Raw genomic sequence first — 72089 nt, 5'->3', positions numbered from 1 at the left:
AATCAAATACTTCCAAACTGCCCATACTACTTCTGAATAGGAAGTCTACTTCATAACTTGTATGAAAATTATGGAAATATATGGTTCAGATTGCACAAACCATATATGGCAATGGAGGCACCCTTATATGGTCAGTAATGGAGCTTGGATGTCATCTAGTGAAAAAAATTGGTACTGCGCCCAAACAAGATCTCACTGAAAGCAATTTTTTTGAGATATCAACCTCAAATTTGTTCATATATTTGGCTTTGATTTTCAGTTTTAGAGTCAAACATATTTTGTAAAATATATATTTTATTATAAAAATTATATTTTTACATTGTATATTTTCTATTTATTTTTCACTTTCATAATTTATTCCACTTCTACAATTATCTGCCAAATATCTTCTTAAAAACAAGACCAACCATATGTCTATATTCCAAAGAATGCTTGAATTTCAACCATTAAGTTTAGATAGGCTACTTTTCATGTCTATGTGAAAAAGGGGGTGGAAGTTAAGGGGTTAAGTAATTGTTATGCTACTGTTAAGATATACTGCAAAAAAAAAAGGCCTGCATCAAATAATTATCAGTATCTTCCTGGAGAAGCCATCAATTCCTCCGAATATCACCATATTGTACCTTAATAGAGAAAGTGAAAAAAGTGTATAAACATCCATAACCTTACTTTTATATAGAACTAGCCCTGCAATAGATTTGTTTGAAAAACACAACCAACCTGATAAGTTTGTGGTTTGTGTCGATATGCATCAGTGATCTGGGGCCTGGCACAGAGTATGTCCTGCGTACCACACACCGCAACTCTGACATTCTTGATACAATCCCTGCAATGTCAACTCTGTGCATTGATGCTCGGACCCTCCGCCACTGAACTCGATGTCCCCGAGCCTGCAGCAGTTCCAACATCATTCGATACCCGGCATGTGGGTTGCTGGAGTGAATGTCTGATACCAGAACGTCAAGTTCATCATCAGTTAGGTCACTGTACAGACCCCTCACAGATAATCCCCAATCACTCATACGTCTCTGCAGCGTCCACCTAGAAACCCCTACAAAATTGGCAATGCACTTCACAGATAGGCCCATACTAAGAAGCTCAGCCACATATTCCTCGGATATTATAACTCTGGGGCGGCCACTATTTCCCCTCTCCAGGGAAACTGTTATACATGTTTCCTTGTCATTTTGCTCAGAGACTAGGTGATGTAACTCCGTAAGGGCATCAGACACTGCTAGAGGGATCTGAAGTTGTCTTGACACTGCACTGAGTACAACAAGCTCCTGTGAACATACAAACTCCAAATAATCTAGATCCAGAGGGACACGATCAAGGCAGCTTGATAGTCGGATGTAGAGCCTGTCAAGTAAATGACTGAGTAGCATTTCCTACAGAGAACAAAACTATATTAAAAAAAACAATCCTTCTAGCATCTCAACAATGTTGGCTGCCTAAATGATACATTTATGCCAATAAACAATTATTAAAACAAACATGACTGGACTATAATAATTTATAAGTTTTGCATAAATCGAACCTGAAATAAAAGTACTGGAATTATGTTATAGTCATGGCACAGAGAAACAATGATAAATATGACCAAACATTATTGCACTCAGTCTAGCTTAGTTTTGTGAGGAAGCGCCTGTTTCTAAGTGGTTAAGCATCTGTTAAGCATCTGTTGCAGGTCAGCTGATTTGGGACACTGCAGGGCACATGGGAGTGAACCAACTATTCTTAAACTATGTAAATAGTGATTTTATATTTCATGGAACACCAATTTGCAGTAATTTTGGATTTAAAACATGCTTTAAATCATATCGGCTCTTGTAAAGGCTCCTTTAAGAGAGGGCTTTTATTATGACATCGCTTGTCACTTTCCAATAGTGATGGGAAGTTCGGATCATTTTACCGACTCGGATCTTTGAGTCTCGTTCAGCAAAATGAACGAATCTTTTTTCGAGTCATTTCGTTCATTTCGTTCATTTTGCCAAAATATAATTAAAAAGCTACGTTTTACTTCCATAACACATGTATGCTCATATTATATAACGTTGATCACACTACAAACAAGACAAAACTATAAGCTATTAGAAACAAAAGAATGCATTGTTTACCTGGGTCTTCATGATTAGCTCCCTCACTTCTATCTATCCAGGTTCGAGTCGTTCGTTCATTACGTGACAACCCCATATAAGCTTAACTAACGCTGTCTGAGCCGGAAAGAGAATTGATTAGTTCATCTCTCGAGTCTTCGGGTCCGAGTCGTTCGTTCATCACGTGACAGCCCCATACGCTTAACCTATGCTGCTGGAGCCGGAAACAGAATTGATTAGTTCATCTCTCGAGTCTTTGGGTCCGAGTCGTTCGTTCATCACATGACAGCCCCATACGCTTAACCTATGCTGCTGGAGCCGGAAACAGAATTGATTAGTTCATCTCTCGAGTCTTCGGCTGCGTCCGAAATCGCCTACTTCTCTACTATTTAGTAGGGAAAAGCAGTAGGCGAGCAAATAAGTATGTCCGAATCCTAAGTATTTATAAAAGAGTAGGCGAGAATTAGTAGGCGAATGCACTAATTCTCGCGAGATTCGGGCGTACGTCTACTTAAAGTGCGTCCGAATATGCCTACTTAACTACTATATAGTAGGAAAAAAAGAGTACGTGAAGAAAGAAGTACGTCCGAAACCTCAGTATTCAAAAAAGAGTAGGCGAGAAATCCCCGGATGTCCTACTGCTTCAGCCCAGATCCTGAAGTCTTCATCGATGGATACTTTTCAATCCCAGGAGTCCACAGGAGGCCAAAACGTCATCATCGAACGTGATTGAGAACCACGGCGAGGGTGTTTACAAATGTGAGTATTACAACCAAAACACGGTTCCCTGTCTTAAAAATCATATTTGTTGAGCTACTTTATCGTAAACTGTTGATTTGCATAAGGTGCCAAGATGTTATACAGTATGCTATAGTTAGTATATTTGTGATTTCGCTGTTAAAACATGTTTTATGACGTATAGCGAACATTAAGCTTCAGGTAGCACACGCACGTCTTTAAAAGCGGATTTACATAAAACATATACATTTTAAAGACGTTTAATAAATGTCTATTTAACAAATGACAGGAAAATGTTCTAGACTAGAGCAACACAAAACACAAAACATCTGAGTGAGTGATGGACGTTATGTGAGAATTCACTGTCACTGCTTTACATTAATGTAAGTAATGTAAATAAACACATATACATATAGTAGGCCTAACTGAACTTCAAATTCATTTCAAATAGAGCTATAACAGAACTTTTCTGATTCTTGATTTATGTGCCTTTGTTGCAGATGTTTTGTGGTGGAGCAGGACCTGAAAGGAAAGGTGACTGCAGCATTTTTGGGGAAAAGTAAAATCCGAAACTTAATATAAAGATTGATCATTTTGTAACTTCCAATACAGAGATCTAATGACACTGTGCTGTTAAAATGACAGTTTTTGTATTATATTTGTGCATCTTTGTATGATCTGAAATGTCTGCAGACTGGTGTGTGCAGTGACAAAGGAGAAATCCACAGCAGCATCCTGGAAATGAGACCCTCCATCACTCCACCTGCCCTTTGCCTCATCTGGACCAGAAGTTGCTGCGGTCTCTTCATCAAAAAGACTAGAAGACCAATATGTTTAATAAAGCTTTGTTCCATGTGTATTTATTTATGTTCATGGTTACTTTTATTATTTTACTAATTTATTCATGTTTCCTGATGTTGTCAGTAAATAAAATATAACATTTTCATAAGCCTATGCATTTATTCATTACTTCATTGAAAAAAACAACAACATTATGCTTGTTTAACTAAAAATATCATTAATTATTAGTCAGCATTTATCATTATTATTGTTGGTACGTGTTGGAGTGGGCTAGCAATGCATTCTAAAGTTATTTTAATTTCTAAATAGTAATACTTAAATTTTTCGAGTGTAAAATCAACAGTCTTCTCCAAAGGTAAGATCTTTGAGCAACTGATCGACGTCTCTTTTGTGCAGATGTTGTAAACATGGAGGAGAGTACTAGGGTTGTCATGTTACCGATGCCATGAGGTGTCGCTGTCGCTCCAATTTTTGTATTATTATTACTTCAGAATTTATAATTCCATACAAACTCAGGGAAAGACTTAAGTATCTTTAACAAAGAACAATCATGACAGAAAACATAACTATAAAAGGTTTGCGTACATAGTACAAGATTAGATACAGAAAAAAAATATTAAATATATTTGAATATTCATAAAATCGCAATGAATTAAAAATTGCCTTTGTTTTTGTTATTTATTTATTATTATTTTAAGTTTCAGGGATGAAAGGACAGAAATTCAGCAAGAAAAAGGAAAACAAATCAGATCTAAGCTAGTTTTGCACAATTTTGCCCATTAACATATTCAAGACAACAAATTTGGGGGTTTTAGTCATTTTAGTATTGTTAAAAATATAAAAACTTCAATCAATCCAAAATAAGCAAATTTCATCAACATCAAAATGTTTACAGATAGATGAATTAAATCCGTCGCTCATATCATTTCATGTTGCGCTTGTTATAACGTCATAGGTCACGTGATAACGTCAACATGGCGGAACGCATCCATACTCAACGAGATTTGGCTGTTGAGTAGGTACTCTTTTAGCGCTCGTTAAGTAAGTACTTATTGAAATTAAGTACCTACTCATTGAGTAGGCGATTTCGGACGCAGCCTTCGGGTTTGAGTCCTTCGTTCATAGTTGCGCAATTGCGCATGCGCGACTGAACGAATCACTCCCCGAGACGACTCGTTCTTCTCGAGTCACATAAAGAATCTGAAAGAACATCTTTACCTTTTGTTGGTGATATTTCCTGCAGCCATTACCTTGAGGTGTTAGTCATTGACCTGCAAGTAAGCCTGTTTGCTTTAATTTTGTGTTTATGGAGATCGTTATTGAGTTATTTATAACTGCTTTAACAGTACATGAATAGACATGCCCGTGGCCGTTGTTTCTGTTTGTTTATTTTAATGATGCTGTTTAAGATGTAACTATTTCCTCTTTATTGAGCTGTACATCACTGTTTTGGTTTTCGATAATACCTTTGGTGACGTGATCTTGATATTTCGAGCTGTTAAACGAGCGATCGCGTTCTGATGTGCAGGGATTATGCCCATATATGGAGTGATGTTTAGCATGTCAGACGATCACTTACGGCCTCATATGTTGACTATGATGCTTTATTTTCCTTGGAGTGTGTTTCTATTAGGAATGTAATTGAGGATTTGGCCAGCTTGAGCTGCATTTGTGTACCTACAGATGTTATTATTGTATATACCTAATTATTGTTATTCATTATTGTTTCTTGTATTTCTTGTGCTCCAGAATAATACCTCTACTGGCTGGAAGCGATTCTCTCTTCTCAATACAACATTGAAAGCCAAGCACCTGTCTCCTCATCCTTTATAATACTGTGCTCTAACAGGCACCCAGGGGGTTCACTCGCCCCATTGAAAATCATAACCTTACAGTTAAAAGTCTCTCCAACATTGGCTTTATAGAATGTTAATTAACCTGCTCTGTGACTCACTGCAGCTTCCAATTATGCCTACTGGGCAAATAAAATACCTTTACTTTACTATGGTAACGTTATTCCTATAAATGTTACCATCCACCAAAAACAAACCAAACCAAAAGAAAGAAAAACATTGTAACGTTACACATTTGATGTGATATGATACTGACCTGCGAAGACCCACCCTGTTCTGTCATTTTTCTAGAAGGTAAAGCAGAAGAGAATATAATATAAGGAATAACTTACATTGTTTAATATGAGAGTATCTTTAATTATGAGACGACTGAATAGCAAACTTAACAGTACAGATACGTTAGGCTAGCATTAGCGTTAGTGTAACTTACATTTCGTGAAACAATAAAGGCTAACCCAACTAAGAAACAATGATTACCAACTTAGACGACCAGGGCACATATTAAAACTACTTAAACAAATGTATAACGGTGAATGATTGCAGGGGGAAGATAAGAAAAAAGCATACCTTTATTGGTCCTTCACATCGCCAGCGCGGGAAGATGGTCACGTTTTTTTTCCGCTTTCTCGGTCGCGTGCCGACGGCTCAAACGAGCTCTTCTGATTGGCTGAAATTCTCTGCTCTCTGAACAGGGCCTGCCGCTGCCTCACAGATGCACAAATCACTTTTGCTCCACATTTCACGGAGTATATGGTGCAAAAGTGAGAGTGCGCGGAACTTGTCATTTGAAGGTGAAAAATCTGTGTTTGAGACTCGTAGCAGCAGATTCAAGCAGTTGTAGTAATTGGACTTGTGATTATGTTAGAAAACTATCCAAGAAAAGTAATGCATTTGTGACCAGATATTCTACAAGTTTGCAACTCTCATTGTATGGATTCACATATTAATTTGCGGGTGTGTAAAATCTGTCCGTGACTTCACATTTTTTATACGGGTGTGTGAATGCGTTTTGCACCATATTCACTGCAGCAATAGTACAAAAAATGTGAGCGTATGAGTTTCTTCATGTGTGATTCGTAGAATAGGATTTGTGCACCTGCAGTGAAGAATGTGTGAAGGTGTAACTGTTGTGTTGTGTTTGTAGGAGAGGAAAAAAATCTACAAGTTTACAACTCCTAAAAAAAATTTCTCTGTGACTTCAAATTTATTGATACACATGTGTGGGTATGCTCTACAGCTACAAATTCCGCTCTCACATGTGTTCAGTAGTTTTGCACCAAAAATACCTTCATAGACCTCTGACCTACTTTCTGTACGATCTGAATTGTTGAGTTGTATTTTTAAAAACTGTATATCTGCAGTCTTAGAATTCAGAACAAAACATTCCTTGTTTCAAAATACATGTCTATAAAACTCTGCCTTAAAAAAATCAGTTGTGTTAAATTTCAAATGTTTAATATTCAAGTAAAATAATTTCAAATTCAAATCCAAAATCAAAATCAAATTCAAAGCTATTTTAAATCCCATATAATATTCAGTTTTGTTAAATAACACTTGTAAATAATTCAAATTTACACAATTCAAATTCAAATAGTTTTGTCATATTATTAGCTCCATGGTTAACAGGAATTTGTTTTATCTTTAACATCAATGTTCAATTTTCAAAAACAAATACTTACTTTTTTAACTTATTGAGCTCCTTCATAAATATCACCTGATGCTTCATTACAGGAAAAAGTCTTTCCACCATCCTTTCTGTGAGGCCCAGCAGAGTCTCCCCATCAATTTGCTGCTCTGTAAAAAAACAATTATTTTATATTCCTAAGAAGAAATAACAAATAAGAGACCATAATATTACCACAATATCTTTACCTAGAAGACACTCTGTGATGTAATGTAATGTACGTAGTATCATCATGCACATATGTATCAAGAGGATGAAACTCTTTCTCATGTGTACCTCTGAAAATTTCTTTTGCATCAATGAGGTTGTCTTTTGAAGCCAATTTCATGTGTCATCTACTGACCACTTATCAACCATGGTTAATGTTGTCTGGGGAAAAAAACCAAGAGCATAAAAAACACTTAACAACCACTGCATTAAACACACGTAAACACGTTTAGCTTTAGAATATGTGAAGGCTAAACTTCCGGGGGCGCGGCCTGCTGCTGACCCTGTGTCTCGCTGTTGTCTCGTGGTGTTTTTTTGTTTGTTTGTTTGTTTGATCAGTTTTTCATTTGCCGTTTTTTTTTATTTATTTTTTTTTATTTATTGCTGTTGTTATTTTAAATTTGAAAGTATGAATGTGTTCGTGATCTGTGTGGTCGTGGCGTTGGCTGGAGTGGTGCTAGCGGGCGAAGCCTTTGAAGATCGATTGGCGTTATTGGCGCCAAGGACTTATTCGAGAGACTTTTTGCTATCCCTGCAACATAAGAACTATGCGGTGGAGAAGGAGATTCCATCAAGTTTGTGTCTGCATAAAAGAAGGAAAACAAGAATAAAGAAAAGAGGTTCGAGGGGAGGAATACGCAACAGACTGCGGAGACGCGGACGTTATCATCCACTCCCGGTGATCACGCTGTCTAATGTGAGATCTCTCAATAATAAGATGGACGAAGTTGCACTCCGAGTGAAACGAGAGGAGGAATTTAGGAGCAGCAATCTCATCTGTTTTACGGAAACTTGGTTAAATGAAAATCATAATGTGGACATCGAGGGATTTACCACAATCCGAGCCGACAGGGATAAGGTAAAATCACGAAAATCTGTTGGTGGGGGACTCTGTATATATGTTGATAAGCATTGGGCATCGCAGTATACTGTAATTGAACAGGCATGTACCCCAGATTATGAAATTTTGGGTGTATCGTTTAGACCTTATTATCTGCCGCGGGAGTTTGGTCGAATAACCATACTCCTTGTGTATGTACCGGGACCTAATAACAGCGAGGCAGCTGAGCACATTTCAGAGTGCTTTAATAGGATCCTGACAAAGTCGGCAGATCAACCAGTGCTCATACTGGGGGACTTTAATACTCTTACATTAAGTGAGACTATTCCGAACCTGCAGCAATATATTGATTGCCCAACCCGTTTCTCTCGTACATTGGATCTGTGTTATGGTAACATCGCGGATGCATATAGGGCAATATGTAGAGCACCTATTGGCAGATCAGATCATAATGTAATTCATTTACTGCCAAAATACAGACAACGTGTCAGAAGTGAGAAACCGGTGGAAAAGAAAATCCAGGTCTGGAATAAGGATACAGCGGACATGTTAAAGGACTGTTTTTGCACCACGAACTGGGATGTTTTCTTTGACTCATGCAGAGACCCTCATGAATTAACAGACTGTATCACTTCTTATATCCAATTTTGTGAAGAAACTGTTATTGATACTAAAGTGGTTAAAATCTTTTCAAATAACAAGCCATGGTTTACTAAAGATCTGAAGAAATACCTTAATGAGAAAAATATAGCTTTTCGTGAAAATGATTTTGAGGGATTTAAGGTAAAAAGAAAGGAACTAAGAGCTATGATACAAAAAGCGAAAATTGATTTTAAATGTAAGGTAGAGGATCAGTTAGCAAATCATGATGCAAGGAGTGCTTGGCAAGGTTTAAATAAGATGATGGGGCGTGATTTAAAAGGTCTTGATAATGATATTATAGATACAGATATTTTAAAATGGGTAAATGAATTAAACAGGTTTTATGGAAGATATGATGTAGTTGGCAAAAGAGATAAGGTTGATGAAATTAGTGCCAGGATTCCTGTGGGTTCACCTATCTGTTTGAGAAGTGAACAAACTAGAATGTATCTTAAACAAATTAAGTCCTGTAAAGCACCAGGTCCAGATGGCCTTAGAGGCCATGTCTTAAAGACATGTGCAAATGAATTAACGGACCCTTTAACAAAATTATTTCAGTTTTTATTAGATTCTCAGACTGTGCCTAATATGTGGAAACTGTCATTTATATGGCCCATTCCGAAAAAAGTTGGGGCGAAAAAACTTGAGGATTTCCGCCCTGTAGCCTTAACATCAATACTTGCTAAATGCATGGAAAGGGTTATTAGTTATCACCTTAAATCATATGTATCTGAGCACCTAGATGTATTGCAATTTGCGTATAAGCCTCAAAGAGGGACAGAGGATGCTACACTCACTATGGTTGATACAATTGCTAGTCACTTACAACAAGCAAAGGCATATGCACGTGTTCTTTTTATTGATTACACGTCTGCATTTAATACGATGCAGATACATGTACTTTTAGAACGTCTCTTAGCTTTAGGAGTGAATGGAGTAATAATTCACTGGATTAAAATTTTTTTAACAGATAGATCACAACAAGTTTGCATCAGGGGGGTTAAATCAGATATTATGTTTTCAAATACAGGAGCACCTCAAGGATGTGTTTTTGTCGCCCCTATTATTTTCTGTCTATACAAATGAGATGCAAATTCAGAGTACAAATTATAAACTGTATAAATATGCAGACGATATGGCACTAGTTGCACTCTTATGGAAGGATTGTATTAATTATGAGTATGAAGAGCATGTTTTAAAATTAGAAAAATGGTGTAAAGCAAGTTCTCTAATGATAAATGTTGGGAAGACAAAAGAATTGATTTTGAATCATCCAGAACCCTTAACAGAAATGACGTTATGTGATCAACCAGTGGAAATTGTGAAGGTTTTTAAGTATTTGGGAACTATGATTGATTGTAAATTAAATTTTTCTGGTAATGTGGATTTTATCTGCAAGAAAGCAAATCAGAGGCTATATTTGCTACGGAAACTGAGAGAATTTTCCGTTAGCCAAGGTGTTTTACAAAGAATTTATATTAGTTTAATTGAAAGTGTTTTAGGGTATAATATAACGGCTTGGTTTGGGCGAATAACATCAGTAAATAAAGTAAAATTAAATAGGATTATAAGGATGGCAAGCAAAATTATAGAAGTTAAGCAAAAATCGATTGATCAGCTGTATGATATGGCAGTTAGGAGGAAAGCTTTGGCTATAAGCAGAGATACAACACACCCTCTGAACTATGCCTTTGAATTGTTACCATCTGGGCGCCGTTATAGGACATTGAAAGCAATTAAAGTAATATACAGACACACCTTTGCACCATATGCAATAAGTCTTTTGAACAAAGGGTAAGACTACAGTGTTTTTAGGAGGGATGAATGTATTAGTTATTTATTTTGATGTGTTTGTGTATTGTATTGAAATGTGAATTGTTTTGTCTGTGTAAGCGAGACCAAAGACCAATTTTCAGCCAAGGCTGAACAATAAAGTAAAGTAACGAATTAAATCTTCTTAACTGCTATCATCACTTTTTAATTCAGTGTGTGCATCACAGCAAATACTACGGACACTAAAGACTGATTTTTACATCTGCGTCGGACCTACGCTGTAGCCTCTGGCGTAGCTATACAGTCAATTCATACTGTATGTTATACTGTATATGGCAGTAGTCAGACGCGTGATGCGTGTGTTACCAAAAGGAGGAGACGCGGTTCGTTTTGTACGTTCTCTGAGAAGCATTTAGCAGTAATAGCTACACGTAAACAGTCACTTTTGCAGCTTGAGTTGTTAAACACAGAATAACATTTCATTTATTTAGATATTTTGTTCGGAAATGCGTATATGTAAACCCAGCGCTATGGCCAAGTTTATGTACCTAAAGGGAGGGGTTCAAGCAGACCAATCATAGCGATTGCGGTCCGCGTAGCCCTGAAGTGCTGTTACGGCTATGGCGTACGACCGACGCAGAGAATCGCAGAAGTAACGCTGCACTGCAACAATTACGTTACGAGTGATTTACATGTTAAGTCAATGCAGAGACGCGAATAGACATCCTGCGGCGCTATTACGTTACACGAAAGTGGATCATGCGGCCCGCGGCCCAGAATCTTCTACACCTGTTAACATAAGTTAGGACTTAAAAACAAAATACTCACCGGAAACGAAATATATGTAACGTTAACACTGCAACAAACGTTAATATATCCCTTCGCCCTCCACCCGGTTTGCTTATATGGTTATCCTCAGGAACACGGAACCCGTTAACAAAAAGCGCGCACATTATTAAAATTAAAAGTAACGCTTCTGCCAATTGTCTTACTGCTCCTGACGATTACTTTTATTTCAAGGAAATAAAGAGAGACTGTAACAAAATTCGTTTAAAACCTGAGTAAAAACAATTTAACACCAATTTCTGAACCGATGACTGACGAAGCCCAGCAGCAGTATTTTTAACTGAGGTAAATATCATCGGTTTTGCTTCTAATATCACTGTTTAACACAAGGGCAACTCTAACAAATAAAAATATTAACGGGAGATACAATATATTTCAATAATATTGTTTAGAAAATATAAAAACTTACCTGACTGGATGAAGGGGCACAAATGGCGCACACTACTCAGTTTAAAAAAAAAAAACGATCAGTGTCTCGAGGTTCACCTTCTCCGATTCGCCAATAGAAATTCAAGGATGATGCAACACATATACTCCACCAGGGGGCATTTATGATTATTTATTTTTAATGCTACCTACAGGTTAGATTAAATGGTATGATTTAAAATAAAGAAAAATACCTGTTTAGTTTACTAATTTCACAAAATGATGCCAAAAAGGCTTAATATAATATATTAGAAATATACCACAGGAAATAAATCATAAATTGACTAGATACTAATATTTGTTGACTGTCTTTTTTTGACAACAGCAGTCTCTCGTCTTTACTAAACCAGCATTGTGAATGTATTGTAAAGGCCTTTAATTACTGTGTTAACTTAAGTTTACTCTTCAGTCACAAAACATAATTATAGAACTATTTTAATTAAAAAGGTTCTTTGCCCTCCAAGGGTACTACATAGAACCATATTTTTGGTAAAAGGTTCTATTGTCCAAATAAAGAACCCAAGGGTTCTATATAGAACCTCAAAGAAAAACCAAAGTTTTGGTGCTGCACTAGTTATTGTTTGTTATTAATGTTTTAATCCGGTTACTTGTGATATTTATTAATAATAACAACAACAATAATTAATACATTATATAAATGCATACATACTAACAGTTTATTTAAGAGTACACAACTATTATTTTAATCATAACATGTTTTTATTGATTTGTTATAATTTATTTATTTTGGTTCCTATTATGACTTTTCTTTTTATTGAAATAACTTAAATGAATAAAAAGTGTTGATACAAATATGTCAGCTGAAGATATGTTTGAATTATATCTATAATAGAATACTTCATATCAACACAAATAAGTAAGTTTGTCTATAAATATATTGTGATTAAAACATGATATTCAGAAAATATTTTAAAATGTATTCTGACAGCTTCTTTCACTTATTAGAGATATATTATACTCGTTTATTGTAACTACAGTAAAGCTTTATTAAATATTTTTTATGAAATGCTGATTAATGTTAAATTTTATAATGTCAAATTCATTTCAGTCTTCAGAGGAATCGATTATATTCATGATACAAACATCAATTAAAATCTGATCTCAAGATGATTTGTCACTGTTTTATTACTTCTGTACAAAAACAGAGAAGTTTATGACGTTCTTCAGAAATCATGATTGTAATAAAACAAATGATTAATGAGACATGAAAATAAACACACTGATCTTACTGTCTATATGAAGATTAATGACACTCATTTATTCTGACTGTTATTTGAGGGACAGAAGTTGAGCTGCAGTATTAATGTCATGAAGAGACTATAACATCTCACTGTTACTGATTTATCATGCAGCTCAAAGCATCAGTCATCAGTCTATTCTTATTTATCAACACAGTTTCACTGATCCACTGTCAACCCTAAACCCAGGATAGAGCGTCTGAGTGAATGTGGTGTGGACTGTGTGGATGAGGCTCATTGTGTCAGAGACGCTGTAGAAGAACAGATTTCCTGCACTCTCGTCCACATACACTCCTATTCTACTGCTGATGGCCTTCTCCTTGAGAAGAGTGTCTGTCTTATTGTGTCTAAACGAGTATTTGTCAGGATGGCAGATCAAACTCCAGGACTGATCATTAGATCCAAACAAAGATTCAAACATTTCCTTCCTGTCAATGCTCTTATATGACACTGATATCTCCACATCTCCACTGCACTCAATCTCCCAGTAACAGCGTCCACACACACTCTCTCTACACAACACCTGAGGATAATAATCAAATCTGTCTGGATGATCAGGATACAGCTGTATCTCTTTCACACATGTCACCTTTCTGTTGTCCTCAGACAGAATGAGTTCAGTGTTTGCTGTGTTTGGATCCAGTGTGAGAAAACAGGCCCCTGAACACAAGAACAGAGACATTTACAACAACAATCACTACAGCGGTGTGTGTGTGTGTGTGTGTGTGTGTGTGTGTGTGTGTGTGTATGTTTATAGTGTATGTGCACTATAAACACAATGACTGGATCGCTTATTGCGTTCTAAACTGCCGTCAGGCAGTAAACGTACCGGAATCTTACTATTCCCTACCAACGGAGAGCGCCATTGATTCGCATGACCACTGACCTAAAATCACCCGATTTGAAGCGTATAATTCACACAGGATTAGTTTTTAGGATATCTGTATGTAAATTCATTTTAACTTAAGATGTTATCTGGAATGTTTATGGTCTTTTCGGGCTGGATAAGCGATATATATTGAAATCGTTTAGGTGGATGTGTCAGCCGCGCACTTGCAGAGATGGGTAACTGATAAAACCTAATATATATTTCTTTATGTACCTAATTATGCAGGAAATAATAAATATAACCATATTATAACCATATATATGGTATTGGTATCTGAAATTGATTCAACTTTACAATAAGTAATACAAAACAAGCCTCTGTTACTATACTGCTCGATGTATTAAAATTAAAATCTTTGAAATAAAGCTCCATGTCTTTAAGTCCGTACCATATGTAGTCAGCGGTATATTCTTCAGCGGTTATGGTGCATATATTTTTAATGTGCCTGATTTGGCAACATCTATTTCAGACTCTACAGATCAGTAGATCTGTAAGATAAGTCTGTAATTATTAAATAACATTACCGTTTCCATGTGAGTAAAATGTTGTGTATATATGTTGAATTAATTATTAATTTAACGAACAAATCATTACATTGCTTCAAAACGAATACTGTTTACGAAAGTATTGTTGAAACATGTAGTTAGCCTATTGTACAAATAAAAACAACAAAATGACATAAACCGTGAATAACTACACTAAGCTGAATTAAGGTATGTGTATACAAATCATCTCATTCACATTTCTAAATGAGAGTTTTGTCTTTTGTAAACATATGTTGAACGTCCAATGTTTATGTTTATCTGATGTGTGTGACTGTAATGTAGGCTATATGAACGTACATTTTTAATACGCAGAGGGAATTCCTAACATTAAACATAACTGTTTACATGCTTAGGACGTTTGCATTGTGAAAATGTACAGTGAGACTTCGGATATAAAAACGCTGAATTGTTATGTGATGTGTTCTCAAAAAAATCATATAATTTCCTATTCATTCAATAGAATGTATGCGAATACTAGGAAATACTAATATGGCGGCACAGTGGCTTCACTTTTGTGACGTCATGAGCTATCCAGTTCTCTATTATAGATCTGTGTGTGTGTGTGTGTGTGTGTGTGTGTGTGTGTGTGTGCGTGTGTGTGTGTGTGTGTGTGTGTGTGTGTGTGTGTGTGTGTGTGTGTTTATAGAGTGTGTGTGGACATACATTTCTTCAGTCCTGCTGTTATCCTGGATTCTCCTCCATGATCCACACTAGAAAACACACAGAGACACATTCAGTCAATCAACAAACTGTTGCAGTTGCTATGGTACTTGGATGGTTGCTATGCAGTTGCTAAGGTACTTAGAGGTGGTTGCTAGACTGTTGCTTTGCAGTTTCCAGGGTACTTTGGTGATTGCAGTTGCAAAGGCACTCAGTGTGGTTGCTACAGTGTTAGTAGCAACCACACTGAGTGCCTAGTAGTGGCTAGGGTGTTCTGGGTGGTTGCTAGGCTGTTCCCATATGGTTGCTATAGTACACAAGGTGGTTGCTGGAGTGTTGCTTTACATGAGGTGGTTGCTAGGCTGTTGCTATGTTGTTGCAAAGTACACAAGGTGGTTGGTCAGCCATTAACATCCTGGACAAGAGCAAAGTGCAATTATTGTCAAAAGAGACATTGTTTATTGGTTTCAAGGTAGTAACATACCAGCTTTACAGGTTAAAACAAAGTACTAGGCTACTGTTTGTGTGCACTGTACAACAAGGAACATAATAAGGTTGCAGGATTGTTTTGCACACAATATTAAACATTCCTGAATCTTCCACTGTCAACTCCAATATGACAAATATATATAGTTGTGGACAGAATTGATGGCACCCTTGGTAAATATGATCAAAAAAGGAAGTGAAAATAAATCTGCATTGTTTGTCCATTTGATCTTTTATTTCATAAATGTATAAACGTAATCTTTCATTGGAGAATAAGTTTAAAGGGAAATCTCATTTTATGAAATAAATTTACTCTAATACACGTTGGCCACAGTTAATGGTACTGTTTTATTCAATATTTATCACATCTTCCTTTTACCAAGATAACAGCTCTTAGTGTTTTCCAATAATACTTGATATGTTTGGAGAACATCTGACAAGAGATCAGAGACTTTTTTTTTTACTTTTTCACTCTTGTGTGCACCAAACCCATCTTAAATGTTTGCTGCTAAAAATCCCATTTTAATTTGATTTTCACCATGCAACCTGCTTTATATCACACAGATCAGTCCAAGATCGCCTTTATTGTCTCCCTGCTCTCTGGACCCGCTCTTCAATGGGCCGACACGATCCTGAACCAAGCCGGACCGGCCGCTCGTTCTGTCCACGCATTTACCTCCCACTTTAAAGAAGTGTTTGGCCACTCGGATGGTGGTATATCAGCCAGTGAGCAGCTCTATCATCTCTCTCAAGGGACGATGTCCACTCAGGAATATGCACTTCGTTTTCGCACCCTAGCGGCCGCTAGTGGATGGTACGAGCGGTCGTTATTGACCACCTACCGGCTCGGTCTAGAACCTTCTCTGCATCTCCAACTGGCTGCGTTGGACGACACTATGGGGCTTGAAAGATTCATCCAACAATCTCTCAGATGTTCAGATCGGATGCGGTCCTACCAATCTCATACTGACCCCAGGAATACTGCACTCCTCCCTCCATCTGCACCCGCCAACCCTCCAGAACCAGAACCCATGATCCTCGAATCTGGTAGACTCTCCGCAGCTGAACGACAGACGAGGCTGGCCCGGGGTCTCTGCTTGTACTGTGGAGCTAGTGGACATGTCCGACTAAACTGCCCACCCGCGCTCATCGACTCCGGGTCAGCAGGAAATTTCATCTCGGGGGCCCTCTGTCGTCAGCTCCAGCTCAACACCAAGGCCTCGGCCAACGTCTACCAGATTCAACCTATAATCAACGCCTTCTCTGTACGACCACATATTCAACGCAAGTGCGAACCCATCCAACTTCAAATCGGAGTCCTTCACAAAGAAGACATTCAGCTGCTGGTTCTGGAGGGTGCCCATATGGACATCATTCTGGGGCGCCCGTGGCTGGTGAAGCATGATCCCATCATCTCTTGGGGCTCCGGCGAAGTGATGCGATGGGGAAATCAATGTTCTGCAGAGTGTTTCCCGGATCTTCCACGTCCCATTCCAAGACCTGTCCCAGTCTATGTAACTTCTGTTGAAAGTCCCGTGGAGAAACGTTCCACAAGAATTCCTGACATCTACTCGTCATTCCAGGACATCTTCTGCCCCAAGAGAGCTTCCCAGCTACCACCTCATCGGCCATGGGACTGTGCGATTGACCTGATTCCCAATGCTCCTTTGCCCAGAGGTAAGATCTACCCGTTGTCACTTCCAGAGACCAAGGCCATGGAGGAGTACATCCAGGAGGCTCTCAGTTTGGGATACATTCGTCACTCTACATCACCCACAGCTTCTTCTTCGTTGCCAAGAAGGATGGAGGGCTGCGGCCGTGTATCGATTATCGGACCCTCAATCGCAGTACCATACCCTTCAAATTCTCGTCCCTGCGGCCCTTGAACAGCTTCGTACCGCTACCATCTTCACGAAGCTGGACCTCCGCAGTGCTTACAATCTGGTGAGAATACGTGAGGGGGACGAATGGAAGACCGCTTTTGTGACCCCTACCGGTCACTACGAGTATCTGGTGATGCCGTACGGACTGGTTGACGCCCCCTCCGTATTCCAGAACTTCATACACTAAGTCCTCCGGGAGCTTTCTTCATCTCTTCGTGATCGTCTACATAGATGATATCCTGATCTACTCCCGGAGTGAGGCAGAACATCGTCACCACGTTGCGGAGGTCCTCCACAAACTCAGGCAACACCAACTCTTCCTCAAAGCCAAAAAATGCTCCTTTCATCTCTCTTCAGTTCAGTTCCTCGGATACATCATTGACCAGCAAGGGGTCCACATGGATGAGGGGAAGGTATCCGCTGTAACCAACTGGCCAGAACCAACCTCCATCAAAGAAATTCAAAGATTCCTCGGTTTCGCAAATTTCTATCGACGATTCATTCAAGGTTATAGCATCATCACCACTCCTCTCACCAATCTCCTCAAGGGTAAACCCAAAACCCTCATCTGGACTCCGGAAGCCGCCGCAGCCTTCCAATCCCTCAAATCAGCCTTCACCAACGCACCTCTCCTCACACATCCGGATCCCGATCTCCCTTTCTTAGTGGAGGTGGACGCCTCAACCTCAGGAGTTGGAACCGTTCTGTCACAATTTCATGGAACACCCAAACGACTCCATCCATGTGCCTACTTTTCCCGGAAGCTCAGCCCAGCGGAGAGGAATTACGACATCGGGAACCGAGAACTCCTAGCCATCAAACTCGCTTTGGAGGAGTGGCGACACTGGTTGGAGGGCGCAAACCATCCATTTCAGGTTATCACTGATCACAAAAACCTCCAATACCTCCGTGCAGCAAAACGACTCTGTCCCCGCCAAGCAAGATGGTCCTTATTTTTCTCCAGATTTCAGTTTTCCTATCGCCCTGGTCCCAAGAACATCCGAGCCGATGCATTGTCCCGGTTACATGACTCCCAAGACACTCGTGAAATAACTACCACCATAATACCCATGGACATTGTCATCAGCCCCATAGAATGGTCAGCTCCTCCAGCTGTCGCCACTCCTAACCCCCGACCTCCGCCGGGCTGTCCTCCAGATCATCAGTACATCCCTAGGAACCAACAGGTAGATCTCATTCACACCACCCATACCTCTCCGGGCACTGGACATCCTGGGGCCAACAACACTCTCTCGTTGCTATCCAAACGCTTCTGGTGGCCGGACATGGCAAGGGATGTGAGGAGGTATGTTCAGGGCGGCAAGGAGTGTGCCACATCAAAAAGTCCCAGACACCTGCCTGCAGGGAAACTCCATCCCTTGCCCATTCCTAACCGCCCCTGATCACACCTAGGAGTTGACTTCATGACTGATTTACCGCCATCGGATGGGAACACCTGTGTCTTCGTCATCGTGGACCGATTTTCCAAATTCTGCAGGTTGTTGCTATTGAGGGGTCTTCCTACGGCACTCGAGACCGCAGAACTCCTTTTCAATCATGTCTTCCGTTATTTCGGCATCCCCGAAGACATTGTCTCAGACAGAGGACACCAATTCATCTCAAGGGTTTGGAGATCGTTTTTCAAGCTCCTCGGTGTGGCCGTCAGCCTCTCCTCTGGCTACCATTCGCAGACCAACGGCCAGACGGAGAGGAAGATCCAGGAAGTGGGGTGGTTCCTCAGGACCTTCTATCACGCTCACCAGAACTCCTGGAACCAGTTTCTGGGCTGGGTGGAGTAAGCCCAAAATTCACTGCGGCATGCCACCACCGGCTTACACCATTCCAGTGTATCCTCGGATTCCAACCCCCGCTATTTCCCTGGAATGGTGAACCATCTGAGGTTCCCGCAGTGGATTACTGGTTCCGCGAGAGCGCGAGAGTCTGGGACGAAGCTCACCACCATCTTCAGAGGGCAGTCCGCAGATCCAAGTCAGTAGCCGACAGGAGAAGGATTCCGGCCCCAGTCTATGCCCCTGGAGACAAGGTTTGGCTCTCCACTCGTGACATCCGTCTGCGACTGCCCTCCAAAAAACTCAGTCCTAGGTTTGTTGGTCCCTTTACAATCCTGGAACAGGTCAATCCCGTCACCTACAAACTTCATTTACCACCACAATCCAGAATTCATCCCACGTTTCACGTTTCTTTACTATCACCCACCTCTTGTTCCATCCACAGAACATAGCCAAGAAGAGGAACCTCCTCCCCCCTTGCTTCTAGAGGAAGGATCCGTCTACGCCATCCATGAAATCCTGCATTCCCGATGTCGTGGTGGTCAACTGGAATATTTAGTGGACTGGGAAGGCTACGGACCAGAGGAAAGATCATGGGTCCCAAGAGGCGACATCCTTGAGCCAGCACTGATGGAGGACTTCCATGCCAACCACCCCGACTACCCGGCACCTCGGGGAAGAGGCAGGCCACCACAGCGCCGGAGGTTTCGGCCCTCAGGAGCGGGCCCTGGGGAGGGAGGTAATGTCACGGATTGGCCAGGTTCTTCCACATCCATCACTCAACGATCACAATCACCAGAGTTCTAACTAGCTGCACCTGCACCTCATCAACCACGCTGCTACAAATAGTCACCACACACACCACATATTGTCCGGGCTCGTTGATACGAAGCGGACTCATATTGCTATTCTCGGCGAAAGCTACTCTAAGATACTTACCTGTTGCTACTTACCTGTATTACGTCTTTTCCCATCTCTGTCCAGATACAGTCGTCAGCAGCGAGCGAGCCGTAAGCATGTCCGTTCGTCAAACGGTGTGTGTGTGTGTGTGTGTGTGTGTGTGTGTGTGTGTGTGTGTGTGTGCCGTAAGTCTCCTGGTCCTTTGCCACCGCAAGAGTGGCATTCTGGTGTGCTCCTCCCGTCGTTCCTGCAAGGGAAAAACATCATTACTCATCCACGGACTCATCTACGAACTATTCATCAGTGAACTCTATTACTTACCCAATCCACCATCCGGAACCACGTATCACTCTCTGCTGTTAAAATAAACCATTCTTACCGTTACTTACCCTGTTGTCCGTCTGCTTCCCTAACATTTCTTATAGCCATTTTCTAATTTGTAAGGCTTAACTTAATCTTTTGCTGCACATCAGAACTATGTGTTCTTTGTTCTATTTTGCTCATAAGAATTTCTAAGGGTATTTGTGGCCTTTGTGTATTAGGGAAACTTATTTATTTCACAGTGTGATATTTGTTGGATATTAGCTTTATTATTATTATTTTAAATTAAAGATCAAATGGATAAACAATGCAGATTTTATTTTCACAGCCTTTTTTGATCATATTTAAAATAAAATAAACTAATAAATTACACTTGCACAATTAGATTTGTAGAAAGCACATACTTTGTTGTCAAAATGAGCCTAATATCAGATGTGTTCCTCTGCGGCCAGATTAAACCAAGTTTTAACCTATATACACTGCTTAAAAAAATAAAGGCAATACTAAAATAACACATCCTAGATCTGAATGAATTAAATATTCTTATTAAATACTTTGTTCTTTCCATAGTTGAATGTGCTGACAACAAAAGGACTTGCCGGATATATGAACTCTGACCACTATATGGCACTAGACAAATGCACAATATTGACAATAAAGTGTAGGTTTTAATGAATGTGGGTGAGGAATCCCCAAATGTGACTGAACATGGATCATATCAGCCAACTGCTAACATTGCTATAAATAGGTGCGCAAGGTCGAGCAGACAGCGGCACTCAGCTCAGAGCGCAGCTGAGCCCAGGACTCTGACAGTGGGTGACTCCATTATCAGAAATATCCGTTGCAGAAGTACAACTACATGCTGCTGTCCTCAAGCAACCGTCTCTGATGTGAACAAGGAACTTCGGAACATTCTAATGAAGCACAAGACTGCAAATCAAATCATCATCATTGTGGGAAAGAACGATATTCGGAAAGAGCAGTCAGAACTCCTAAAGAAGGATTTCGGTGAACTCATTGAAACACTTCGAAGACTTGAAATTCAGTCGTTCATCAGTGGCCCACTCCCAGCAAGGGGAACTAACATGTTTTCACGGTTGCTTGGACTGAATACCTGGCTACAAAGAACCTGCAGTCTAAAAGGAGTCAACTTCATTGACAACTTCAATCTTTTTTGGGGCCATAGACAACTGTTCAAACTGGACAGCCTCCACCCAAACAAACTTGGTGCGAGAGTGCTAAAGGACAACATCTATTTTTCACTCCAACATCCTTCAGTAGAATGTGCCAGTCCACCCAATATGAATGGCACACACACACTTGGACAAAGTGACGACAGGACATCTTATCAGCTTCAGAGTCATCATGTCAACACAACCAACAAGGACGCTGACAATGCCCCGCAGCCACAACAAGCACTGCTTATGGACACTTTCCTGGCTGAGCCCTGCCCACAGAGCTCATCACAGACAGACTGTGACGTATTACAACAGCTCCAAGATTCAGCACCGAAGGACGACTTTCTGGTAAACAGTCAGGGAAGCCAGGACAACATATTTCAGCCACCGGAAACACCAGAGCCAGAGCTCCATTCACCAGATACATTATCCCTCTCTCCAGCATCTCCACTTCTAAGTTTCTCGAAGAAAATGGAGGAACTGGTATATGCTGGAACCAGACTCTCCCACTCTTTTGCTGCAAGCCCCCAGTTATCAACTAAAAAACGGCAGGCACCACAACCACCAAAACCTGCTGGCCCAGCTCACCCTCCTCCACCTGTGAGAGCTCTCCGGCCGCTGCCACAACGCCAGAGCTCAAACCCTCCTGCATGTGCTTTGAGTGAAACAAAAACAACTGATAACAGCTCTCAGTGATATGTTTCGGGTCCCCGTTACGATAGCAGCAACAATCAGGACTGTTTACAGAACAAGCGGGAACCCAGTGTGCCTGTAGCTTTCCCTATTTCTGTTTTAATATGTGATAGAAAATCTAAGGCCTTCTCAAATCGTACGGTTCACCCATATAATCTGAGGCCTATTAGTCATCAAACTAAGATTGCTCTAGAGACAAAAAGTAATGCCATCAAGCTAGCATTTTTAAACGTTCGCTCACTAAAAAATAAATCGCTTCTGATCAATGATTTTATAACCACAAACAACCTGGATTTTATGTTTCTAAATGAAACATGGCTAGAAGACAGCTGCAGCGCTACAGTCCTCAATGAAACAGCCCCTCCTTACTTTACTTTCCTGAATGTCTGCAGAGCTGTTAAGAGAGGTGGAGGCGTAGCTGGTCTATTTAAAGATGTCTATCAATGCAAGCAAGTGTCATTTGGTCAGTACATGTCTTTTGAATATCTAGGGATTCTGCTCAAAGGTGCTCCACGCATTCTATTTATCATTATTTACAGGCCCCCAAAATACTCTCCAGCCTTTGTTGAAGAGTTCACAGAACTACTATCAATGATTTGTTCAGAGTTTGACTGTTTTGCTATTGCAGGGGATTTTAATGTTCACATAGAAAATGCAGAAAGCAAAACTACCAAAGAAATGTTAACGGTTCTGAACACTTTTGACCTGATTCAGCATGTGCATGGGCCTACACACAATCGTGGACACACTCTTGATTTACTCATCAGTAAGGGTCTAAACATTTCATCCACTGTTATCAAGGATGTAACACTATCTGATCACTTCTGTATTTTCTTTGATATATTGATCTCTGCTACCACTGAATCTAGATCTGTCTCTGTCAGAAAGAGATGCATTAACGATAACACTAGTGTGCTATTTATGAAGGCCGTATCTTCAATGCCAAGCATTTCTGCAGACTCTGCTGATCTTCTCCTGGAGTCCTTTAACCCAAAAGTTAAGAATGTCATTGATGACATTGCACCAATAAAAAACGGACAGATAATTGGCAGACAAAAATCTTCGTGGAGAAAATCAACAGCAGTACAGAGAATGAAAAGACAATGCAGAAAAGCTGAGCGGATGTGGCGGAAGACGAAACTTGAAATTCACTATAGCATCTATAAAGACAGCCTTCATGCTTTCAATGTTGAACTAGGTAAAGCTAGACAAACATTCTTCTCAAACCTTATAAACAGCAACTTAAACAACACTCTGACTCTTTTTGCTACCGTTGAGAGACTAACAAACCCCCCTAGTCAGATCCCTAGTGAAATGCTCTCTGACAGCAAATGCAATGAGTTTGCTTCCTTCTTTTCTGAGAAGATCAATAATATCAGAAAGACGATTAGCACACCCTCAAGTTATGCAGAGGTCAGACAGATTCGACCGCAATTTCAAAAAATCGTCAATATGTGTGCTTTTGAAGCAATCGATAGCAACATTTAGAAAAAACTAGTACAGCACCTTAAATCGTCAACCTGCTACCTTGACACACTTCCCACATCTTTTTTTCAAAAGTGTGCTTAACTGTTTAGAAGCAGATCTCTTAGAAGTAGTGAACACCTCACTTCTTTCTGGGACTTTTCCAAACTCCCTGAAAACTGCAGTTATTAAGCCCCTTCTAAAAAAGAGCAATCTTGATAACACCATACTGAGCAACTATAGACCAATATCAAATCTTCCTTTTATAGGCAAGATTATTGAAAAGGTTGTTTTTAATCAGCTGAACCACTACATAAACTCAAATGGATACCTGGACCATTTCCAATCTGGTTTCAGACAACATCATAGCACAGAGACAGCGCTCATAAAGAGTTAATATATAATAAGTATATATAATAAATGATATTCGCCTAAATTCTGATTCTGGCAAAATATCAGTGCTGGTATTACTAGATCTCAGTGCTGCATTTGACACTGTCGATCATAACATTCTTTTAGATAGACTGGAAAACTGGGTTGGGCTTTCTGGGATGGTTCTAAATTGGTTCAGGTCATACTTAGAAGGAAGAGGTTATTATGTGAGTATAGGAGAACATAAGTCTAAGTGGACGTCCATGACATGCAGAGTCTCACAAGGCTCAATTCTAGCCCCGCTGCTGTTCAGCCTGTATATGCTCCCACTAGGTCAAATAATGAGAAAGAACCAAATAGCATATCACAGCTATGCAGATGATACCCAGATTTACCTAGCCTTATCGCCAAATGACTACAGCCCCATTGACTCCCTCTGCCAATGCATTGATGAAATTAACAGTTGGATGTGTCAAAACTTTTTACAGTTAAACAAGGAGAAAACGGAAGTCATTGCATTTGGAAACAAAGATGAAGTTCATAAGGTAAATGCGTACCTTGACACTAGGGGTCAAAAAACAAAAAATCAAGTCAAGAATCTTGGTGTGATTCTTGAGTCAGACCTCAGTTTCAGTAGCCATGTCAAAGCAGTAACTAAATCAGCATACTATCATCTCAAAAACATTACAAGAATTAGATGTTCTGTTTCCCGTCAAGACTTGGAGAAACTCGTTCATGCCTTTATCACCAGCAGGGTGGACTATTGTAATGGTCTCCTCACCGGCCTTCCCAAGAAGACCATTAGACAGCTGCAGCTCATACAGAACGCTGCTGCCAGGATTCTGACTAGAACCAGGAAATCAGAGCATATCACACCAGTCCTCAGGTCCTTACACTGGCTTCCAGTTATGTTTAGGATAGATTTTAAAGTACTTCTACTCGCTTATAAAGCACTCAATGGTCTAGGACCTAAATACATTGCAGACATGCTCACTGAATATAAACCTAACAGACAACTCAGATCATTAGGATCGAGTCAGTTAGTAATATCAAGGGTTCACACAAAACAAGGGGAATCCGCTTTTAGCTATTATGCCGCCCGCAGTTGGAACCAGCTTCCAGAAAAGATCAGATGTGTGAATACATTAGACACATTTAAATGCAGACTCAAAACTCATCTGTTTAGTTGTGCATTTATTGAATGAGCACTGTGCTATGTCCGAACAGACTGCATTATTTTATTTATAATAATTTCTACTGTTTTAAATTAATTTTAAAATCAATTTTTAAATCATTTAAAATGTTCTTAAATCTTCTGTTTTTATTGTTGTGATTTATTATGTATGATTTTATATTATGATTTTAATTCCTCTTATGTACAGCACTTTGAATTACCACTGTGTATGAAATGTGCTATATAAATAAACTTGCCTTTCCTTGCCTAGGTTTAAAGCTTGTATGGGTTTACCGTTAATAAACAGAAGCTGAAATATAACATTTGTATACATTTGAGGAAAGGAACTATGGATAGTTGGATGAATTTCCCTTTGGGGATCAATAAACTATCTATCTATCTATCTATCTATCTATCTATCTATCTATCTATCTATCTATCTATCTATCTAACTATCTATCCATCCATCCATCCATCCATCCATCTAATACAACAAGCCATTCAACCACTGGAAAACGTCTCAGGTTACGTTACCCTGGTTCCCTGAGGGAACGAGACACTGCGTCATCAACGCTTTGGGGAATGCCATTGGCAAACCCGGCTCTGAATCAGTCTTCAACCAATAGGATAACGGGAGTGACGTCACCGACGTGATGACGTCATGCGACCAGGAAGTATATAAGCACGTGCGTTTCAAACCGGCTTCAGCTTCCAGGAATGAAACGATGCGCGGCAGGAATGCGGGAATTATGGCCCATGACGCAGTGTCTCATTCCCTCAGGGAACCAGGGTTACATACGTAACCTGAGACGTTCCCTTTCGGGAACTCAACACTGCGTCATCAACGCTTTGGGGAACGACATGCCAACTTCCCCAGAATTCCAAATTCCTGCCCAGTGGTGTTTGTCTAGGAAAGAAAGGAAGCGCTGCTTCTGGTGGATCAGGCCAGGAAGAGCTCTCTGCCTGGGGGGACCAGGGCGAGAGAGACAATACACCTCTGTCTGGGGGACCAGCCCAGAACAAGAGGGCAGTGCCCGATGATACCTACCTGCCAGGGCACTGAAGGTTCTCTGCCTGGGAAATCTGCCAGGAAACAAGAGAAAAATTACCCCTCTGTCCGGAGATCTGCCGGAGCAAGAGGGAGATGGCATATACCTCGGCCCTCGGGCTCGCGAGGAACGTGGTCCGCTCTGTCTGGGGAACAGCCAAGCACAAGAGGGACTAGAAGAACTCCGCCTGGAAAACTGCCAGGACGCGAGTGGGATTACATCTCTGCCTGGGGAGGCCCCAGCGCAAGAGGAAACATAGAAGGAACCTCGGCCCTCAGGCGCCCGAGGAGAAGTAGTCCAACCTCTGTCTGGGTAACAGCCAGCACGAGAGGGACTGAATTGGCTCCGCCTGGAAAACAGCCAGGACGCGAGTGGAATTACATCTCTGCCTGGGAGTACCCAGCGAAGAGGAATATGATCCGCCTCGGCCCTCAGGCTCACGAGGAAAGCGTCGACCTCAGTCTGGGGACCAGCCAGACGTAGAGGGACAGGTAGCGTCTGGGGAAGATGGCAGGACGCTAAGTTGCTCCGCCTGGGACGTACCCAGCGAAGAGGGATAAAAAACCTCGGCTCTTGAGCCCACGAGGTTAGGGTCATACCCCCAGTCTAGTCATCAACCAGAGAGGGAGTTCACCTCGGCCCTCGAGCACACAAGGAGAGGGTAGTCCTTTGTTGGGGCGCACCCGGATCAAGAGGGATGCAAATAGTGCCTGGAAACTCTGGCCAGGGCACGGGAATGGCTCCGCCTGGGAAATTGCCAGGACGTGAGTGGAATGACATCTCTGCCTGGGGAGCACCCAGCGCAAGAGGAAGAGTTGTGCACCTCGGCCCTCGGGCACACAAGGTGATAGGCCTCTGTCTGGTGACCAGCCAGACTCAGAGGAAGGAGACCTCCTCGGGCACACGAGGAGAAGGTAGTCCCTTGTCGGGGCGCACCCGGATCAAGAGGGACCCAAGTAGTGTCTGGAAACTCTGGCCAGGACACTAGAATGGCTCCACCTGGAAAACTGCCAGGACGCGAGTGGGATTACATCTCTGCCTGGGGAGTACCCAGCGCCAGAGGGAACATGATAAGTACCTCGGCCCTTAGGCACACGAGGAGAAGCAGTCCAAACTCTGTCTGGGAAACAGCCAGTACAGGAGAGACTGGAAGGGCTCCGCCTGGAAAACAGCCAGGACGCGAGCGGAATTACATCTCTGCCTGGGGAGCACCCAGCGCGAGAGGAAACGTCTACCTCGGCCCTCGGGCTCACAAAGGAAGGTAGTCCCCTGTCGGGGCGCACCCGGACAAGGGGGACCCAAGTAGTGTCTGGAAACTCCGGCCAGGACACCCGAATGGCTCCGCCTGGAAAACTGCCAGGACGCGAGCGGAATTACATCTCTGCCTGGGGAGCACCCAGCACAAGAGGAAACATCCACCTCGGCCCTCGGGCTCACGAGGGATCGCGCCTTTGCTGTACACTTAGGACAGATGAGCTTGTAGCTCGTAGGTCTAGTTCGTAGAACCTAACAAAGGTCAGGGGTGTGGACCAACCCGCCGCACTGCAGATGTCCTGAATAGGGACACCAGCTAGCAGAGCTTTAGAGGCCGCCATGCCTCGAGTAGAGTGAGCCTTGACATCCATCGGCGATGGCAGGCCAGAGGACTCATATGCAGTAGTTATGGCATCCACGATCCATCTACTGATAGCATGCTTTGTTGCCGGGAGCCCCGGGAGCCCCCTCTTAGGGGGACCGTAACAGACCAATAGTTGCTCTGACTTACGCCACAGGGCAGTTCACCACCTCGGGGTGAAGCATCCATTCCCCGGGCCTCAGCCCCTGCCTCGACAGGATGTCTGCCCCCACGTTCAGATGCCCAGGGATATGAACTGCGCTCAATGAGAGGAGTTTCCCTTGGGACCACAGGAGGATATGGTACGCCAGCTTGAACAAGGGGCGTGAACGCACACCCCTCTGGTGGTTGATGTAATACACCACCGCTGTGTTGTCGGTGCGGACTAGCACATGGCGGTTCCTCAGGTCTGGGAGGAAATGCCTCAAAGCCTTGAAAACTGCTAACATCTCTAGGCAATTGATGTGCCACGAGATATGATGACAAGTCCACAGGCCGGTGAGGGATGTATCTGTCGCTAGCGTAACGCGGCGACACAGAGCTCCCAGGACCGGGCCCTGAGATAGAAACCAAGGTTTCTTCCACATGCTCAGGGCACGAAGGCATCGCTGCGTGACCTTGATCTTGTGGAACGGATCTCCCCTCGGGGAGAAACCCTTGGTCTTGAGCCACCACTGTAGCGGGCTCATATACAGTAGGCCAAAAGGTATTACGTTGGCTGCTGCTGCCATGAGACCAGTACTTGAAACTGTTTGACAGTGAGTGACAGGCCTAGCCTGACCACATTGACTGCATTGAGGATCGACACGATCCGAGCAGGAGACATTTGTGCCTGCATTGTGGTCGAATCCCATGCCACGCCTAGATAAGTGGTTCTCTGTAATGGAGATAGCACACTTTTCTTGGCGTTGAGTCTCAACCCCAACTTTTAGTGCTAGGCCGAAAGGAAGAACTCGATATTGGTAAGCTTCGCCCCTGAAAGCGAACCTGAGAAACTTCCTGTGCTGAGGAAGGATGGAGATATGAAAATATGCATCTTTGAGATCTATCGTGACAAACCAGTCCTCGGACCTGATTTGAGACGCAACATGCTTGATAGTTAGCATTCTGAACTTCAGTTTCATGACTGAGCGGTTCAGAAATCTGAGATCTAAGATGGGCCTCAGCCCTCCATCCTTCTTGGGAACGATGAAGTACCGGCTGTAAAACCCGGATTCTCTGTGCTGAGGAGGGACCACCTCGATGGCCCCCTTCCTTAGAAGAGAATTTACTTCTTGTTCCATCACCAGAACCTGCTCTGGCCCTACCAGAGTAGGAAATACTCCGCTGAATGGAGGCGGAGGAGCGCCAAACTGGATTTGATATCCTTTCTCTACCGTACGAAGGACCCATGAAGACACATTCGGCAGTAGTTTCCACGCTGCCAGAAAGTGTACTAAGGGAACCAGCCTCTCGAGACTGGTCTCTGGTAGAGTTTGAGAAACTAATTCGGTGGCCTGTAACAGCTGACTGGCAAGCGACACCTGAACTAATTGCTCTGAGGACCCCCGTAGGGGTGGCAAACTTACTGAGTCCGCTACGATGTCAGGTGGAAACTCCAGCAGAGGTTTGCGGGAGACTGCCGCCGCGCCCTGAAACACTGGCAGGGTTAGCTGACTGGTCTCCTGAGGGCCCCGAGAAAGAGTGGGCACCATATAATGTGGTAGACCCGCTTCTTCCCCGAGAGGGGCTGCCCTCGATGGCCCTGAGCCACAGAAGTCAGGGCCGTTTAGCCGAGGACCTCTTTGACTGCAGGACGACCCTCAGGTCCAGCCTGGCCTTAGAGGTCCCCGACTTAGAGCGCTGCCTGCCCCGCTCCCTAGCTCTATCAGGAGGGGCGCGGGCGGCCACGCTGGCTTTTTGAGTCTGGCGGTGTGAGGAGCTGGCACGCGGCTGGGGCTGCTCCCGTCCAGCAGCCCCAGAGTAGACACGGCGAGGGAGGTATTGTTGGAACGCCGCAGATTGTTTGCGGGCCTCCTGGTATCTGCTGACGACGGCCTCAACCGAGTCGCCAAACAGGCCAGGAGACTTGAGCGGGGCGTCCAGCAGAAGGGCCCTGTCCTTTTCTTTCATATCGGACAGGGACAACCATAAATGAAGACACGAGCTGAATACGGTTTTTCCCATGATCTCGACAGCTCACTGTGAAGATCAGGGAAAAACGGAAGGCTCCGCCCTGGAGGTGGCTTGTGTGTCCGCAGAAAGCGCTCATCCAGCTTGCTTTCATGCGGCTCATGAGTGTGCTCGGCGGGCCAGCTGATATTAAGCCTGGCTACCGCACGAGTTACCACCTCCAGGAGCTCCTCAAACTGCGGGGACTTAATAAGCGGTTGTGTGAGATCAACACTCTCTACATCGACCTCCTCGGAGGAAGATAAGAGAAGTGTTGAGACCTCCTCCCGGGGGGAAGAAACCGCAGTGTGGGCTTCCGCATCCAGGAGGAGGTCAACCAATCCGTCAGGTAAGGAAGGAGATAGGGGATCACCCGTCTCCATACCCTCCAGCAGATCGAGCTGCGAACCCCACGAGTGCAGCTGCCGCTCCGCCTCGGCGGAAGTGGGGCCAGACCCGCGAGGAACGCTGGTGAAGGCTCCCTCCTTGAAGAGAGCCCTCCAGGAACGGAGCACCCGCAGTGGAAGGCGCTCACACTGCGGACAGCCAGCCCCCTCGAGGGCTGACTGAGCATGCTCCGCTCCCAAGCAGAAAACACACAGACTGTGTGTATCCCCACCAACGATGAATCGCTGGCAGGGAGGAACACACCATCTGTGTGGTTGCTGAACCGCTACAAATTTCTTTCCCCTTTTTGTTGGCATTGCTCAAATAAAAGCTGTGCAAACTGGTACAAAAAAGCAGCAATGAAAACCTAGACAGACAGACCAACATAGAGCACTTCGCTGAATGACAAAAGCTGAAGCCGGTTTGAAACGCACGTGCTTATATACTTCCTGGTCGCATGACGTCATCACGTCGGTGACGTTACTCCCGTCGTCCTATTGGTTGAAGACTGATTCAGAGCCGGGTTCGCCAATGGCATTCCCCAAAGCGTTAATTACGCAGTGTTGAGTTCCCGAAAGGGAACCACAGCACTTTCAATAATTTTGTAAGGAACTATAGAACTAAGAGCATTCTAGAAAGAGCTTTGTGATTGGATGGAAATTTTAAGCATCATGCAAGGACATGTATCTGGGTATCAGACCCATAGCACTCCAATATGTTACCTGTATAAATTCAGAAAAGGTACAGAACACTGCCAAACAATTTATTTTTCCTCGAACTTGCTGCAACTATCTGTCTGAGACATAGGCTACATTATCAGTGTAGGGTAATGCCATTAGCACCGAGGGGGCGCTCATTTATTTTAAAAAGACTTGACCTTCAATCGGTTCATTGAATAAACACATTCCCCATTCCAAAGAAGCTTTTGCTCCATTCTACATTAGATATATAGATAGATAGATACTTTATAATTTTTTTTGTGACCATGAATGTTCTGCAGGATAAGCTAACCATGACAAAGATATAGAGAGTGAGCAACTGATATAAATATTGGTTGGACATTTAGGGGGGGGGGGGGGTATGTGGGAGTATTTCGTGGAGAATTTAGTAACGTCAATGATTCTAATAAGATCAGGCTGGTTGCGTTCGCCTCGCGCCCGCTCAATTTGTGATCCGCTGTGTAAATCCTTCCGATAAGTCCCGGTCGTTCCGATTGCCACTCCGCCCCTGAATTCAGGTCTGGGAAACGGGCGGGCCAGTCCGTAGCATCAATGCCTTTGTCTTGCAGGAACTGCTGACACACTCCAGCCACATGAGGTCTAGCATTGTCTTGCATTAGGAGGAACCCAGGACCAACCACACCGGCATATGGTCCCACAAGGGGTCTGAGGCTCACATCTCAGTACCTAATGGCAGTCAGGCTACCTCTGGTGAGCACATGGAGGGCTGTGCGGCCCTCCAAAGAAATGCCACCCTACACCATTACTGACCCATTGCCAAACCGGTCATGCTGGAGGATGTTGCAGGCAGCAGAACGTTCTCTACTGCATCTCCAGACACACGTCTGTCACATGTGCTCAGTGTGAACCTGCTTTCATCTGTGAAGAGCACAGGGCGCCAGTGGCGAATTTGCCAGTCTTGGTGTTTTCTGGCAAATGCCAAACGTCTGTTTCTGACCGTTTGAGCAGACAAATGCACATTTGTGGCCTGCTGGAGGTCATTTTGCAGGGCTCTGGCAGTGCTCCTCCTGTTCCTCCTTGCACAAAGGCAGAGGTAGCGGTCCTGCTGCTGGGTGTTTGCCCTCCTACTGCCTCCTCCACGTCTCCTAATGTACTGGCCTGTCTCCTGGTAGTGCCTTCATGCTCTGGACTCTACGCTGGCAGACAAAGCAAACCTTCTTGGCACTGCCCACATTAATGTGCCATCCTGGATGAGCTGCACTACCTGAGCCACTTGTGTGGGTTGTAGACTCCGTCTCATGCTACCACTAGAGTGAAAGCAGCGCCAGCATTCAAAAGTGACCAAAACATCAGCCAGAAAGCACAGGAACTGAGAAGTGGTCTGTGGTCACCACCTGCAGAACAACTCCTTGATTGGGGTTGTCTTGCTAATTGCCTATAATTTACATCTGTTGTCTATTCCATTTGCACGTCTATTCCATTTGTGGCCAGGGATATGGCCACAAATCTGTGAGGGTAATATATACATACACACACACACGCACGCACGCACGCACACACGCACACACGCACACACACACACACACACACACACACACACACACACATGTTGGGTTTACATGTTTTATGGGGACATTCCATAGGCGTAATGGTTTTTATACTGTACAAACCGTACTTTCTATCGCCCTACACCTAAACCTAGCCCTCGCAGGAGATTGTGCACACTTTTACTTCCTCAAAAAAACTCATTGTGCATGATTTATAAACCTGTTTCCTCATGGGGACCTAAGAAATGTCCCCACAAGGTCAAAATCTACTGGTATTCCTATCCTTGTGGGGACTTGTTTGGTCCCCACAACGTGATGAATACCAGGTACACACACACACACACACACACACACACACACACACATACTTTGATGATTTGAATTTATTTTGTATTGATTTGATTAATGTAATATAGTCTGTTTTTTTATTTGTCTGTTAATATAGTTTTCTTTGAGTTAAAGTTACCGTGCTGCCGAAGCCACCGGGAGACGCGGAGGAGGACGAGCTGCTGAAGTCAGCTCCGTGCGTTATAAAAGACCAGCGCGCAGCCTCCGCTGAATTTTAGTTCCGCCTGTTTACACGGAATAGACGGAATTATTAGACGGAATAACCGCGGGGGAAACATGAGACTAGAGGACAGTGGATTGTTTGTTTAATTCTTGATCTTCTTGATTTTGTATTTTGTTTATTATACATTTATTTTATATTAGTCCTAGTTTCAGCATTTAAGTACTTTGTTTTTGTGATTGTACTTTGTAGTAAGTGTCTTGTCTCTTCCTCCCCCCCTCTTGTAGTAATATGGACTAGTCCAATTGTTTAAATGTGCCCGGGTGTGTCATTTGGTGTGTCATTTGGTGTGTCATTTGGTAGTACATGTTGAGTTTTGTTTGCTTTGATCATTTTCTTTGTTTCTTAATAGGCCTAGTTTTTTTGATTGTTGAACTTTTTGTGAAACCTTTGTTTTTTTTTTATTTATTAAAATAATTATTTTTTTAAACTTCTTTTTTTATGGCCCTCATTATTTACTGCTCGGTCCCTCACAGCATCTCATCCAACACTTCCAAAATACTAAGTGATGTTTTATGAATACATTTCAGGAGGAGCACGCAGAGATAATTAGCGCAGCCAATTTATCATCAGCTATCACGCCTTTAATCCAAACAGCACAAGAGAGAACCCCTATAAATAACCAAAGTCCTTCATTATCTCTAATCTTTTAGCATTCTGTTCGCTCGTTTTCCCATCATATTACAGACCCAATTTCTATTCTCCTGTCCAAACTATGAGACCTATATTTGGGAATTTCGGATCCTTTGAAGCAATCCGCTGGCCCCAGGATCACTCCTCCTCCACCAGTCATCGCCGCCGAGACCCAGTCTCCATCGTGACCGCCGCTCTGCTCGAACCATATACAATTTCCCCTAAAGCCAAGGCTTAACCTCACCTCCACTTCTGAAACTTACAACTTCCCTGGCTTCCTCGTATCATTTGGCAATGCCAATGATTTCTCAAACCAGAAAGTGGAAAGTATTTAAGCCTGAGGCAAACACTAAACAATTTCTGACACATTTCTCGCATGGGGTAAACAAAGCATATCTGTAGGATCTATACGTCACCCTGCAAATCAGCCAACCTCACTCCTAAATCCACTCCAGCTGCCAAGGCAGCTGATATATTGAGCAAAGCCCCAAACTCGTCTCACCCGACACCGTCATCGTGCCGCATGAGACTCGGCTCTCTGCAACCATTGGATCACAGCAGCAGGCCTTCAACGAGCCTGGACCACGTCCCAGTTCTCACTGCAGCAAAGCTTGCTACTCACTTCAGCTCAGCCTTTCACCATGGCTCTTTCAGCCGCAGCACCGTATGCCGCCGGTCCTCTAGCTTCTGTTTCCCGATGTTCGCGCGAGGCTGTCTCCGCTAGCCACACAGACCACCAGTTTTGCCAAATAATTTTTAGGTAAAAAATAACTAAAGACAGGTCATTCATTGCTGTTAAATTACCTCACGACATCATTGAATTTTTGTTGTTAAATTACCTCACAACATCATTGAATGTTAATGTCATTATGTAACCACCCACATGAAGAAATACTGTAGTGAACTATAGTATGTACCAGAGGTGTGGACTCGAGTCATGTGACTTGGACTCGAGCCAGACTCGAGTCATGAATTTGATGACTTTAGACTCGACTTGACAAAATATAAAAAGACTTGCAACTCGACTTGGACTTTAACATAAATAACTCATGACTTTCACTTGGACTTGCGCCTATTGACTTGTAAAGACTTGCTACTTCCCATAAAAAGCCCAAAGATAAAAAGTATGTTGACACGCAAACGCCGTAAGGGGAAATCAGTGAAAAGTCCCAGATGAGTTTGCACAAGCAAATTAATCTTTTAGCTTTAAGTCGGTTTAAACAATGAGGATACGCTCAAGTAATTACCATTTTGAATAGCTGCTATACCCACAATATCTGTGCACTGTGTAAACAATGAGTGTTTTATACATGCGACAGATCCCTTCCGATGTTTGCGTATTCTACGCCAGAGCGCGTTCACATGTCACAAGCCGGATGCTAAACTCGTGCTCATGACAGATGTACGTGGCTGTGTATCAAAGGTAAAAAATGATATAAATACTGTTCAGTTTCTCACAAAAAATGATCGTTTCGTGTCTTAGGACATCAATGTATCGTCACGAGTCGCAGGGTGTAATTTTGATTTGTCTGTGTGTGTTTTTGTTTACTTTTAAAGGTTTGGTGCCCATCCACGTCCATGATAAGGCTGGTAGACTGCACCGGTTTTCGTTAAAATTCTTAGTTTGTGTTCTGCTGAGGAAACAAAGTCACCTTCATCTTGGATGCATTTGGGGTAAGCAGAAAAACATCAAATTTTCATTTTTGGGTGAACTATCCCTTTAAGGTATAAAATAAATATGTAAAAAAGGCTTTCAGAATCAGCCAAAATGCTTGTTAAACATCGGCAATCAGAATAGGCCATGAAGAATTAATATCGGTGCATTACTAAAAAAAGAAATTGGGTGCTCCTAATTTTTTTGGGGTAAAAAAAAAAAAAGTAAATTTTGTGCCCTGTATGTAAGTTATTATATTTAATTAACAATGTTATTTGGACTTTGTGCAAATTTCTCTTGTTACACCAGTGAGCAATACAACTTGCAAGAGAAGCTTCTCTGCGTTAAAACTTATTAAAACCCACCTTAAGACAACAACGTCTCATGACCTAGGGTAAGTCACCTAGGGATTCTCAGTGTTGAGTCAAGGAGGGCACGCTCCCTCAACATGGGTGAATTCGTGAAATGTTTTGCAAGTTCTCATCAGAACAGCAGAATTATGTTGTTTTAAACATACCTAGGATAAGTTTGTAACTGATGACTAAAATTGTGTTTTTGTTTTTCTTTTCAAATCCGGGTTTGATGTCTGCTTTGTCTAATTGCAGTATTTTTTGTTTGGTTGTTTTGTCTTTATGCTAATATTTTTGTAAATGAACTCAGCATTGTTTTTGCAAATAAAACTTTAGAATTCCTTAATTTATTGTTTCAACTTTATGAGTACAGTGCGTGTGTGTGGACCCCCTGAAATAGCAGTGGCCACCCCCAGGCCACCCCATGTAAAAAATTCTAGCTCCGCCACTGGACTTGACACGGGACTTGAGGGCAATAAATTGAGACTTACTTGTGACTTGCCAAACAATGACTTTGTCCCACCTATAGTAAACTGTAATAAACTATGGTATACTGTAGTAAATTATAGTATTTGCTACACTTTGTTAACTTATACTACAGCATACTATAGTATTGACTATAGTGAGTTCATTAACTATAGTAAATACAATAGTAAATTTTAGAATTTACTATAGTAAACTGTAATAAACTATGGTATACTGTAGTAAATTACAGAATTTACTACACTTTGTTAACTTAAACTGCAGCATACTATAGAATTGACTATAGTGAGTTCATAAACTAGTGAAATTAAGTTTTTACTATAGTAAACTGTAGTAAAACTGTAGTATACTGTAGAATATTATAGTATAAACTACACTTTATTAATGTGTACTATATCAGTATGTAGTATTAACTACAGTGATAATCTGTGAGTTACTATAGGATAGTCTACAATTAGAAAATACAGTAAATGTTGCTGTCTGAAAACTGGTATGGATAGATATTATTTAATTTTGTCCCCTAAAGGAGATTATGTAAAGCAAACACTAAAGTAACTTTTTTAAAATGTTAAAAGCAATAATTTAACTTTATGACAGCAATTATCAGCACTCGCACTGTCTTGCACTTCTAAAGCATGTATGTGATGTTTCAGAGCGCTTTGCGTCATTTGCGACTCATGCATGGTCTTCAGCAAACAAACTTTACAACAACGTTGGAAGCAAGAAAGTATAAGTAACGTCAAATTTGTCCTGACATTTTATTACTGTGGGATTAAGGAGCTCTCGTGGTTACAATGAACTCCAAATTACCCTTTCCAAATGTACCACACTTCCCAGCAAGGATATTGGCAGTGGTAGGTTAAGTCTCTTATTAACCTTGCCAATTCTCTTACTATCTCATGAATTATCGGTTAAAGTATGTGTAGCATAGTCTTTAACTATCTAGCGTATCTTTTGATGTGGCTGTGATAGCTATAATTGCTAAGTTTTGTCTGAATGTTGCCCTAGAAACCGCTTCAGCGAACTGGTAAAATAATGCCATTGTACAGTACGCATGTAGTTGTTCGTAGGTTTTAGTCCCAGAAAGTTATTATCTGCATATAGATAATAAAAAGGTTTTGGTCGAAATGATGGCCTAATACATTGACAGGAAAAGACATGTCAGGCCCTGAGCAGGAAAAAGGGAAAAGAAAAACTAAATAAAGGATTTAAGGAAGGGAGGATGGGAAGGGAAGATGTATGTTTTGCTAAGATTAATTACAGGTCAATTTATTTTCTCACTTTAATTATTTGATGAAATATGATATTTAATACTGTATATGGTAAAAAGTTAATAGCACTTTGTCCTCTTTTACCAAAGACAGGAAAAAAGCTTTTAAATAGAAATGTGGTTCCTTTTTCTTTTCACTGTACACCATTAAAATCAGTAGTTTTTATATATTTTTATCCTATTATTCAGTTTTTTTTAAAGGAAACACTCAAGCCCAAAGATTAAAAAAGCAGCTGTCACAAGGAGGGTCAGAGACGTGCGGATCCATTTGCAGCATTTTATTCAAACAAACAAACACAAAGGGGCAAGCAGAAATCGTGGTCAAAAACAGGCAGAAAGGTCGGGGCTGGCAGCGAGAATCAAAACACGGGGAGTAGTCCAGGAATCAAACACAGGGAAAACAAACACGGAAAGAAACGCTCGGAAATAAAGACCAGAAGGAACAATAAGACTTCGCAAGGTGGCTGTGTGTGTGAGAAGCTTAAATGCAGACAGTGTGATGAGGTGCAGCTGTGAGCGGTAATCAGTACAGTGAGAAACAAGGAGCAGGTGAATGCAGTGATTAGTGCAGTGGCTTGTGGGGAATGAAGTCCATGATGTGTAGTGCAAGAGTTAATGATGACAAGACGACCAATACGTGACAGCAGCACTACACTAGCACGGATGGCTCAAGATTAAAAGTAGGCTTCAAAATGAATAAATACAAATATTTGCATTTCATAGCCACCTCCAACACCCAAGGGTTGCCTTCTCTAGACTGCATGTTGTTTTCTTGTGTACTTTTAGATGTATATTTTAGGTCATTATCCTCTTGGTGGCATGCCGGTATACATGAGACATTTGTGACCCTGGACCACAAAACCAGTCATAAGGTTAAATTTGACAAAACTGAGATTTATACATATATTTATAAAGCTCAATAAATAAGCTTTCTATTGATGTATGGTTTGTTAGGATAGGACAATATTTGACTGAGATACGTCTATTTGAAATCAGACATCTGAGGATGCAAAAAATCAAAAAGACTGAGAAAATCACCTTTAAAGTTGTCCAAATTAGGTTCTTAACAATGCATATTACAAATCAAAAATTACATTTTGATATGTTTACAGTAGGAATTTTACAAAAAATCTTCATGGAACATGAACTTTACTTAATTTCTTAATGATTTTTGGCATAAAAGAAAAATCAAAAATTTCGACCCATGCAATGTATTTTTGGCTATTGCTACAAATATACCCCAGCGACTTAAGACTTAAGGTTTTGTGGTCCAGGGTCACATTTGTGTTTAATTTCATCACTATTCACAAGGAATAAAGCTTGTTTTATTGAACTGTGTTACGGAGTGCCCGGCAGCCCCACTAGAGGGCACTCCAATATGGACTCTATGTTATGTGTTGTCTCAACCAACCATGTTTCACTCTTGTCTGTGTCATGTTGTTATTGGCTCCCCTGTTCCATGTGTCCGTCTCCCATTGGTTGTTTCTGTCATGTGACCCCTAGTGTTTTGTATAAAGCCTCTCCCTTTTCCCTCTGTGTTTTAGTGATGGGAAGTTGGGATCATTTTACTGACTCGGATCTTTGAGTCTCGTTCAGCAAAATGAACGAGTCATTTAGTTCAATTCGTTCATTTTACCAAAATATAATTAAAAAGCTACGTGATACTTCCATAACACATGTACTGCTTATACAAACGTTGATCACACTACAAACAAGACAAAATTATAATGCTATTAGAAACAGAAAAGATTAGGCTAATTCATTGTTTACCTGGGTCTTCAGTGTATGATTAGCTCCCTCGCCTCTATCTGTCCGGTTTTGAGTCGTTCGTTCATCACGTGACAGCCCCATATTAACTTAACTAACGCGATCTGAGCCGGAAACAGAATTGATTAGTTCACCTCTCGAGTCATCGGGTTTGAGTCGTTCGTTCATTACGTGACAGCCCCATACGCTTAACCTATGCTGCCTGAGCCGGAAACAGAATTGATTAGTTCATCTCTCGAGTCCTTGGGTTTGAGTCCTTCATTCATAGTTGCGCAATTGCGCATCACTCCCCGAGACGACTCGTTCTTTCCGAGTCACATTAAAGATTCGTTCAAAATGAACGAATCGTTTAAGAACGACCCATCACTACTGTGTTTGCTGATCGTTGTTTAGCTTTTCTAGTTCCGTTGTTCATCGTGTTTTCTTGTTTCCTTGTGTTTTTGATCCTGGACTGTTTTGCTGTTTATTGATTCTTGCCGCCTGCCCCTGACCATTTCGCTTTGTATTACGGATTACGCTTTGGATTATCTTTGTTGTTCCTGTTTGCCGGTGTTTGACCCTGCTTGTTTTGACCACGTCTACAATAAAGCTCGCATTTGGATCCACCTCCGACTCCCTCCGTTACAAACTGTAAGAGTACAACACATTTTTCCACATCTATCACCCCAAACTAGACTGGACTTGTATATTTGTTAGTAATCTTTGCTTTTCTATCAGATGCTACCAGTCATTGTATTCTGCCATCAGTATAGAGTATTTTGCCATCAGGACTGCATGTGTCAGGTTTATCGTCTGTTTTGTAATGTTCTCCTAGAGTTTTTCCCTTCTGTGTCAGGTTTATCATCTGTTTTGTAATGTTTTCCTAATGTTTTTCCCTTTTATTTATTTGGTTTGTTCCAATGTCTCCCCCCTTAGTTAGTTTATTTGGTTCCTCCCTTCCCTTATTTGTACTTCCCCTTGTTATCTTGTTTAGTTGCCACTCCCCTTTGTCTGAGTATTTATAGTCCTTTGTGCCACACTCCCCTTGTCCGATGTTAAAGTTTTGTTGTGATTGTGTTTGCTCCTGTTGATTTGTTTTTTGCTTCCCTGGATTTATGTTCATTTGTTTTGTTTTCATTAAATTTACCAATCTTTTGATATTCCTTACTTCTGTGTGTTTCTTTCTGGCACCTCATTCCATGCACGGAGGAATTCATCGAGCTTTCCCATCAGGTGGGGTGGCCTGATGCCTCTCTCGGCACCGTGTTTCTGATGGGGCTAAATGATGAGACAATTCATTTGCGATTCTCCCTCATGCATTTTCTCCTTATTTAAACTTTTTAAAAAAAAAAAGGTTTTGAAATCGAGGAAGTAAAGAGTGTTGGTGGGTCTCATCGTTCAGTCCCCTCTGAAACACATCATATCGAGCCAGCCTATCTTAAGCCGAGAACCCCCACATACCATACCAATGACTCGAACTGCCTGCCCAGTCCCAAAGCTCCTCAAGCCCGCGGGCCGCCGCACAGCGTTCAGTACAGCAGACTTCAGAATCCCCGCCACACCAGCGTCTGCACCCAAGATGGCTGCCACGCCAGAGTCTGCACCCAAGATGGCCGCCCTTTCAGAGTCAGCTCACAAGATAGCCGCCATGCCTGAGTCCACGGCCAAGATGGCCGCCTCGCCAGAATCCCAGGCCAAGATGGTGGTCTCTCCCGAGTCCCCAGACAAGATAGCCACTGCACCTGCGTCTCCACTGGTCTTGCCCCGCCCTCCAGTGTCCGTGCCTTCTGAGCACCCTCAAGTGACCGCTTCTCCTGAGCGCCATTTTTTTTCCTCCTGAGCGCTGTTTTTTCCCTCTGCCGCTAGAGTGACTGCTCCCACAGGAGCCTTTATCTCTCTTTGCCACTACCGCAGCAGTACTAGCTTCTGCAGAAGCCCATATATGTGACCCTGGACCACAAAACCAGTCTTAAGTCGCTGGGGTATGTTTGTAGCAATAGCCAAAAATACATTGCATGGGTCAAAATTATTGATTTTTCTTTTATGTCAAAAATCATTAGGAATTTAAGTAAAGATCATGTTCCATGAAGATTTTTTGTAAAATTCCTACTGTAAATGTATCAAAATGTAATTTTTGATTAGTAATATGCATTGTTAAGATCCTAATTTGGACAACTTTAAAGGTGATTTTCTCAGGATTTTGATTTTTTTGCACCCTCAGATTCCTGATTTTCAAATAGATGTATCTCGGCCAAATATTGTCCTATCCTAACAAACCATACATCAATAGAAAGCTTATTTACTGAGCTTTCATATTATATATATACATCTCAGTTTTGTAAAATTTAACTTTATGACTGGTTTTGTGGTCCAGGGTCACATATTTGCTTCCCACTTCTGCAACAGTCTGTAATAGTGACTCTAATGTGTAACTTATAATATTCAAGTTGTTAAGTTGTTAAGTTGTTGATGTTTGAAACATAAATTATAAATTATGTTTGTTTCTACCTTTTATAAAAGTTGTAGGTAGGTGTATTTTCACTGTCAAGCTGACAAAACACCAGTCAGGGAGTTAAAGTAATGTTATGTTGTTAATATTGTTGTCTGAGCAGTTTAGTTAAGATTTTACTCCTCAGACTAGTGCTCTTTAAATCTTTTAGATTGTTGTATCCTCCAAAAACTCCTATACTCATATAGATATAGAGAGACACTGAAAAGTTTAAACAGTAAACCCAAAAACTCCTCCTGCCTGACATACTTGAGTTTTTCCAGTGAGCAGTTTGGATCCTTCAGTTTTTCATAAAGCAGCTCGAATCCTGAATCTCCTGGGTGATTGTAGCTCAGATCCAGCTCTCTCAGGTGTGACGGGTTTAAATTCAGAGCTGAAGACACATAATAACATCCTTTCTTTGTCACCATACAGCCAGACAACCTACAAAAACATACAACAGTCCACATTACATTAGTGTTTGTTGTTCCTTTTAATACTAAACTGATTATTCAGTAAAATCCGCCATAGATCCCAGTTCTAAATCCAAAATCATTTGTGGGATGTACTGAACAAACAAGCTTGATCCATGGAGGCCCCACATCACAACTTACAGGACTAAACCCCTTGTTTAGCGGTCTCCAGGGCGCCCACCCTCCCTCCCCTATGGAAGTTATTAGGTGTTTTTCCCCCTCTGTTTCCAGTACATTTGGTTTAGTCATTGTTGGTTTAGTCCCCCCCCCCCTTTTGGTTTTGGTTTTGGTATTATTATTATTATACATTTTATTTATAGGCGCCTTTCTTGACACTCAAGGTCACCTTACATCATCATCAACAACAATAACAATATTTAAAAACAATGAGATACAATACAATTAGAAGAAAATGCAGTTGTGATCAAAGGGAGTAAGCTATTCTAGACAAATGAGTTTTGAGTTTGGATTTAAAAAGTGTGAGAGAATCAATATTACGGAGGTCCGGTGGAAGCAAATTCCAGAGCTGAGGAGCAGAGATACTGAAAGCTCTACTAACAAGTAACAAGGCGGACACGGGGAACGGTGAAATGGATAGAAGAAGAAGATCTAAGAGTACGAGCGTGAGTACGTATATGGAGGAGATCAAAGAGATACGAAGGGGCTAGATTATGAATGACTTTAAAAGTAAGGAGAAGTATTTTATAGTTCATACGATAAATGATAGGGAGCCAATGGAGCTGTTGTAAAATAGGAGTGATGAATAGAAGGGGTACGAGTAATAATACTAACAGCTGAGTTTTGGACCAGTTGAAGTTTATGAAGAGTTTTATGTGGAAGGCCAAACAAAAGAGAATTACAATAATCTAAACGGGAGGTGACTAAACTGTGAACAAGAATGGCAGTAGAGTGAGGCGTAAGGAAAGGACACAGACGGTTGATATTACGAAGATGATAATAAGCAGACCGGGTAACATTATTAACATGAGATGTAAAAGAGAGGGTGCTATCTAAGATGACAGCCAGACTCTTAACCTGAGGGGAAGGAGAGATAAAGGAGCTATCAATGGGAATCGAAAAATTATGAAGTTTGTTTAATGTTGATTTTGTACCTATAAGAAGCAATTCTGTTTTATTGGCATTTAATTTAAGGAAGTTTGAAGTGAACCAGGATTTTATGTCAAGAAGACAGTAAGTAAGGGAAGATGGTGGAAGTGTGGAATTAGGTTTGGTTGAAAGATAGAGCTGGGTGTCATCTGCGTAGCAATTGAAATTGATCTGATGTTTACGGAAGATGTATCCAAGGGGAAAAAGGTAAATAATAAACAGTAGGGGCCCCAGAACGGAGCCCTGGGGCACACCTGTAATAACAGGGACAGAATGAGAACTGAATGATTTTAACTAATAAACTGAGTGTGGCCTGAAAGATATGAATGAAACCAGTTAAAAGGTGTGTTAGTAATTCCAATAGAAGAGACTCTGTTCAAAAAGATGGTGTGTGAAATAGTATCAAAGGCCGCACTCAAATCAAGCAGAAGAAAAATGGATAATAAACCAGAGTCAGCCGCTAGGAGAAGGTTATTAGTAATTTCAAGTAGTGCTGTTTCTGTACTATGAAAAGGACGGAAACCAGACTGGAATTGTTTATATAAATTATTGTAGGAAAGATGAGTATGAAGTTGAGCAGCAACTATTTTTTCCAGGATTTTGGAGATGAATGGAAGATTTGAGATAGGACGGAAATTATTGTAATCGTTGGGATCTGAACCAGGTTTCTTAAGAATGGGAGTTACAGAAGCTGTTTTAAGAGAAGAAGGAACAATTCCAGTGGTAAGTGAAGAGTGAATAATGTTATTAATGAGAGGGGACAGAAAAGAAACAGTGGCTTTCACAAGCACAGTTGGAAGGGGGTCTAATCTGCAGGTTGAAGATTTGGATTTTTGAATGAGATCATTAATTTCATTTACTGAGGGTAAGGTAAATTCTGAGAGTAGACAAGTAGGAGCAAATGAAACTGGGACAGGTGAGTTCGGACCAGAAGTAGACATAAGGTGCTTGTGGATATGTTCAATTTTTAAAGAAAAAAATGATAATATAGAGTTACAAAAATCAGAGGAATACAAGTGAGGAAGAAGTGGATTCCGAGGTTTTATGAAGTTTGTAATGAGAGAAAAAAGGGCTTTTGAATTTCCTTCACTTGAACTGATTAAACCAGAATAATAGGTGGTTTTAGCTTTAGAAATCGAATATTTGTAAAAAAGAATGTGATTTAAATACATATCCTTGTGCACATTTGTTTTCCTGTAAAGTCTTTCAAGTTGTCTTCCTTTTGTTTTTAATTTTGGTGTGGGAGTAAACCAAGGTTCAGAAAGAGTAAATGAAACAGTCCTGGTTTTGAGTGGAGCAAGATTATTAAAGAGGTTATGAAGGTTGTAGTTGTAGTGAGAGAGCAGTTCATCCGGAGTAGAGAAACTGTCGATACTGGGAAAACTAACGATGCTAGAGGATAAAATGTCATGAAAATGTCATGAAATATTAAGTTAATATCCTTAATATTTCGGAATGTTATAGTACGTGGGAGATTAGATTTGGAGAGTGAGAGATTAACAGTGAACGAAAGCAACATGTGATCGGAAAAAGGAAAAGAATCTGCTTTACAGTTAACAGGTGTAACACCTGAACAGCAGATTAAATCTAAAATATGTCCTTTATTATGTGTAGGAAAGTTTATGCATTGCTGAAGTCCAAAACTATCCAGACAGGATGTAAAGTCTTTGGTGAGAGTGTTGTCAACATTATCCATATGTATATTAAAATCCCCCAGGAGTAATATATTTGATGAAAGTGTGGATAGGTGAGTCAGAAAGGCAGCAAAGTCATCAATAAAATCCTTGTTAGGCTTTGGAGGGCGGTACAAAGTAGCAACAATGGTGGGAATAGGTCCAGAAAGCTGACAGACAGTAGCCTCAAATGAGTGACAGACAGGAACATTGACAGGCGCTATCCTCCACTTCTCACAATAAATTATCGCGAGACCTCCCCCACGGCCAGAGTCACGTGATTGAGAGATGTAAACAAATCCTGGAGGAGAAGCATCATTGAGTGAAATAAAGTCATTTGGCTGCTGCCACGTTTCTGTTAAACACAAAAAGTCAAACTTACGGTCAACGAGGAGATCCTTCACAAGATGATCCTTGCCCGTAAGTGAGCGGCCAACACACTATGATCAGCGCAGCGACCGGTATTCCTCAATGGACGTCGAGTAGTGGACCAGAAGGACTTCATGGAGTTGGATATATCATACTGAAAGTTCCGACGAGAGCCACGGTGAATGTATTTCCGACGAGGCAGATATAAAATATCCGGGTGTGAAAGCAGAGCTGGTGGTGGTGGATCATCATGTAGATATAAACGGAACCTCAGAAGCTCAGCTGTATAATACTGGAACAGTGCAGTCGATGAATGAAAAACCAAGGACAGGACAGTCCAGGTGAGCACAAGCCACACATAGTTAATCCACATAGTTAAAGGAAAACCGGAGAGCAGCGGCAACAAAGACGCGCCAGTGTTCACTCGACCGGAACTAGTACTCATATCTAAGTTGGTTCAGTCTTGCCCATATTTGTATTTCCCCCTTGTTATCTCGTTTGTAGCCACGCCCTGTCTTGGTGTATTAACAGTCTTCAGTCTCTCACCCCCATTGTCGGGTTTTATTTTCAAGTTTCGACGTGTTTGTCTATCCCTGCCTTTTGTTTTGCATTGTTATTAATAAATCAGTGTTTTGTTTATACTTCTCTTTTCCTTGTGTTTCCCTGGATCCTCGTCTCTCCCGCACGTGTGACAATATGCTGGTCACTTTAGGCTCACAGCCACATTAGCTAGTGTTTATTGTGCCATATCTTTGCCAAAACTGGTCCAGACAAGTTTGAATGTACCTGGACCACATTTTCTAGAACATATGTGGACCACATTTGGTTTACACCCTGATTACTGTATGAATAGCATTTTGTTAATTATTTTATGGAAAACCAGTTACCTCAGTATCTCCATCAGACAGTTTGGACTCTTTAGTCCTTCAGAAAGAAGCATCACTCCAGAATCCTGAAGGTCATTGTTACTCAGGTCCAGTTCTCTCAGGAAAGAGTTTGAGAATTTCAAAACTGATGACAAACTCTCACAAGACTGAGCAGTGAGATTACATAGGGAAAATCTGAACAAGAAGAACATAGTGATTGCATACAGAATTCATCTTAGCAGTGTATATTATTTAATTTAATTGTTATTATTATTATTATTAGAAATAAATAAATAGTCAAGTATTTCAAACTCAAACCTTAACATCTCCAGCCTAGAGTTTAGACTCTTCAGTCCATCAGAAAGAAGCATCACTCCAGAGTCCTGCAGGTCATTGTTACTCAGGTCCAGTTCTCTCAGAACAGAGTTTGAGGTTTTAAAAACTGATGACAAACTCCCACAAGACTGAGCAGTGAGTTTACATATGGAAAATCTGAACAAAATGAACACAGTAATTGCATGCATAATCAATCTTAGCAGTGTATTAATTTATTTTTTTTTAGAAATTAATACATAATCAAGTATTTCAAACTTAAACCTCAACATCTCCAGCTTAGAGTTTGGACTCGTTAGTCCTTCAGAAAGAAGCATCACTCCAGAATCCTGCAAGTCATTGTTACTCAGATCCAGTTCTCTCAGGACAGAGTTTGAGGACTGTAGAGCTGAAGACAAACTCTCACAGGACTGAGCAGTGAGAAGACACCCACACAGCCTGTGAAGAGAACAAAACAAACAGCCATATTAATGTGAATTTATCAGTTAGGTTATATAGTTTATAATTTGGAGTTAATGTTTGTACTGAATTACACTTTGTAATAAAATACTATAACAAGTTCAATAGTAGCTTATAAATTGTTAATACATTAAAAGACTATATACAAATAGTGAGTTCATCATTGATGGAACTGTAATTAACATGTTTAATTACTTATATGTAAAGAGTTAGCTAATGCTTTGTTGACAATTTATTAACCACAGATTGTTCTCACTTTAGATTAGGTCACAGAAAATCTGAAAATGTCCTACATTAAGTGCTTTAAACCAGCCTTTATTGGACATTAATTGTATTATATTAATATTGAGTGTTCCTTAAAATGTTTACAAATACATTAAGCAGACATACACACATTGAGATTTTACGTTTTATAGGGACATTCTATTGAAAGGTTTTTTTTTTATACTGTATAAACTGTGTATCCTGTCCTCTTCAAACCTAGATGTAATCCTACCCCTAATCCTAACTGATGTATTTTAACAACATGATGTAATAAGTATTTGTATGCACTTCATTTTGACAGCATTATGCTATTTTTTTTAATGTTTAATTTTGGGCATAGGTTTAATGCATTTGTACATTAAAAAAAAACCTGAATACTAATGCAATTAATGACCAATAAAGGTTGGTTTTAAAGGGGTCATTTTCCCTCCCAACCAGTTGTCGATCGTACAACCCAATCAAGACACCTACATGATGCCAGCTAGTCTACTAGTCTTCCTGAGTTTTGACCCGGCCTGCCTGATTAACATTAATCCACGTCAGAAGCACAGGAAGACAGTAATTCACAGGACACTAAAACAGTGATTACGTGACTTACACAATCAGAGCAGTGTTGTTTTTGACAACCATCTTAGATTTAGTCTTAGTCTTATTCTTTTGGACTAAAAAGGCTTATTAGTTTTAGTCAAATTTTAGTCACTTCTATATGTGATAGTTTTAGTCCAATTTAAGTCGACGAAAAGTCAAAAAGGTTTTAGTCTAGTTTTAGTCGACGAAAAGTCATAAAGGTTTTAGTCTAGTTTTAGTCAAAAAAAGGGGAAAAAGTAGTCTTTTAACCAATTAATGTAGGTCAGTAAGTATTTTGCTGTTGGGTAGTGTCACTTATAAGTTCTGAAAATAGCAGATCTATAGTTCAACACAATGTGAGCTTCCGGATCGACTATTTTCACCAATAATTACAATAATGAAGGAATGTTTTAAAACATAAAAGACAAACAAGGATGAAATGCTAAAACGGCTTGCCATACTAGTATGGCAAAGAGTATTTAATGCTAAAACGGCTTGCCATAGCGGCAGATACTTTTTAGGTTTTAATTGGCATGCACAATAAGCAGAAATGTCATGCATTTTAAACGTCTGACGGACCACCCACTAATATTTTCGTCTATTCTCATCTCGTCAACGAAAACTCACACACGTCTCGTCATGTTTTAGTCATCAACGAGCCATTTTTATCTCGTCATCGTCTCGTTATCGTCATGAAAAAAAGTGGCATCAACTAAATGATTTCGTCATCGTCATCGTTGACGAAAACAACACTGAATCAGAGAGGAGAAACTTTTCTTAGTCTGAGAGCACCCAAGAAACAGACGTCCAGTTTTCTCCTGACATAAATTTCAACTGAATACACAAATTGGACAGATTTACACAGACACTTTCCGATCCTGCAGGGCACATGGTCCGTCCAGCATGACTCTTGTGACCCTTCAGACATCTCGTTCCCCCTCCTCTGACATTCAGAATGCACCCCCTCTCTCAACAGAGAGCACACAGCAGAGATAATCTTTAAGAGACAATCAACATATTAGCATTGCTATTAGAGCAACAGTATCATATGTTTTCATGTCTTTTACTGTATATACTTGATGTGTTTTATTTAATCGTTGGAGATTTAATCTATGCATTATAAGCCTTTAGAGAGGGAAGTGACCAAATGTAGGATCTCGGTCGAACAGAGCACCAAACAAACTGCAGAAATTACCACATTCCAGAGAATCGAGAAGATTCTCTTTCCCAGCCATAAAATTGATCCATGACCATCACATGACGATCATCAGACGCCAATTTGTCTGGACTGCTTCTGTCGAGATCTGCGCCTTATGCCTCAGGGAAATCATACTGCTAAAACTTAACGCAATTACCAGGAGAGAAGAAACTCCCCCTCCACCTAAGAAACAAACATCCAGTCTTCTACTGACATAAATTTCAACTAAAATCACAAATAGGGACAGATTTAATAACAATTTTTTTCGATACTACCGTGGTCGCATGACTCGATAAAACGATAGGTCTTCTGTGAAAAGTTTGCTCAGGCAAATGGAGCGAACGGGAGGTAGCGGGAACTACAATTCCCATCAGCCCAGGCGTGGCCATCATCCTTTGCGGTCTGTTGTGATTCTGAATGGAGGGAAGAGCGGATTTTTGAAAAGACGGAGCGTCGTTGTTTTAACTCGCTCCAAGACTGCTCCACCACCGCTCTATCATGAGAACAATTCACGCCAACTGTCCGTAATATAACTGCATATTAAGCAGGAATTCACATGCTAAACATATTTCGCTTGATAGAGATGGATCACTCAAATCAGAAATAATGTGAAGACTATCATGACGGCAATGGACATCATATGAGCGGTAAATTATAGTTCACAAGTTTGTTCTTTCTAGATACTTAATATTTTCAAGTTAAAGCATCATTTAAACAGGTACGGCACTTATTCACACGCAATCACTCTGTTAATGCATTAAAACAAATGTAATGGTATCCGATTTCGAATGAGCAGAAATCTGTAAGAAATGCAGCGATCCATAAGTAAAATAACTGACGAAAATGTATTTTTATTTTCATTACAAACTTTGCACTGTACAAAGCAGCAATTATATTCTTTAATGCTGATGTTATTAGCTTGGTATGTGGTAGGAACAAAGTTTGCACACTAGTGTTCCAAACTCTCCTGTTATTTTATTTTTGTATTTTTGTATTTTAATATAAGTTATGAACAGGACCGTTATATTTCAAACATTATTTCTGATTTTATTTGGTGATTATTAAATGCACAGAGCGCAGAGGGGAAATTTTTGCCGCTCCACTCCGCTCACATACTCTGGTCCCAAGTGAGAGGGTTTTTTTCTGTTGCAGGGGACATTGTAAATGCCCAGAGATCCCAGCTTTTACCAGATAATGTTAATATGCTAGATTTCCTTTAAAAAAAACTGTCTCAGTGTGTGTGTGAGTGAGTGAGTGAATGAGGTGAGTGTTCTCAAATACTCATTCAGCACATGGGCCTGCTATTTTTATTTTTTCTGAGTTTTCAAGAATACTAAATTGAAACTTTTTTTTTTTTACATGGTTTAATAATTTTTTGTTATTAAAATTGAAGTTCCTGATTCAAAGTGATAGATTGCTAATTTGTATGCCATTGATATGTTCAATGTACATGTAAACTGTTTAATAAGCACTTCTGGCACTTTTTTCGAGTCTCTTCATTAGTTTTGTTTTTTCTGTAAATGATTCAATAAATACCGTACCGTGACATTCATATCGAGGTATTACCGTATCGTGAAGTTTTGATACCGTTACATCCCTAATTAGCATGCAAGCAATATACCTGTCACAGCTCTGTCTGTCATTGGTTTCACCCATTGTCTCCCCCTGCCATTCTGTTGTCATTTGGTTTAGCCCTCGTCACCGTCATCTGTTACACCTGTCCTTGTAATTATTAGTCATCTGTGTCACCTGTGTTTGATAATTAGTTTGCCTTTATAAGTCTGTCTTTGAGTTTAGTCTTTTGTCGGTCTTTAACGTTGAATGTCGTGTGTAAGTGTTCCTGCCTGATCCTGCCTGTTCCTGCATTGTTCTTCTTGAAGTATTATATAAAATATATTGTTAATTGTTAATCTTGTCTTTCGTCTCGTCTCGTCCTGCACACACCCCTGACAGAAAGACCGACCCAAAACAGTTCACGGCGTCTTCCCCTGCGTTTATTTTCCGTTTTTTTGTATCAGTGTTTAGTTTATTTTTTTTTTCCCCATCATGGATGATCCCGCCGTCCTCATCCTCCTCCTGAAGCAGGGGAACCGCTCTCTCGAGGACCACACCAGAGACTTCATATTCCTCGCCCCGTTAACGCACTACCCGGACAGTTGCCTATGCACGTTCTTCTGCGTTGGACTCAATGATACCATCAAGAGGCAGCTGTCCGGGGAGGGTCCTCGAGAGAGCCTCGCCGGATACATCGAGTGGGTGCTGGCGTCCAGTGGATCTCCCTGGACTGTCGGCTTCGTCGAGGAGGACGTCAGCCCCACTCACGACCCAGAACCCAGCCAAACATCACCCCGACATGCGGAGTTACAGCCCGAGCCCACCGCAGATGGAGTGCCAGAGCCGAGAGTGACAGAGCCTGACCCATCTGACCAGGTGCGAGAGCCGACATCAACATCCGTGACGGTGGATTGTCACGTGGAGCGAGAGAGGGCGATAGAGAGCCCTGCCCACTGCACCACCGCTGAGGGTGAGCTGGGATCTAATTCTGGGGATTTAATAGACTTCTTCTCGGATCTTGCCCAAGATAACTCATGTGACTTAATAGACTTTTTCTCTGAGCCACTGACCTGCATAGACTTCCCTCCCACCCGCCCTCGTCTGTCTGAATCTGTCTGGTCCCCGCTGGTTCCGCCCAGCCGTCCTGAGTCCCCGCTGGTTCCGCCCAGCCGTCCTGAGTCCCCGCTGGTTCCGCCCAGCCGTCCTGAGTCCCCGCTGGTTCCGCCCAGCTGCCCAAAGTCTCCCAGGTCAGCAGTCAGTCCCCCAGCTCACCCTCAGCCCACCACCTGTGCAGTGGGCTCGCCGCGGGACTGCCAGCTTCCATCGGCGTCTCGGCTGGAGGATCCCTCAGCTCCGCCTCCAGCCTCCGAGTCCAGGACTCCGCCTCGGCCCTTCGACCCCGCGGTTCCACCACGGCTCTCGACGCCCTCCTCTTCACCGTCGCCTGTCGATCCACCAGCTCCACCGGGCTCCATCGTCTTTCCGGCTCCGCCCTGGTCAGTCGTCACCCCATCGGCTCCTCAGGACTCTGCTCCTCCGGCTGTGCCTCGTCGCGCCGTCCCACCGGCTCCTTGGGACTCCTCCTTCCTGCGGGCACAGCCTCCATCCTCTGTCGCTCCGGCTCCGCCGCGGATCTCCGGGACTCCGCCTCCGCCTCGGGCGCCAGAGCCTGTTCCACCTTGGCCCTCCGGATCCTCGGTGTCACCCCGGATCATCGGCTCTCCGTCTTCGCCTCGGGCTCCTTCTCCATCTGCTCCGCCTCTGTCGGTCGGCCCCATGGAGTCGGCACGCCTTCGTCCACCATGGTTCCTCCCTCCGTCGGCTCCACAGTGGGCCGTCATCATGGCTGTGGTCTGGGTCTGTTCCTCCTGCTTCAGGTCCCTCCTGTTTCCTCCCTGGCTCCTCCCACCTTCGTCGCCCCCCTGGACTCTGTTGACTTTGTTTGTTGTCCCCCTCCTGGGGTGCCGTCCTCCGCCCAAGCCTCCTCCCTCATGGACTCTGTTTTTCCGCCCCTCTCGTTTTTTCCACGGCGCGAGGACGCGCCTTTCCGGAGGGGGGCGTAATGTCACAGCTCTGTCTGTCATTGGTTTCACCCATTGTCTCCCCCTGCCATTCTGTTGTCATTTGGTTTAGCCCTCGTCACCGTCATCTGTTACACCTGTCCTTGTAATTATTAGTCATCTGTGTCACCTGTGTTTGATAATTAGTTTGCCTTTATAAGTCTGTCTTTGAGTTTAGTCTTTTGTCGGTCTTTAACGTTGAATGTCGTGTGTAAGTGTTCCTGCCTGATCCTGCCTGTTCCTGCATTGTTCTTCTTGAAGTATTATATAAAATATATTGTTAATTGTTAATCTTGTCTTTCGTCTCGTCCTGCACACACCCCTGACAATACCCTTGTTTGATACGGGATGAATAGTCTTGACAAATGCTACACAAATTGGTAGTGTGTACAGGCACAAACACAAGTAAACAAAATCTCATCTTCTTGCTGAACCTGGTACTAGATCGTTAAGTTAAATCTCTGCTTTTGTGGTTTTCTAAGGTTGCTATTTAACCCTTTAGGCGCCAGGTTTTTTTTTTGAAAAATGCTGGATTTTGACATCAAGATTTCAAAAGCTTGTGGCTTGAAAGGGCTTAAAGATAGAGATCTACTGTAAATTAGAAAAATGTTGGGCATCACCAAAAGTTGATGTGGGGTGTAAATATTCTCATCTAATTTGCATATTATGACGTCATCATGGGGGCGGCATTATTGAAATTCATAATATTCAGGAAATAGTAGATATTGAATTGATGTTTTTTTAGTTTTTTGTCTTTTTATCCACATTACAAATGATCAGAAAAGAGAAAACCAACAATAAAACAGGAAAAAATACTCAATTATTACTATATTACTATACTATATAGTAAAATGCACGTGAACAGTAGCCTAATGTTTGATTAGTTCATCAGTAATACTCAGGAAATAATAGATATTGAATGGATGTTTGAACTTATTTGCACATTTTTTGTCTTTTATCCTCATTCCAAATTATCAGAAAAGAGGATACCAACAATATAACAGGAAAAAGTACTAAATTATTACTATTCTGTATAGTAAAATGCATGTGAACAGTAGCCAACTGTTTGATCAGTTCATAATAATATTCAGGAAATAATAAATATTGAATGGATGTTTGAAGTTATTTGCTAATTTTTTTGTCTTTTATCCTTATTTCAAATAATCAGAAAGAGGAAACCAACAATAAAACAGGAAAAAGTACTAAATTATTACTATATTACTATTCGATGTAGTAATAAAATGCATGTGAACAGTAGCCTGTTTGATCATTTCACAAATAATATTCAGGAAATAAAAGATAATAAATGGATGTTTGAACTTATTTGCATGTTTTTATTTTTTTTATCCTCATTCCAAATGATCAAAAAAGAGAACACTAACAATAAAACCAGAGGTGTCAAGTAACGAAGTACAAATACTTCGTTACCTTACTTAAGTAGAAATTTTGAGTATCTATACTTTACTGGAGTAATTATTTTTCAGACGACTTTTTACTTCTACTCCTTACATTTTCACGCAATTATCTGTACTTTCTACTCCTTACATTTTAAAAATAGACTCGTTACTCCTATTTCTTTTCGGCTAGTTTTCATTCATGTCATCTTTCAAAAAAAAAAAAACTATCCAGATAAATTGCGCCATCCACATAGAGTGAATTTGGTTGTGGTTGGATGAGAAGTATAAACATATACCATTCCGACACCCTATTGGTTTGTACACGATCCATCACACCTGCACGTGACATGACACAAATCACGTCACACTCCTGGCCATCGGGGAGAACCGGGACATTCCCGGTGGGCCGATCGCCGAAGAGAGGCAGACCTCCCGCATATTATGCGCTATTTTAAATGACATTCGAAACTGCAAATAGTCCAAAAGTGTGACGTGGCGGAATCAGTCACCCGCACAGCGCGATGCAAAGTGATAAATAGCGCAAGTTCAAGTTGCTTGACGCATTTAGATTTAACACAGAATTGTGTTAGGCAGTTGTGTGATATGAGAACATTAAAGGTTCTGTAGGTTCTGCTGGGCTGCTGAAAACAGCTGCATGAGGAGGTAAAGTGATAAACGTCAATACATAATTACTGTCATTTTTTTATTAAAATTTTCATAGTTTATTATTATGAATTATTTAAAAAAACATAACCATTGTAATTTTATTCTTGTGACGACATCTTACTAATACTAGTCAGTATATATCTGGATTTTAAGCAATAATTTCTTTCTTTTTAAATATTAAGTTGTAATTCATTTTAATTGGAGTAAAATGTTAATTCAGTAAGAGCCTGATTAAAGATAAATATCAGTGCCTTATATAAATGAGGTGTTTACTATACATATTAAAGTTCTTAAAGGGACAGTTCACCCAAAAATAAAAATTTTCATTATTTACTCAACATCATGTAATTTCAATCCTGTATGAACTTCTTTCTTCTGTGGAACATAAAGGAAGATACTTTGAGAAATTCAAAAATTGTGTCTATAGAGTAGAATTCAAGGGTAAACAAATATGTTTGGTTACATTCTACAAAATATCTTTTGTGTTCTACAAAAGTAAGTAATTTTTACAGAATTTCTTAGCAATAAAAGTCCTGCATTCTAGCTCAAAATCAATGCTTTACTGCATGCATTTTTATGTGACAAAAATGCATTATTAATTTTATAAATTATTAATAAAAGTCGCATTTGAATTCAGTATCTAACATTATTTGATTCTGTTCTGTTTTATTCATTCATTTATTTACTTTAATTAAAGGCCCTATAATCCAACAAAACTCACGGGGGAACTTGTAGGCTGGATGGGCTGGATTTGTCCAAGGCCAAATGTTAACCCCAGTCCAGCCCTGCACTCCAGCAAGGATATAGCCAGTGTTCGGGTCATTACTCAAAAAAGATGATTTCTTACAAGTTATTATTTCTCGACTACTTGCTTATTTATCAAACGGGTGCTTTCTCTTCATCCTCTGCAAATGAAGCTATAGTAGGTAGTTTGATAGAAAGACGTTTGAATAAATAATAGTTTGCGATTGACAACGCGATTGACAATGTTGCGATAACAATACTTATAGGCAGCAACTAATCATCATATCTTCCGCTCCATGAAACACGTTAATGCTCAGTAGTACACATTTATGGTTCTTTAATGTAGCCTATTTGCATTGTAATAAAATGCGTTTATTTTCAATTGGCAAATATGCAGCTAAAACAGGTAGCCTAGTGCATTCCAAATTTTTCAACATTAACATTTTAATATAACATAGTCATTATGGCCTTTAGAAATGTTTTTTGGGGAGGTGGGGTAGTGCACAATAGGCCCCTGTGGCGCGGCCTAAGTTTGGTCCTTAATGGCATTTTTTTCCCTTACATTACTTTTACTTTTTTACTTTAAGTAGTTTTGAAACCAGTACTTTTATACTTTTACTTGAGTAAAAAGCTTGAGTTGATACTTCAACTTCTACAAAAGTCTTTTTAAATCTTAGTATCTATACTTCTACTTGAGTAATGAATGTGAATACTTTTGACACCACTGAATAAAACAAAAATATTACATATTACACTACTATATAGTAGTAAAATGATCAAATGGATGAGAATAGAGGAAACCAACAATAAAACAGAAGAAATTACTAAATTATTAGAATATTACTATACCCCTGTGTACACTATGACCACATTCACCCCTGCCACCCCCATTCCTTTTGGGCAAAGGGACGAAATGATCGCTGGTTATGCTTTGTAAACACTTTCTCGTCTTGCGAGGCGGCACCACTGCGAGGCAAAGATGTACCGGGAGATGCGCGTCTATTAGGCGGCCGATCGTCACTTCCAAAAGGCAAACATTCCCCTTCAGAGTGAGAATCGGCAAATAACATTTGCAACATTTGTTTGTGCTTTATTTGTTTGTGCTTCATGAACAATCTCGTCTTACACAGCAGCACAACTGCTCCGCAAAGATGTACCGCGAGATGCGCGTCTATTAGACGGCCGATTGTCATTTCCAAAAGACAAATATTCCCCTTTAGAGTCACAATCAGCAAATAACATTTGCAACCCATCTTCACGGTACAACTTTTTATCAGCCGTTTGGTGCTTTTCTCCTCACAAATCTGACAATTTACTCTATTTACGCTATGAACTGTACTGCTTCCGCATCAATGAAGATCGCTCACATTCTCTATGATTTCTTCCAATACTTTGAACAGGAACAAGACGTAATTTTGGTCTAGAATCGAAGTACTACATGTCTGCCATCTAGTGGTTAGGAATACAAATGAGAAATTACACCGTATTAGGAACTACAGTCTATTTCAATGGGTATGACGTCTTGTCGCAATTCTGCGACTTTGGCGCTTAGAGGGTAGGGCTGGGCGATATGGCTGAAAACTATATCACGATATCAGTGTTTCATATCGGTCGATATCGATAATTATTGATATTTTTATGACCCATTTAAAATAAGGACCAGGAGAAAAATATATTACACTCAAGCATTTTTATTTTAAACTTAACCTGCCTCTGATCATAATCCCCTCAGTTATTAAGACAGAAATGTCAACAACCATGGAAAACTCAAATAATTAAAATGTAAACATAAGTCTAAAGTCACAATATACACTTAATTATCTCTTAATCCTCAATTCAAACCCCATTCATTGTCGATGAAGTGAATGGTCAAGCTAATGTATGGCCCAGAAGTACGGCTTGACCACAGGTCAGAGGTTGTTGCAAAGTACTTGGCTGATAATATTTATTTCTGCACAGATTGCTGGTTGCCAGTAGCCAACATTACTTCTTTCCCGGTACTTTAGCCTATACTTTGTGTAATAACAAAAATATTTATTTAAGTGAAAAAATAAGTCCAAAACTTTCAACATTTTGAACAATAGGGCCTTACAATCTTTTTTTTTTTTTTTTTCAGAAATTCTTGTTTTAATTTTTCTGATAATCAAATGAAAGCAAAATCACAGATTTATTTTTAAAAATAAAAATAAACAGAGCTTTACTGTTAAAATTAATACATAGAAGAAAAATTATATTCAGTTAAAAAAAGGTTTAATAATAATAGTATTTTTTCAACAATTAAGTGGTGACTCTTTATTTTATTTTTTATCATATATATTGTTTTATGTAAATTATTTAAATGTGAACATATAAACACCTACATTATACTGTACAGTAATACAAGACTAATATGGTTCTGTCACATTTTAAACCGTACTTTTATTTTGACAGGTTGCCTTGAAGTTTCAGTGTGTAATACAGTATGAATGATGCTAGTTTCACTAATGAAACGGTAAAATTGATAAAAAGTGACACTCACAGCAGCTTTGGAGATTTTTGTCTGTTCATGTGAGATGCAAAGGCCAAAAATTAGCGGGAGCGTCACGTGTGCAGTATGCGTGTAGTGAAAATAAAACGCGTCTCCTCCATTCATACATATAGAGCATAGAGATATAGAGGCAAACGGGAACATGCAGGATTCATATTGAAACGGTCTTTTTGCATTTCAGTTTTCACAGACACTAGTCCATATCGCGATCTGAATTAATTAACAGACCAACTTTTGATTTATTGGTCCAAAAATCGACGAATTCCGCGGCATTCCGCCCTATAGTAAAGTCCGTTTTTATGAATGGAGTCCGCGATCCCGTCTGTGAGGAGACATTGTAAACGCGCGATCATGTAGAGACAGAAATCAAATGCCGTCGTGTAAATAAGATAAATAACATAAGGCTATTTAGTTTGTTTAATACAACAACATGGACCCGTTCTGTAGGAAAGATAACCTTAACTTCTATTGTGGTCTGGCGCTATGAACTGAACGTTAAAGGGGGGCTGGGCGGGCCAACGAAGAATACAAAATATCGAACGTTTTATCGAACACATTTTATATTGATATCGATCTCTTGTCTATCGCGATATATATCGTTATCGTTTTATCGCCCAGCCCTATTAGAGGGTTAAGAGCTAGTAGCAATTACTAGAACATTTGGGGTTCTATTTAATTCAGTAATTCTCTCAGCCCTGGAACTGTATGAGTGTATGTGTGAAATGTGTGTGTGTCTTTGTATATTAGTTTTGTGTATTAGAGTAGTTCAATAAATCATTGTTTCATTAAAAGAAGTGTCTTGAATTTTATGTTCACAAAAGTTTTATCTGTGCTCAGATCCAAGCTACCTGGCTTTAAATTTCCTAGCATAATATTTTTGTTTATTTATGATTTTGGCCATGAGCATAATATAAACCTCAGAGTCGATAAAGTATACTGATCTAACCACTTCGCAGGACAAATGGTTAAGAAGCTTAGTCTATTAATTCAGAATCAATTTAATCAAGTTCAGAATCTTTGGAGTTGATTCTTTATTGGAATCAATTAAATTTGATCTAATTCCTAGAGAAATTATTTCGTCCTCATAACTTGAACATTGCATTATAAAATTCCAGGTTATCCAGGATGGTTGAAACTCTTGACTGTTTTCTCATCAGGTTTTTTGAGTTCCTAGAGTTCTTGGAGAAAATGCCACTGATACAATAATACTACAATATAGACAGGCAAAAATTCTATAATTTATAATAGGTATAGTTATAAAACACCTATTTATCCACATATTTGAACAGTGATTCAGTTAAAGTGAATGTCAAACCTCAGTATGTTGAGTCGACAATATGGACTCTTCAATCCATCATAAATCAGCTTCACTCCTGAGTCCTCCAGGTAATTGTTACTCAGGTCCAGCTCTGTCAGATGGGAGTTTGTTGATTGTAGAGCAGAAGACACAGTTTCACAGTGTCTTTCATAAAGATCACAGCTGTCAAATCTGCCAGAACAGAATGTTTTTAGTCAACTTAATTTCTGATGTTCAGTTTTTCTGCAAAAACATATTGTTCTATTCATAGTCTGGGTAGATGTAGAACAAAACATTTAATTGAAAAGCAGTCAGTGAAATTACTAACAGTGCTTTTCTGCAGCATCTCACAGCTGGGATGAGTCTCCCGCAGTTAAAAGATGACGTGAACATCTTTGGGTTGAACTCATCCAGCACCTTCTCTGACATCAGCAGTACATAGGACAGCACTGTGCACATTGAAAATGAGAGGTCTCTTACTTGATGTTCATCTGAACTGAGGTAATTCTGTATTTCCTCATATAATGAATGATCTTTTAGCTCAAGTAAGCAGTAGAATAGGTTGACTGAAGCTTCATCTGATATATCTGAGATATCTGAGTCATCTTCATCTGAGTACTCGCTTTGTACTTGTTTAATGTATTTAGTTGTTTGTCTGATGCTCTCTGTGGTGTCTTCAGTGTGTTTGATTAAGCCTTTGAGCAGATTTTGACTGGATTCCAATGATATTCCCATGAGAAACCGCAGGAACAGGTCCAGATGTCCTCTCTTACTCTGTATTGCTTTATCAATGGCTCTTTTTGTTAAATCATGAAATTTTACTTTTCTAAAAAAGAATTTAAGCTTTTGTGTGGCTGTAGTTTGTGAATCTTCAAAGAAAAACAGAAGATCTCGCTTGTTTTTGTTCAGGTAGCAGAGGAACACATGCACTGCAGCGAGGAACTCTTGAACACTCAGATGCACAAAGCAGAAGACCTTTGTCTTATAAAGTCCAACTTCCTTCTTAAAGATCTCAGCAATCATTCCTGTGAACTCAGTGTCTTTACTCACATCGATACCACATTCTTTCAGATCATCCTCGTAGAACACAATGTTTTCCTTCTTCAGTTGTTCAAATGCTAGCTTGGCTAACTTCAGAATCCTCTTTCTATTTAATTGTAAGTGCTTTGTACATTCACTTTCTTCTTGTTCATCATACTTCTGACTCTTTGTGTACATCTGTATCCGCAGGAAGTGAATGTACATTTCAGTGAGTGTTGTGCTAATGGTCTCTGCATTGTTCTCAATGAGAATATCCTGAAGTACTGTGGCCGTGATCCAGCAGAACACAGGAATATGGCACATGATATAGAGACTACGAAATGTCTTAATGTGTGAGATGATTCTGGAGGCCTGAACCTCATCTGTGATTTTTTTTCTGAAGTACTGCTCCTTCTGTTGGTCTGTGAATCCTCGCACTTCTGTGAACAAACCCACAAACCGAGAAGGAATCTGATTGGCTGCTGCTGGTCGTGATGTCACCCAGACGAGAGATGATGGAAGCAGATTTCCTCTGACCAGATTTGTAAACAGCACATCTACGGATGCTCTTTCCACAACTGTGTCCAATGTTTTCCTTTTAAAGTTCAATGGCAGTCGACTCTCATCAAGTCCATCAAATATAAATGCTAGCTTACATTTCTTATATAACTCTAATTTTTCCATGTCCTTCAATTCAGGATAAAATTTCAGCAGAAGCTCATGGAGACTGACCTCTCTATCTTTTATCACATTGATCTCTCTAAATGGAAGCAGGAACACACAGTCTATATCCTGATTGGATTCTCCTTCTGCCCAATCCATAATGAACTTGTGTACACAGACAGTTTTTCCAATGCCAGCGACTCCCTTGGTCAGCACAATCTTCTCCTCATTGTTTTTCCTCAGTTCAGTGAAAATATTATTGCATTTGATTGGCTTGTCATGTATTTTTTTGTTCTTGAAAACATCATCAATCTTCAGAATCTCATGTTCGTGATTGACACTTTTCATATCTCCCTCTGTGATGAACAGTTCTGTGTAAACAACTTTGAGATCTGTGTCATTTTCTTGGTTGCCCTCAAAAATATATTTTGCCTTTCTCTTTATGTTGTTTTTGTGAGTTTTTAAGAAGTTTTGAAGCTCTATAATTAAAAACAAATAAATAAGAGACAAAAAAGCATTATACAAATTTGACACATATCAGCATGTCAGCATGATTATCATTATTAGTTACTGATTCAGACAGATTTCATGCTGCTGAAAACAGCAGTCCATTATTAACAGCTTGGATTTCAATTTTACAATTTCTGAATGTTTATGTTCTTTCCAGATCACTTATTGTATTGATCGTGATCTTTGGGCCATGCAGACCAATGTTACTAGGGGTAATGAATAGTTTCCACATCATTTAGCACATTAAACAGGATGTAAGGCTGTATTTACAACATGTTTTAACCTGCTTAAATTAACCTTTCTGTGTCAATCAATTTGGTGACAATGCCACCTACTGGTTAACTTTAATACACAGTTGTAGGATGTTTAATTAAGGCTTTTAGACTATTGCAAACTGGGTATCACTGGGGACACACTTTTCTATTCTATACATCTGAACAAAATCAGCTGCTAATGTGACTGGCCCTGTAATTGCTCCTTGCAGTTATATTTTCTCATTTCCATCTAGAGACAGTGATTGATATTTACTCCAAATCTGTTGTGAATCACCTCCAACAGGGACAGATGTCTTCTTATTGCCCTCAGGCTGAGCTGTGACAGAGAGAAAGATATAATTACTCACTAGGAAAAATTTATCTCATAAACACAGCAGAAAAAAAGAGGTTTAAGTTAAACCCTCACACTGGTAAATATTTAATCATGTTTCAATTACAGTAAATTAAATGTTACCTTGCTTCTGTTCATTCTCCAACTGTTCAGCCAGATCATTCTTGTTCATCTTCCTCAGAATGTCCACCATGACCTTCACAGCTTCTTCCGGTCCAAAACATGCCACCATCTTATCCACTGTGTCGAATATATCTGCCTTTTCCATTTCAGACTTTGAAATGCACTTATTGTATGTATTCTTTAAGTGCCAGTGAAACTCCTTCAGTTCAGCTTCTACTAGTTCCTTCAGTGAGTCCACGAGCGGCTCTTCAACAGATGCCATCGTCCTTCACCAATTCAAAGAAAAAGAAGAGATCTGAAGTTTTTCCACTCTTAACATGTTGACCTATGTGCTCAATTATATGTGGCACTTTAAAATCTATATCTCTATATAAAATCTCAGTATCTCATGAAGTAGTTCAGTATTATTTACAAACCCTGATTAATGATGATATAGATGTTTCTTGTTTATCCACTGAACTGCATCTTAAAAAGAAGTTCTTAAATAAAAAGATTTCCTGTAATTTCTGCATTTTATAGGACTCAGGTGGGGAAAGTTTTCTTCAGAACTTAAACCTGTTAAACATGATTATAGCATTCATATTTAAATGCTATATTTATCTGGTGAATCAACCAACCCAGAAAATGTGAAAAAGGACAACCCAGTAACTTTGTTTTGCCTCTTTTATCTACATTTTTTGTTCATGTTTATATCATTACTAGAGCAGCTGGTAATATTTTTTTCAGCTATGTAAACATTATAGCTGTTGTTGTTAGCTGTAATTAAAAACATATTCACCATAAACTCCCACGTTCTGATGCTATGAGGACACAGTGGATAAATTGTACTCATGAAGAGAATGCAAACAAGAGTCATTAAAGGACTAAAAACAAAACTTGAATCTTAAAGTTGGATAAATACCAAATGTTTGTGATCTAACTTCATATTCAGGACATGCAAGTACCTTTATATTTTGTAAATGTTTTGAATTCTGAAAGTGCTTGTTAGTATGTTGTATCTCATTGTATTCACAGAGACCAGAGCTAGGTTGTTATTTTTAACCTGAAATTTTCCACAATCTGTATAATTAACAAACACACATTTATTGCTTCTCAAAAATAAATAGTGGCATAGCTCTGCTCTTTGTGAATACAGTCAAAGACAATGGTGTTATGACAGAAAAGGACCCAGAAGCGAAGGCCGAAAAAAAAACTGTTTATTTCTCTTTGCAAAAAATAACTGCTGTCTGCAGTCCACCTCCACTTCAGTAGAGCAGAACAGGGAATTAACACAGGAAAAACAGGAACGGAAAGTCTTTGATAAGCAGTGGGTGAGCACAGACCCAGGCAGCGCAGCGAGGGGCGATTTCCTCAGCAGGTGCGGATTGAACAGCGGAGAGCGTCCGGGGAAGGGTGAGCCGCCGTAGGCAGGTAACGGGAAGACTGAGCAAACACTGAAGAATCTTGACGGATTACTTTCAACACGACAGGACTGGACTAAACTAGACAGGACTTGACTTGACTTTGACTCGCTACAGACTTCAAACACAGAGAAACAGAGTTCAGGTTAAAAGAGCAATAATCTGGTGACAAAGCCCAGAAGCACACAGGCAGAAATAGAGAGGGAAATTAGAGTGAAGGGGAAACAGGTGCCGCATCAGTCAGCGCAAGCCCTGATTGTGATAGCGACAGTCATACCAGAACATGTAATCACAGGAATACTGGGTTGATAATTTATAGTTTGGATAAAAACATTGATATCTACAGTAGCAATCAAAATAGAGCAAGTCGTCTTTTGAAACTAACTGACACTCCAAATAATGTTTGTGTAAACTGCATCGTTACAAGTGACTGTTAAAAAATTATCTGTCATTGAATCATTCATTCAAGAGATTTGTTCAAAAATGCTGATTCATTCAGAAATGAAGCAAGTATATATGAGTGAATCATTAATTCAAACCACGTTTTGAAGAAGTTTAATCTTAAAAATTGGTGTATTAAATATATTTTAAATATATATTAAATGTTTAATAAATGTTTAAATGTTAAAATATATATTAAATGTTTATTAATTCATTCAAATTAATTCAACACTTTTAAATATACTGCAGCAATTCATATTTTATCACACATTATTTTGTTTTTTGTTTAAAACTATAATCTCTGTTTGAGACAAAAAAAAAAAAAAAACGTGATTCTCAATTCATCCAGAATCGTGCAGCTCTAGTTTTTAATGATCCATCTTCAAGAAATTAATTTGCTGTGTCACTCACATTCTCCAGTTTTGTTACTAGAGTATCTGAAGCATTCTCGAAGGGGGTTGGAAAGCAGCAGCTCATTTGCATTTTAAGAGACATACGCGAAAACATCGTTTTTTTTTTTTAATTGTGTCCCATCTCTGGTCTCTGTTAACATCCTCTTCACAGATCTTGCAATATTTCCACACAAATTACATTTTACTGCAATGAAGTTTGTGTGCAAGTTTGAACAAAGATTGGCTTAAATAAAACCAAAAATTATGAGTGTCTGTTTACACTAAGTGGAGAGGCTATTTACACCAACTCCATCCACCCCCATGTTGCTGGGCTAGACAATACTTTTAATGGCAGCAGTTACACATCAGCTCCAGTGGCGTAGGTAGTAAAGCACGTAGCATTGAACCGGAGTTTGAATCCGCCTTCTTCAAACTTTTTCTTTTTCACATCACATATCACATCGGAAAGGAAATTTATTTTCAATAAAAATTAAGGAAATAACTAAAAAGAAGAAAATCAAGCACCTCCTGAGTGTTTATCGGGTACAATTAGGGGAAGGTGTAGGGAGTACTTTATTGTCCCAATAATGTGGCCTACATTTAATAGTTTGTTTAAAATGTAAGCCCACCATGTTATTATTGCATACTATGTTAAAATGTTCTACCACACTGAGGTGAAAATATCTGCCATTAAGTAGTATAAATACACTAACTACTGTTACACTTATTGTAAATAAAATACTCTTATTATTTTACAGAATAAATAGAATCCATTGCTATTTGCATTTAGTGTAAATAGCAAATTGCTAAGAAAATACTGCTCTTTTCACTTAGTGTAAATTGCATCTATCACTAAGAAAATATGGGAAATGCTTTACTTAAAGCATTCATGTTTAATGCATTATAAAAGTTGTTTTAATGCTTTGATTATGCCTTGTAATGCACCTTATAATGCATTGTAAAATCTCATGAATAACTGTAGCCACAGTTTAACACCTATCAATTCATCGTTACAGTCTATATATTAAATTTGTTATAATTATTTACAAAGTATAACACACATTTTTCTCTTTCTCTCTGCATGAGCCATGGGTGAGACTAAAGTCCTGACAAGTAAAGCCCTGGCATTTCTCTTCTCTGTTTTCTTTTATGAAGCTAAACATTCCTTCTATTTCTCTGTCCGATTCTCTCTCAGATAACCTTCTACATACATGCTGGGTGCATCTGTATTTTTTATTGTCATCTTTTTGTAACTATATAAGTTTAAACAATTTATAATTGAAAGCGATTAAGAACAGTACAGACATATATGCAAACTAGTTTTACTCTAGTATTAAGCACTGTAAAAATGCTGTAAAATTGTCAAATGTCTTCAGTAACTTTGTTTCCCCTTCAGTCGAATCACTTCGACGTTACATGGGAATTCGCTTAGAATCCAATCATCTCTGAGCCTTATACAAAAAGGCCAATGAAAATTGGCGAGTGGCATTTGCATGACGCGCCACGCCCCGTACATACGGGTATAAATAGCGACGTCATGCGCCAGTCAGACAGCTTCTTCGCTTCAGATCCGTCTGATGTTGAGCCTGCTGAGTCTCTCTACAAGAGTTCTACTACAGTTCTTCAAGAGTTCTTCCCTAAAAAGAGTTCCTGCTCTCTCTTCTGACGTGCTGCCAAAACTAAAAGAGCTTATTTTCTGGTAGCCGTCAGCGATCTCCTGCGGGCTGCCGTTTTCACGGCCAATACAGCCGCTCTGCATTCCAGCGCAAAGCCCCGTCGAGTGCACTACCGCCCCGCGGTTTTTCCCTGGGCAGACCGGGAGCTAAAAGAGCAATTTCTCGCGGTCGAAAGACGTTCTTTTCAGAATGGCTTTTCGACCGTGCGCTTCAGGATGCGGTAGTTTCCTCCCTCCTGCGGACGGACATGATCTCTGCCTCACGTGTTTGGGGAGTGAGCACGCTGAGGCAGCGTTCATGGATGGTGAATGCGTTCATGGATGGTGAATGCATTCATTGCGAATGCATGACCATGACCACGCTGAAGTCCCGCCGCTCGTTCGCGAGGCGGCTCCCCCCGTCTTCCTCCCGCGGTCCGTCGTTGAGCCGTCAATGCTTTTCGGCCACCGCGGTGAGACGTGGGGGGGACTTAAAAGTCACCGTGCAGAATGCACCGCCGGCCCACACAGCGTGGTCCCGTCGAGTTCCCGCTGCAGTACGCTTCCCCGCCCAGCGGGCTGAGCGTCTCCTTCGGTGCTCCTGCGGAGGATGAGATGTCGACCGCAGCATCAGAGGGAGAGTCTGATGGCGAGGCGGACGCTTCGGCGGCGCGGCCCCCTGCAGAGGTGGCCGCTCCGTCTGAGGTGGACGTCGAGCTGTCGACTATGCTTCTCCGGGCCGCCAGGGGGATCGGTTTGGAGGTGCTCCAGGCGCCCCCGGCCGATCCCTCTAGGCTGGATGATTGGTTCTTGGGGAGGGCTCCCGCGGCTCCACCTCGCCCTCCCTCGGTCCCATTCTTCCCGGAGGTGCACGAGGAGCTGACGAAATCCTGGCGGGCTCCCTTTTCATCACGGCCCCGCCCCAGCTCCTCTCCCCTTGCCACCCTCGATGGCGGGGCGGCCAGGGGGTATGCAGCGATTCCCCGGGTCGAGCGCGCTGTAGCGGTGCACTTGTGCCCGCGCGGCGCTGCCACCTGGCGGGATCATCCGCATCTCCAGTCCAGGGTGTGTGAGCGCTCGTCCGCTCTTGCGGGCCGCGTTTATCACGCCGCTGGACAGGCCACCACCGCCCTGCGTGCTATGGCGATACTACAAGTTTATCAGACCCAGGCCCTGAAACAGCTGCACGAGGGTGGTCCCGACCAAGGGGTTATGGAAGAACTCCGCGCCGCCACCGACTTCGCCTTACGGGCTACGACGGTCACGGCGCGTTCCCTTGGTCAGGTGATGTCCACAGCCGTGGTCCAGGAGCGACACCTATGGCTCATTCTGGCCCAGATGGCAGATGTCGACAAGGCCCGCTTTCTCGACGCTCCTGTCTCCCAGAGTGGCCTCTTCGGCGACACAGGACTTTGCCCAGCAGTTCTCGGCAGTCCAGAAGCAGAGGGAGGCCATCCAACACATCCTGGCCCGCCGCGAATCCAAGACCATCCCGCCGCCGGTGGCCCAGCCTCCCTCTGCTCGTTGCCGAGGGCGAGCTGGCCGCGGGGGAGGGACGCCGCCCGCCTCTCAGGGACCAGCAAGAAACACCCGCAAAAAAGCCGCGAAACGTCCCTGACGCGGGCAACCCGGAGGTGGAGAGGATTGTTCTTCAGGGGACGAAAACATCTACGTCCCCGCTCCCGGTGGAGGGCCGGGGGTCATTGTGCACTTTGACGGTCGGCGGTACCACAACTTCAATAAAAGAGCAATTTTTCTCACCTCCGGGGTCTCGGCCCGTGTTCCCGTTCCGGGCGGCACCAGGATGCCCTATCGGAGCCGGATACGGAGCCGTCCATCGCCAGCGCGGGAACCTGGGAAGAAGGTAGGCCCTGCTCAGAGCAGCTTGTCTCCCCTCCCTGTTCCCCCCTTAGGCTGCCCCACCACGGTCACGTCGGTCAACGTTCCCTTGACACCCCTGTCGAGGCGCTTGGGAGCCTGGCTTCAGCTTCCCAGCCCCTCGCGGTGGTTGATACGGACGGTACGTCTCGGCTATGCGATTCAGTTCGCCAAAGCTCCGCCCAGGTACAGAGGTGTCCATCACACTCTTGTCCATTCAGACACCCACGCCGCTGTTCTGCATGCAGAGGTCGCAGTCCTACTGGCGAAGGATGCGATCGAGGTTGTCCCTCCAGCCGAGATGAGGTCAGGGTTTTACAGTCCCTACTTCATCGTGCCCAAAAAGAGTGGTGGGTTAAGACCCATCCTGGATCTCAGAGTCCTGAATCGGTCCCTTCTCAGGCTGCCATTCAAGATGCTTACGACGAAGCGCATTCTCACATGCATTCGTCCCCAGGATTGGTTTGCAGCCATCGACCTGAAGGACGCGTACTTCCATGTCTCGATTCTTCCTTGCCACAGGCCCTTTCTTCGGTTTGCGTTCGAGGGTCGAGCATATCAGTACAAAGTCCTCCCATTTGGCCTGTCCCTCTCTCCCCGCGTTTTTACGAAAGTTGCGGCCCTGGCCCCTCTTTGGCTGTCAGGTTTCCGCATCCTCAACTATCTCGACTATCTCCCCACTCTCGAGAATTGCTATGCGACCAGAGGGACCTGGTGCTTCAGCACCTCAGCTATCTGGGCCTTCAGGTCAACCGAGAAAAGAGCAAACTCTCCCCAGTGCAGAGGATCTCTTTTCTCTGTGTGGAGCTGGACTCGGTCTCCATGACAGCCCGTCTCACCAACGAGCGCGCTCAGTCGGTGCTGAGATGTCTGGACTTATTCAGACACAAGACAGCGGTTCCTCTAAAAACATTTCAGAGGCTCCTGGGGCATATGGCAGCTGCAGCCGCGGTCACGCCGCTGGGCTTGCTTCATATGAGACCGCTTCAGCACTGGCTACACGACCGAGTCCCGAGACGGGCATGGCACCGTGGCACACTCCGGATTGGCGTTTCCCCGCAGTGTCGCCGCCTATTCAGCCCATGGTCAGACCCTGCCTTCCTCCAGGCCGGAGTACCCCTGGGGCAGGTGTCCAGGCACATCGTGGTTTACACGGATGCCTCCACCACGGGTTGGGGTGCTGTGTGCAATGGGCAAGCAGCTTCGGGCTCCTGGACAGGACCTCGACTGCAATGGCACATCAATTGCCTCGAGTTGTTGGCTGCGCTTCTGGCCCTTCGTCGCTTCCGACCGACGTTGCGTCAGAAGCACGTGCTTGTTCGTACCGACAGCACAGCGACTGTGGCCTACATCAACCGCCAGGGCGGTCTCTGCTCTCGTCGCATGTCACAACTCGCCCGCCGTCTGCTCCTCTGGAGTCGAACGTGGCTGAGATCGCTACGAGCCATTCACATTCCAGGGGAACTCAACCGTGCAGCCGATCAGCTCTCATGGCAGTCCACCCTCCCTGGAGAATGGCGACTCCACCCCGAGACTGTCCAGCTGATTTGGAGTCATTTCGGGGAGGCCCAGATAGATCTGTTTGCCTCAGACCCTGTGCAAGATCAGGGAGGACGAGGAGCAGGTTCTCCTGGTCGCCTTACTGGCCTGCCAGGACCTGGTTCCCAGAACTCATTTCCCTCGCGGCAGCCCCTCCCTGGAAAATCCCCTTGAGGAAGGACCTTCTTTCTCAGGGGATGGGCACAATCTGGCACCCACGTCCCGATCTTTGGAATCTGCATGTCTGGCTCCTGGACGGGACGCTTCAGACCTCGCCGGCCTTCCACAAGCCGTGATAGAAACTATCACTCAGTCCCGAGCCCCCTCCACAAGGCAGGCGTACGCACTGAGGTGGGGTCTGTTCGTCGACTGGTGTTCCTCACGAGGAGAAGACCCACAGAGATGCACGATTGCAGTAGTGCTTTCCTTCCTGCAAGAGAAGTTGGAGCGCAGGCTGTCCCCTTCGACTCTCAAGGTGTATGTTGCCGCTATTGCCGCACATCAAGATGCAGTGGATGGATCATCCCTAGGTAAGCACCCTCTGGTCGTGAGATTCCTCAGAGGCGCTAGGAGGATTAATCCTCCCAGACCGCGCCTCGTACCCTCTTGGGACCTCTCCGTCGCCCTCCAGGGCCTGCGGGGACCTCCCTTTGAGCCTCTCGCCTCAGTTGAGCTTAAATTTCTGTCATTAAAGACGGCGCTCCTGACTGCGTTGGCCTCCATCAAGAGAGTGGGGGATCTACAAGCTTTCTCTGTCGACGAAGCGTGCCTTGAGTTCGGGCCCGGCGATCCTCTCGATCCTCCCCTGGAGGAGGCAGACCCAGCTATTGCGTTGTCGTGTCAAGTCCGTGCTCTGCGCACCTACGTAGACCGTACTCGACACTTCAGACGCACCGAGCAGCTCTTTGTCTGCTTTGGAGGTCAGCAGAAAGGGAATGCTGTCTCCAAACAGAGGTTGGCGCATTGGGTGGTAGAAGCCATCTCCCTGTCATACTTATATCAGGGAAAGCCTTGCCCCTTAGGCTTGCACGCCCACTCCACACGGAGTGTTGCATCTTCCTATGCGTTGGCACATGGCGCCTCATTAGCGGACATCTGCAGAGCTGCCGGCTGGGCGACACCAAATACCTTCGCCAGGTTTTACAACCTCCGCTTAGAGGCCGTTTCCTCCCGAGTTCTGACAGGTGACCGGGAGGACGGCTAGTGTCGGCTTGCTGCGTCATTTCACGGCGCCAATCCCCAGTATGTTCCCTCCGGCGAACCTGGGTCCTCCATGCCCCGCAGTCAGGGCTAGATGCGGAGTAGTTCTTGACTGTGCTCCTGCCGGGTCTCCTTCGCCCCGCAGGTTATGGCAACATTCTCTATGATTCTCCAGAGGTCAACCAGAAGGCCTCTGTTTCCCTGAAGGAGGGAACGGAGACGTTACATCCCCTGCCACGTCCCTGTCGTCGCGCTGACGCCGGCTCAATCCGGCTCCTCAGCGAAGAACCTGTCTGACTGGCGCATGACGTCGCTATTTATACCCGTATGTACGGGGCGTGGCGCGTCATGCAAATGCCACTCGCCAATTTTCATTGGCCTTTTTGTATAAGGCTCAGAGATGATTGGATTCTAAGCGAATTCCCATGTAACGTCTCCGTTCCCTCCTTCAGGGAACGAGGGTTACCTACGTGACCTAGACATTTTCATTCAAACAATAATAATTACTTTATTTGTTGTTTTCTAGAAGTAGTCTATTATAACATATTCTGAATTAACAGTGTTCAAAAACAGTGTTCAGAGTCTAAAATCACAGTTGACACCCTCATTCACTATTTTAATACATTAGTGATTAATATAATCCCCTTGACAATGTAAACCACAGTTTTACTGCGTTTTAATACAATAAAAAATTACTTTCTATTGAAGGTTTGTTGAAAGTTAAATAAATAGCTAAATAGTTTCTAATATTAATAATAAAATATTAAACCAAAGTTCAGTCATACGTTAACATCAGAAAGGAGGATAGAATCCTATTGTCACACCCCCATTTGACTGTTTGTGTTGATTTCTCCCTTTTTTGCTCATATATGGTTTTCCTGTTCCTGTCCTCATCAAGTTAAATTTCTAGTTAATCACCATCACCGGTCTGTGTCATAATATCATATCATATATCAAATATCATATC

At 41.7% G+C, this 72089-nt stretch overlaps 1 protein-coding gene and 1 long non-coding RNA gene across 2 annotated transcripts; one reads left to right on the top strand and one right to left on the bottom strand.

The window, feature by feature from the left end:
• The first annotated feature begins 2504 nt into the window (after window positions 1-2504).
• LOC141325081 (uncharacterized) lies at window positions 2505-3783 on the top strand. The gene is made up of 3 exons (XR_012353719.1): window positions 2505-3217; window positions 3335-3368; window positions 3528-3783. It is a non-coding gene; the product is annotated as an uncharacterized lncRNA (long non-coding RNA).
• Window positions 3784-13166: 9383 nt separating this feature from the next.
• On the bottom strand, window positions 13167-62880 carry LOC141325975 (NACHT, LRR and PYD domains-containing protein 3-like). Its single transcript, XM_073834692.1, has 8 exons — window positions 62619-62880; window positions 62418-62480; window positions 60025-61858; window positions 47228-47401; window positions 46652-46825; window positions 42413-42586; window positions 15264-15310; window positions 13167-13826 (listed from the first exon to the last, which is right to left on the bottom strand). Exons 1-8 carry the CDS (start codon window positions 62878-62880, stop codon window positions 13315-13317), a joined length of 3240 nt encoding a protein of 1079 aa, XP_073690793.1. The 3' UTR covers window positions 13167-13314.
• Between the last annotated feature and the right edge of the window lie 9209 nt (window positions 62881-72089).

This window comes from Garra rufa, chromosome 2 (assembly GCF_049309525.1).
Source record: "Garra rufa chromosome 2, GarRuf1.0, whole genome shotgun sequence".
Lineage (NCBI taxonomy): Eukaryota > Metazoa > Chordata > Actinopteri > Cypriniformes > Cyprinidae > Garra > Garra rufa.
The sequence above is the reverse complement of the archived record's forward strand: the minus strand, read 5'-3'. Positions and strand labels throughout refer to the sequence as shown.

Coding starts and splice junctions, on each gene's coding strand:
- LOC141325975 (XM_073834692.1), bottom strand. CDS start 62,880: ATGGCATCTGTTGAAGAGCCGCTCGTGGACTCACTGAAGGAACTAGTA. Junction 61,859..62,417: donor TGATTCACAACAGATTTGGA/GTAAATATCAAT, acceptor TTTTAATTATAG/AGCTTCAAAACTTCTTAAAA. Junction 13,827..15,263: donor AACAGCAGGACTGAAGAAAT/GTATGTCCACAC, acceptor TCTTGTGTTCAG/GGGCCTGTTTTCTCACACTG.